We start from the raw sequence: 72,089 nt of genomic DNA, 5'->3' as shown, positions 1-72,089 counted from the left end.
TTTTTGCGTTACTGTGTCGGCGCTTTTGGTTTTATGCACATGTATGTATGTCACACATGTGTCACACATGTATGTCAGTAAGCGGTGCTTTTGTCTCTGTTTCTGATTGTGCCGCTGTGTTTATGTCATTGTATTTACTCCACTGTGCTGCGATTTATGTCAGTGTCCGCCTGTGCAGTGGCCGACAGTCTGTCTGTAAGTACAGCTGGATGCATCAGTGCCGCCGCCGGCGGCCAGCCCCAGGCCCCGTCGGGCGGCCACTACATCGCGCCTATCTGGTTCGTCTGACAGACTGACAGCTCCGATAGACGTCATCCAAGAGGGCGTCCGCCCGACGCCCCCTCCCCCGACCAACCCCCGTGTCTGGCCGGAAGGGAGCCTCCCACGCCGCCGTCGGGACTGGGAAGGAGGGAGCGGGGAGTGGGGGCGCAGCGTGAAGCTATCAGGGGGTAGCACTAGCTTCCCTCACAGCAGCTGACAACAGCGGACAGACAGACAGACAGACAGACAGACAGACAGACAGACAGACAGACAGACAGACAGACAGACAGACAGACAGACAGACAGACAGACACACTACCACAGACACACCAGACAAACAGAGCACGCATTGATTCGGACGTGCAGACTGGTCGACGGCGACCTTTGTCTCCGTGGCTGGAAATCAGCCACCGTCACCATTTTGCGGCCTCCGCCCGAGCTGGCCGACGCACTAACTTCTCAGATTGGTGACGGCCACACTCGTCAATTGGCCGACCGGCTTTCCTGTGGCAGACGACTGGCCTGGAGCGCATCACTCAGCCGGCGCGGCCGCAGCAGACTAATGTTTCAGCCCCACTGACGTCAGCTCGTCATTTAGCCATGTGACGTCATCCCCCACGCATGTGACGTCACATGGTCCAGCCTGCTGGTGTTGACATCCAGAGTTTGCAGACGAATTGACGTGGGCGTGTCATTGAATAATTTATCGGGGGCATATAAATTATTTCTTTTAAACATTGACTTATTTCAGTTTCTCGATGGCCTAAATCGATGTTCTATATCACAAGAGCTGAATCACGTAAAATTGCCAACTCTGTCAATTGTACCGACTGCCAACAACTGTCGATGGACTCACACACGCCTAGAACGCGTACATCTGCACATGCGGCGCGGATGCCTACATGACTATAGAAGAAAAATATATGCCTGGCAGGTCGTTAACTATCAAAATAAAAAAGCAGAAACATTGACGTCAAGTATACGCTCCCTATGGCTCCTCAGCCAATTTGCCGCTATCAGGAAGCGAAATGCTCCTGTGCATCATTACAGAATCTGTTCTGTCTGGCTGCTCCGCATCCATAGTCAATGCGTTTTGATTTTTGCGCATAATTAAGAAGGCTGTTCTTTTGCGAAATTTTGTGAACTTATCGTCGATTTGCCCCAGACAGAGCTTATTCTAAGCTGCATGCAGATAGAAGTTGCCAAGGTAAATAGACACCGTGGGGCGTGGGACTCGCCAGTAATGACGACGGTTTTTAATTCAAGGTACAGTACTTGCACATACCTAACATAACTAGACACCCGTACTTGCAGATTATTGCAAAAAGACATATCATAGGATATGGAAATAACCGTTATTTTAGACATTTTCTTAACCCACGCCGGGCCGGTGCTCCGCGACTTCCGCGCCGTGCCGGTGGGGGGGGGGGGGGTGTCTGAACACCCCCGTCTAACTCGGCTCCTGGACCACGTAGAGACACGCAGTAAGCGGCATTCGAAAGAGCGGCAAAAACAAAGACGGAAACACTTCGGTCATTTTTTGGGTCAGGTCAAAGGTCAGATCGCCAAAGGTCACCAAAGGTCACATGTAGTCATTTCAACAATTTTGGAATCTGCCAGCGACTAACTCGGGAACCAATAGAGCTACAGCGGCGCGGAAAAGCGCATACGATAGCCCTTTTACAGACCTTTCGGATAATATTCTTATATTTGACTTCAGGTCAATGGTTTAGCCTTCAGAGGGCAAAAACTCTAATATAGCGTTTCACGTAAAAGGTTTTTTCGGTAATAGCTCTTGATTCAAGCAGGCCATGACATTACATTTTGCCAGCATCGTGTTCCTCTCGTCGTGATGCGTCGAATGAACTATTCGCTGACCTTGAAAGGTACCTGGAAAATTTGACCTCAGGTCAAGGTCATGACCTGACCAGAAAGGAACATGTTGCATATCAGTCGATCTGTATCGTCTAGCTGAATACATCTGACGTGTTTTCGTCGCTCAAGCACATCTCTATCAAAAGTTATAGCCTAAAAACTGTTGGTGACCGTTCATGACCTAGAATGACCTCGGGCGGCACACAGAGGGGTTTCAGGTGCATTTTTTTCCGATTCAGTTTGTCATGTTTACCCATGAACCGATGTTTGAGAGGTTTTGAGCACCATTCGTCCAAAAGAGGCGCATTTCAGTTTTCTCCCATTGACTTATAATGGAGAGGTCGCGAAATTGACCTGGCCCTAGGTCACCGATATCGAAATTCCTATGACGAGGATTTAAACTTTTTCTGAGGTGAGGTCACTTGACGTGACCTGGTGACCTGACCTTAAGAGCCCTGGCTCTGAAATTTTTATAACATGTGCGGAAATAATGCATGAACAGGTGTGCCAAAAACGGCGGCGGATAGCTGCGAAAAACCGCAGGGGAGGGGGTGTTCAAACACCCTGGCCCGGCGCGGGTTAATGTTAAAGATTTCGTCTGTTTGTTTTTTAGTCCAATATTTTTCTTGTTGACATTAGGTGTTTCTAACTGCGATAAAAAGCAGCTCGATTTATTAAATAGTGAAGTGTGCACTGGCAAACACCCTGGAATCACCTCCATGCACGCAGCTGAGCATATTTTAGCTTTTTATCTATACCATTTAGCAAAGCATTTACATTAATTGTTGATAGTTACCTTGACACCTCAATTTTGTAAACGTGTAAATTAGACGTTTCAACAGTGACACAAACTATTAGAACAAATCTACACAACTGAGTGCTTTAATTGCACGCAAATTGCCAGCCCGAATGTGCTCGCTGTTGACTGTGCGATGGGCCTGCCGAGAGCTCCCTGCTGTTGACAGTCAACTCCGGGCCGTGGCGGCTAGCTGATTGCACCGAACGACACTCCGGGGAGTGGGCGTCGTATCGTATGCTGCCCCGAATGGCGTGCTCTCTCTCTCTCTCTCTCTCTCTCTCTCTCTCTCTCTCACTCTCTCTCTCATCTTCGCGGTAATGCTCTCGTAGCTTAGCATGGCCTTTGTAGCTTAGTACGAGTTTAACTTGCAATTATGAAAACATTATTATTTTTCTGTTGATATCTTATGGCTGTTTATGTGTCTAATGTAAAATTTACATGGATAGACTCGTGATCAGGAAACTGACGCATTGAAATAAGAGCATTAACCCGCGCCCTGATGGGGGGCCATTTTGCCCCCCCCCCCCCCTGTGGTTTTTCTTAAATAGCGAGGAAAACGGCGCGGCGCCAAATTTTGGGTACCTTACCGGGCATCAATTTGACACCTTCACACAAAATTTCAAGTCACAGATCACCTCAGGTCAGGAGTTATTGAGGTCAAACTGAGGTCATGTTCGAGTAAAAATGAGCCAAAAACATGACATCTTGAAACGCTCACCAATTCTACAGTTAACAAGCAATTTTAAAGTTCTTTATGTGGTTGTGTAGAGAAAAAACAGCGCTACAAAACTGCTATCTCGGATTTTCGAAATTTTGGGATTTTGACCCCCAAAAATAAAAAAATGATTTTTTTTTTAGAAAAACTCAAAAAAATTCCATTTTTTCGAATTTCGAAAAAACCGGAATATATATGATAGTCCCTGCGCTCTTCGATATACATACCAAATTTTAGATCGATCGATACCACCCTTGTGGCGCAGTTGGCAAGTGCGTTCACGTTAGGTGTGGGAGGTCCTTGGATCAAAGCTGACCTCTGGCAGCGTTTTCCTCGGCCGGCTCCTACCCAGGAGATGGCAGTAACTGGGGAGTGTTCGCTCGGTCGTGGGGATTACCGCTGTGCCAGCCAGCGCCCCCGGCCGCAGGTACACGGGCCTGATCCGCCTTTAAACAGATCCTTCGGTCCGGTGACATGTCCCGAGGGCACGGCCTCGCTTCATGTCCCGGAGCAGCCCTCTGACCTGCCGGGCCCGAGAAATCGGGATAGCCCCAGCGTGCGCACCAGTGCGGTGCCACCTGGGCCCTGTTTCACGGCGGAGCGCTGCAGTGCGCTGCGCGCGTCGGCGCGTTGGGTTTCCATGGCAATATCAACAAACTTCCCTCTGACGCTGCGCTATGACGTCATCGCAAAACGCTAGCACCGCAACGCCAGCACCATCTGCACGCTAGCAGTATTCGCACTCAAACTTCTGTTCAATTGATACTAGGTTCTTCAAGGTCTCTGTTCGAAACGCGATTTACCATAAGCTAACGGATCGCACGCAACGTCATTCGAGTGACGTCAGGGGTATGCCTCAGCTCCCAGCGCGCTGCAGCGCGCGCAGCGTCGGGCGGTGAAACAGGGCCCAGGGGTGCGTGACAGGAAGCGTGCGGTCAAGGCTGTCTCGCGTAGCGGGTGCCGAAAACGATTCGTACCACTGCCGTGTATATAGTGTACTAACCAAGTATGAATGTGTGCTACTAACGACAAAAAGCCCGGGTCGGGCACCAAAAATATATATTTTTTTTAGATCGATACCTCTTTTTTGGCCAAGTTATAGCGAAAAAACTGTTAAAAATTGATGACGTCAAATTTTTGAACTCAATTTTCAGCAATTCTAGACCTCGTAGCGCAAAACGGAGACCACCATTGAACTCCCCGTGACGAGCTGCATCGAATCGATACCCATTTTATGCAAAAATATCAACTTTGAAATTTGACCTAATTTGACCTGACCTTGACCTGACCTTGACCTGACCTTGACCTGACCTTGACCAAAACGTGACCTAAGCTGGCCCAAAAGTCTGCCTGACCCACATAATCGCATTTGTCATGTAAAATGGACCATAAAACATGTATCACACGACGCTTTCATGATGTGACCCCCCAGTGACCTGACCTCTGTGACCTGACCTGGTATCAGTGACCTCAAATAGCAAAATATGTGTTTTAAGAATAATTCCCCATCGATGATTTTCAATGAAATGCATTTTACTCGATTTTACAACGCATTTCTTGAAATGCCTGTAAACGGTGAAAATTCGACCTTTGACCTGACCTGTGACGTCATCGGTTTGACCGAGGTCAATGAAATTGGGTCACAAGGTAGTTCCCCGTTGTGGCTATCCAACGCCGTTTACCGCTTGTCGCTATGTTGCGTGGTTCTCGAGATCTTAGGGGGGGGGGGGGCAAAATGGCCCCCCATCAGACCGCGTTGCTCGGCAGACCCCATCAGAGCGCGGGTTAAATAATATGTAACGGCACAGGCACATGTACTATGTCGGCACATGTAATATAAAATGAAATTACAACACAACATCGCTACTTATGGTTCTTCATATTGAGCTCATATTTGTGTTTCAATTACTAAACTGCCCAAAAAGAGCGACTTGTCGCCAATAGCTGAAGGTCAGACATTTGTCAAGCATTTGCCTTGTTCCACCTTCACCGCTTGCAATAACATGTGGCGGTCAGTCACACTGTCAACACTTCAGTAATCCCCCGTCTAATATCAGAGCCGCTGGCACACAATGGTTTTACAGAGTCAGCCGCAGTCGGCAAAGGCAGACAGGGCGCAGGACAGGGCGTCGCCGGGCTCGGTTGGCTTTCAGAGGTCAACGGCTTTCAACGGCGTCACAAGCGAAGCTGCGGCCGAGACCGGGAGCTTGTCAGGCGTCCTGGTCGGGCAATGAAGTCCAAGGCCGGCAGTGCGCACAACATCATCGGTAAGACATGTTACAAGGCTTCTCATGCGTGTTTCTCAGGAGCATTCAGTCATTACTTAATGAAAAACCAATAAATTTATTATTCCCGACAGTCAAATATACGTAAAAAAAGAAATAATTTAATGACGTCAAAAATATTTTTGAAAGCTATTAACGCTTACATAACTCAAGTATCTTTTCCTTAGCATAGGTTAAGCTTAAACGACGACGTTTCCGCGCACGAGTGCTTTCATTGGTTGCATGACTTTTGCTAAAGGCAGATATTTCTTTTTTGACCTTAGTGGTTAGCCAATAGTATTGAAACAGCGAGACAGTACCGAAAAGAGAACTTGCCTGAGCTTTTCGTGACGTCTCCAATTCACAGTCTTCACTTTTTGAAATTTATCTCTTGTTTCAGTAGCTTGTTTTGCCAGAGTCTGTATTGAAATTTTCGTGTGGAAACTTTTTTTGGAATGCACGCTGACGCTTAAATCGTCGATCTTTTTACGTGCCGCCATTCCTGCTAAGCACAACTGATTCACATAAAGCTTTGTCCACATACTTCCCATTGCATTACTAATGTACCGTACAAAGTTCAAACAAAATGAGTGAAAATTTCAAATGTTATCAACGATTCTTTGGGTACACTTTTTCGAGACACACTGTAGTTTTGATAGTTAGAGTGACTTCCGGTAAAGCTTAAAGGGACCCTCCCACCTTAACATTAGTTTTGAGTTGAGATAGCCAAGTTTGCGGCCAGGCTCAGAAACCACCATTTATCCTGGTCGCAACCCCCGCAGCTTTATGGTGTTCAAGAAATTTCTTCCCTTTACTTGCAGGGTGGGACCAGCGTGGTCCCTATCTCTTAACCATTACGGGAATCTGATGACGTCATCAGGCTTTCGAACGTCCGTTAAGTGTTTGACTAAAACGTTTTGTAGCACGCGGTGGTATATGCTGCGTTGCGCGCAACAAATGCCGCACTTTAAAATAAAGTCGCTAGGAACAGCGGAGATCCCAAAAAGTAAACAAAAGTAAAAGTCAAATATCTTGAAAACCGGTGAATATTTTTCGGTGAAATTTGGTAGATATTCGTTTTCGCTCTTTCTGAACCGAGCGACATCACTTTCATGCCAATTCATAAACTTTTTTTTTAAGGTGGGAGGGTCCCTTTAAAGCAGTGTTCGCCACGGGCCCCAAAATCCCCAGCCCAGCCCGGCCCGGGCCCATGGGTTCAGAGCCCGGCCCAGCCCGTAGCCCGCTCTTGGCAAATATGTCCAAGCCCAGCCCGGCCCGGCCCGTCAAAAATAGCAATCTAGTTATTGTCTTAGTCTATTGCTATAAGCATGATTGATTACACTATTTTGAGAACAATTCAAATTGCATGAATATTAACATGGCAGTCATGACTCCCTTCTTTTCAATGAATATAATCATTTCAAGTACCTATGGCACAAATTTTAACAGTAACAGCAAGCATCTCAGTCAATTAGGTTTTGATTACACACCTATAAAAAGTTTACATGATTATATTAACTACATTCTATGAGTAAAGTTATCTTGCAAGCTGATGTGTGTGAACATTATCATGCATAATTGGTGACTCTAATGCATACTTGAAGGAAGTATTTGCAACTTACTCTATACTTCCCAGCACTTACCAGCAGAAAAAAGCTTGACTTATGGGAATTGATGAATCTGTCTGGGATTGACCTTGATGTTAAATTCACTCCATTGATGCTGCAATATCAAAAGCCTGAGAAAGCATACAAAATAGGTGACACTAGCTTTAGCACTGTCTTCCAAAAAAGAGAAAATTCCATTTATCAGCAAAACTGATTTAATCTATTTTCAACTCATGCCCACGTGTCAACCGAATCTCTGTGGACAACTATCTGCTGCTTTCCTTGCTATTTTATGTTAGGCTCTTTTCAAGATATGGATATCGCTAGCAGCGTAAGCAGAAAACATGGTAAGCTTGAAATGTCATTGGGTACTTTTGCGACTTTTACGCATCATCATCATCAATTGAAAATGAGCGAACACTTCTTGATTATCGCAGCTGCGGCAGGTAGCGATTCTGACCAATTGTATAATAAAACATATATGATCAAGTTTTTATTTTGTTTTTCGTTCGAGTTTTCAGACTTTGTGATTTCGGTTTTATTTTTTATTTGTTTTATTTTGTTTTTTCACTTGATACTTACCTTAAAAACGTATTTATTTGATATACTGTTGTGTAACCGAAGGTTTGTTGTCAATAGTTAAAACACTATTCTTTAGAATTGTGTTTTTCTATTGAAAAACAAATCTGAGTTCCCTGACAATTTGGCAAAATATACTACCTAGATGCCGCCACATAAACATAGCGCCATGATCGCAATTTTTGTTGAGAAGGGGCTGGTTTGTTGTTGTTGTGATTTATTTTGACAAATTTATGGACATTTAAAAAAGCTTTCATCGCGAAATACTCTGTAGAATTCCTCGTTACTTACAGTGTGTTTCGTGAGTATCCTTTAACCCGGCAGGCGGTGGGCCTACCAGCCACCTTCCGCGCGGTGGGGGGGGGGGGGGGCATTTTTTTTGCCCCCCCCGTATCTCCGAAACTACTGGACGGATCCGGAAAATTCAAACGGCGTTCGATAGCCCTGTTAAATTTGTCGAAGGAAACCAAATTTCATTGACCTCGGGGTCACCGATGACGTCACAGGTCAGGTCAAAGATAAAATGTTTCACCGTTCACGGGGCTTCTAGGGAAAGCGCTATAACACCGAGTAAAACGCATTTTGTCGAAAATCAGCGATAAGGCGTCAGTTGTCTAGTACATATGTTGCTATTAGAGGTCACTGGTCATACCAGGTCAGGTCACAGGTCAGGTCACCAAATGTCACCAAGGGTCACCACATGAGCCCAACTTTACTAAGGTTATGCGATGCATGTTTTATGGCCAGTTTTTCATTTCCAACTCAATGGTGTTGGTTATAAGACCATCAGCTACGGTTTAGGTCACTTTCTGGTGGAGGTCAGGTCAAGGTCAGGTCAAAAAAGGCCAAATTTCAAAGTTGATATTTTTGCATTAAATGGGTATCGATTCGATGCAGCTCGTCACGGGGAGTCTAATGGTGGTCTTTGTTTTGCGCTACGTGGTCTAGAATTGCTAAAAATTGAGTTTGAAAATTTGACGTCATCAATTTTGAACAGTTTTTTCGCTATAACTTGGCCAAAAAAAGAGGTATCGATCTCAAATTTGGTATGTAGATAGAAGGCGGTAGGAACTATCACATCTATACCGGTTTTGTCGAAATTAAAAAAAAAATTGGATTTTTTGGCTATTATAATCAAAAAAGCTATTTTTTAAATTTTCGGGGTCAAAATCCAAAAAATTCGAAAAACTCAAATAGCAGTTTTGTAGCCCTTTTGATTTCACACCTTTTATTTTTGAAACATTTTTCTGTATCTCTAAAGCTGTAGGCCTGACAGCTCTTCCCGCGAAACCTTTTTTTGGGTCGAAAATGGCAAAAATGACGTCACTCTGACGTCATTAGCGGCCAACCTATCATAGCCTTTGGAAAAAAAATTTGGTCACCATGTGCGCTAGCTGCTCCCGGGAGGGTACTGAAAGTTTGGTGACGATCGGCGCAGCAGTTCTCGAGATATATTGAACAAACTAAAGGGGGGGGGGGCAAAAAAATGCCCCCCCCCCCCACCGCCTGGAAGGTTAAGGTTCTGTTCGTTAAAAAGCCGTCGGTGAAGGAAAAAAGACTGTGTTGGAATTGTCTCACTATCGCCATATATAAGTGTTAAAGGGACCCTCCCACCTTTAAAAAAGTTTATGAATTGGCATGAAAGTGATGTCGCTCGGTTCAGAAAGAGCGAAAACGAATATCTACCAAATTTCACCGAAAAATATTCACCGGTTTTCAAGATATTAGACTTTTACTTTTGTTTACTTTTTGGGATCTCCGCTGTTCCTAGCGACTTTATTTAAAAGTGCGGCATTTGTTGCGCGCAACGCAGCATATACCACCGCGTGCTACAAAACGTTTTAGTCAAACATTTAACGGACGTTCGAAAGCCTGATGACGTCATCAGATTTAAGTGCCAATACCAATACATTGTGGCACTTATTTGCACAGATGTCAAAATCAAACTCAAATTTCTTTGCGATGAAGTAATTGCTGGAGAAACGGTTTTCACGGCACTGATTTTCAAAGAACGTCCATCAAGATGGCTATCTCAACTCATATCTAATGTTAAGGTGGGACAGTCCCTTTAAACTTAATGTAGCCCTGTAGCCCATCATTGTTGAGTGGCTTCTTAATTTTTGGAGTTGTAGTGCTAAGTAAGTTATTCTGATAACTACATTCTAACTTTTATTAACAAACTAATGATGCTAGAGATTCTCTGATCTTTTTGGTTGCGGAATTTTTATGAAAACCCTCCTATGTGTGACATGATGTGATATTGGATAATTCTCAAGATTCCCAAAATTCAATATCAAGTAGGTTTTCTTTCACATTGCTTAAATTTGGTTTAGTTTTAGTATTTTCCTAGTGGGTTTTGTTTGCATCAGTTTCCAAATTTTCTTAAATTGACATTAGTCGCAAAACCCATAGTCCACAAAGCTCTTGGCCCGGCCCGTCCATAGCCCGTTAACTAATGATATTTGGGGGCCCGGCCCAGCCCGTAGCCCAGCCCAGCCCATGGCCCGTTGGGCTGGCCCGGCCCGTGGCGAACACTGCTTTAAAGCGTAAGAACTTTTGGAAAACATTAATAGTCTTGCATATTTCTGGAAAATTGATATCCAGTTTACATTCTCTCTCTCTCTCTCCTCTCTCTCTCTCTCTCTCTCTCTCTCTCTCTCTCTCTCTCTCTCTCTCTCTCTCTCTCTCTCTCTCTCTCTCTCTCTCTCTCTCTCTCTCTCTCTCTCTCTCTCTCTCTCTCTCTCTCTCTCTCTCTCTCTCTCTCTCTCTCTCTCTCTCTCTCTCTCTCTCTCTCTCTCTCTCTACACTCTGATAGCGGAGAGAGAGAGAGACATTTTTTCAGACACGACCCAATGCTATCTACCTATACGCTTTGATAGCGGAGGAGAAGAAGAAGAAGAAAGAGAGAGAGAGAGAGGAGAGAGAGAGAGAGAGAGAGAGAGAGAGAGAGAGAGAGAGAGAGAGAGAGAGAGAGAGAGAGAGAAAGAGAGAGAGAGAGAGAAATGTAAACTGGATATTAAGTTTCTAGAAACATGCAGGAGCTTTAATGTTTTCCAAAAGTTCTTACGCTTCAAGCTTTACCGGAAGTCACTCCAACAATCAAAACTATGCGGAACCTGGCAAAACGAGCTAATGGAACAAGAGATACGTTTCAAAAAGAAAAGACGACACGATTAGAGGTCGCAATTGGTCTGAGGTCTCTATGAAATGGAGACGTCACGAAAAATTCGTCGAAAACACGTTTATTCCCAGTAAATGAGGACAGAATTACACAGAAACAAAGCAACCAAAGCCATATGTAGTCGTTTTCGCTCGCCCATCGCTGGACGGTGACGTTTCGCGGCGATATTTGAGCGCACCAATCCATCTCAGGTTTAGTGCAACAGCTTTTGTTTCTCGCTCGAATTTTCCACGCCGAGCCACCGCTGTTGTTTCGGCCGCGGAGCATCGCTGCAGGTGTCGACGTGAGCTGACGCCGCGGGCACATTTCTGGCGCAGCGCAGTCACGACAGATCGTAGCTCACCGCGGCTCAGTGTCAGCGCTTTGCGTCACGGCGCTGCGCAGCTCAGATGACGGCGCCGCACGGAATGACACGGAATGGGATATCACGGAACGGAATGCAACGGAACGGAATGGAACGGAACGGAATGGAATGTTACGGACCGGAATGGAACCGAAAAGAAAGGCATGGAGCAGCGTACTTAGCCGAGGATAAGCTAAGCCAGTGGTGGAAAAGTACCATTGTCATTTGCAAAGTTATTGCTCATTTGTCAGATCAAAGTGTGCTCCACCGCCACCCACGCAGCTATCTGACAGCCCTTTAACCGCTATCAGTATTGACACCAAAGTGTCACTAGCTTCTCTCCACCATAAATCAATTTTGATAGCATGCCTTTCCAAAAAGTATGCTTTTTGGGCTGTTTTAGGTTGCTTCTCACAAGCATTGCTTAAAAATACGTTTCATTTTCAAGCACTGTTGTCAAAATTATCATAGATATGCATTGAACACGTAGCATGGTTCTAAAGTTTGGTGCGCCTGCGACCATTTTGGAGATCTAGCGGAAAGAAACATGTGTAAATGCGTCTTAAACGCCCTCTGGAATGTCACGGGTTAACGTCATTGAGATATAGTCACGAGTGAAGAACCGGTTGATTTGAATGAGCATCTATTCAGTGTCCAATGCAATAGGACGGAACGGTGCACTATACTGCGGGGTAAATACATACAATGCCAGTGCCACCAAGTGACTGCTGGGACGGTCGGAAATGATTGTCATGGTTATCGGTTGGGTGGGGATGGGCCGAGCCACTTTCTCTGGTTACTACCAAACCTTGGCGGAGTCCGGCTAGAGAGGCCGCTTAGAGCCACCGGCTAGCGCTGCCTCGGCGCGCCGGCGAGGCCGAAACAGGGGGAGGGGAGGGTCGAAATTGATGGCGCTTGACCGCGACGTTAATAACCAGACAAGCTAAACGCCCTAATAAATAACCTAAATATAGCAGCATATTTCAAAGACCTCGAAATCTATTAACTGGGCATCATGAGCCACCTGCGTTCGAATGAAGAATTAATCCTCTTCACATTTCGTTCATTCGGCTCAAGTACGACACGCTTTGCCCAAAATTGTAAAAATTGTACGAAAATGTTTAAAACCTTTTGAGGATTTACCATTGACGTGACAAATTCCTGATCATTCTTGCACAGGGTTTACCTATACGATCACTTGAATGCGCAACATCAGTCAGTTGCCCCATTGATAATTTTGCGGTCTTTGAGCGTTGTGTAAGGCTATCTATTGTGTAAAATGCCGCCCCTAGAACTCATTAGTTTTATCATTTATAGAAAAGCTTCTGTAGTTAATAGATAGTTGGTAAGTATCCATGAAAACGGTAATTGAAATGAGTGAAATCCATGAGCTTGAACGCACAACTCGCTACGTCTTGCGGGCCGGCAGGCATCGGTACACTGGCAGCATAGGCTGTCCCGCAACGCTCGGAGGCGATGCGGCACAGCATTCCACACAAACTTCAACGCCACACAAGTCTATATCGGGGTTCTTAAGCTTTTCTCAGCCTGGGATTTAAACAGCATCAAGCTTAGCAATACACAACATCTTACCAACAAAACCCAACATAAGACATCGCACCAAACCTTGCTGGTCACTCACTTATCATATATAGCTAAAAGGATCCTAACACCAGTCGTGTAAGTGAATGACAAACTCAACAGATGGTAAGTCTAATGCTCACTGATCCTATCGTTGAAGGAATTTGTAATGAATCATCGATCGGTGAGTAAAGTGTTTAGTCCAGACATTACTGACAATTACCCCCGTTACATAAGCAAGGTAAATGTGCATTACAAATGGGGTTAGGGCCTTTGCTCGATAAGTAGTGGTCATGCTCCTTCCCAATGGCCATCGGTCTGGAAGTCTGAGAAACCATTTAGAAATGGGTTGTGTGAGACTGCGGTCTATGGATGTTAAGCACTTAATACGCATAGTATTTTCCATTCAAAGCGTGCTACCGAAGAGACTCTTTTGATATTTGAAATCATTCACGTATGCCACGCAGGGGCGGATCCAGAAAATCTCCAAGGGAGGGGCCATTAGAAACCAGGAGGCCCCCATATGTTGGAGGCCCCATCTTCCCACTTGTTGGGCCCCCCCCCCCCAAAAAAAAACTGCGTCTATTGAGCTTATCTAGCTGTTCAGGCAACATCTCAACATGAATACCACTTTATTTTCAGGAGGCCCCCTTTTCAGCTTTTTAACTTTTTATTTTATTTTTGAAAAAAATCGGCCAAGGGGGGGGCCATGGCCCCCATGGCCCCCCCCTTGTATCCGCGCCTGATGCCACGGCACATGTCTGACCAAACCCACAGTCTTGACTCGTAAAGACAAATACTATAGATCTAGCTTGTGCCATTAAATTTGTTTCAGTTTGATGCTTCCAAACGTTTTCCAGAAAGATATAATCACCTTATCCGCGATTAAGCCTGGTGGTTCGTCTGGGAAGACCACGACGTAAGCCTCGAGGCTGAACTTCATCAGAAATGGCACAACCCAGGTCAGGAAAATTGCCTACCAGTGCCACTCGCACGGGAGTACTTCGTCGAGATCGAGCCCCAAAGGCCGAGTTCTCTGGGAGCTTCCGGCAGAGGTCACAAGATTGATGTCCAGGAAGACTGTTACATCAGGGAAACGCCGTGGTCTCCTTCGGGCCAGACAGCGCACTTTGAAGGCTCGCATGTCCGCCAGACAGCGCACTTCGGGCTCTCCACCTGCTATCGTTCTACTCATGGCATACATGTAATTGCCTTGTTTTGCATAATTGCATTAACCGCTGTTTTTCATGAGCCAGCTTAGTACGATATAAATCGATCAAAGCTTTTGCATCAATACGCAGCAACAATCTAACAGGCGAGCTTGGACAATGGATACTCTGAAATTCAAAACTTTAACCACTACCTACTATGTTATGACCAAATGGCTCGTCACCTCCCAAATATGACTATATATATATATATATATATATATATATATATATATATATATATATATATATATATATATATATTATTCTAAGCCACACTTCGGAGTCGATCGATCGTTGTGTATTCGTTAAAAAGCTAACAGTTTCGGATCATCTCGATCCCTTTTCAAAGCTATTATGAAAACACACAATGACAGCACGTTACACGAAATTCACGACACGATTATGCTCTTTTTGTTGACAGCGCACATGAAATAAATTCTCAGGAGCTTCTTTTGCAACATTTGGCCTTAACTATGCCCGCTATGACATTATTAAACGCGAAGTGTCCCTGTGACAAGTTGATATTTTTTGTGGTGCTTATCAGCGCTGATTCTACAATGCGACGTTTTAAGTAATCATCTGAAGAGTATAGTAATTTTGCTTCTTCGAAGTCCATTAAATGTTGATAATCTCTAACATGACAGAAGAGCGCGCTTTTCTCATTCGCTACCCTGATATCCCTTTTATGTTCATAAACCCTTTTCTCTAAACTCCTACCAGTTTCTCCCACGTAGCTGGTGTCCGGGCACACTTTGCAAGGAATGCTATACACCCCAACCTTGTTTTCATTGTTCGGCTTGTTTTTAATGAGAGTCTTGGAAATAGTGTTTGGGTAAGTGAAAGCAACTCCCACCCCTTCCTCACTGCACACCCTTTTAAAACCCTTTAAGCCCTCGTTATACGGCAAAACCAAGCATTTCTTAGGTTTCTCCCTCTTGTTCCTATTGGTAGTGAAAAAGGTACGCCTTGCCGACATATGAGCGTCATGAATAAACCACTCAGGGTATCGAAGGTCTGTGAAAATTCTGTAGATCTCAGACACCTCGTTCTGGAGATTGTCTTTGTCGCAAATTCTATACCCTCTAAGAAATAGTCCCAGTATCACGCCTTTTTTGGTGCACTTATCGTGGAAGGAAAAGTAATGAATGTACGCGTTGGAGTTTGTCGGTTTTCTATAAATCGAAAACCTGAGTTTTGACGAGTCCCTCGTAATCAGAATGTCCAAGAATGGTAGCGTGCAATCTTTTTCCCACTCAACCTTGAAGGTGATGGAGGGGTGAAGGTCATTAAGACGGCTGAAGAATGTGTCAAAATCGCTACCTGCTGGCCAGACGGCGAACACATCGTCTACGTACCTTAGCCAGATCAGATTGGGGGGTGCTATGTCCTTAAGTAGTTTCTTTTCGAAGTACTCCATAAAAAGGTTAGCTAAGATCGGAGAGAGGGGATTCCCCATAGCCAGCCCTGCCTTTTGCCTATAAAACCTATCGTTGACGACAAACACATTGTCTTCAAGAACTAGCTTGACTAGCTCAACAAACTTCTTGTTGGTTATCGGTAAGTTTAAGCCTAGCCCAGGCAGAACTGCTGGCTACTCGCCGTCTGGCCAGCAGGTAGCGATTTTGACACATTCTTCAGCCGTCTTAATGACCTTCACCCCTCCATCACCTTCAAGGTTGAGTGGGAAAAAGATTGCACGCTACCATTCTTGGACATTCTGATTACGAGGGACTCGTCAAAACTCAGGTTTTCGATTTATAGAAAACCGACAAACTCCAACGCGTACATTCATTACTTTTCCTTCCACGATAAGTGCACCAAAAAAGGCGTGATACTGGGACTATTTCTTAGAGGGTATAGAATTTGCGACAAAGACAATCTCCAGAACGAGGTGTCTGAGATCTACAGAATTTTCACAGACCTTCGATACCCTGAGTGGTTTATTCATGACGCTCATATGTCGGCAAGGCGTACCTTTTTCACTACCAATAGGAACAAGAGGGAGAAACCTAAGAAATGCTTGGTTTTGCCGTATAACGAGGGCTTAAAGGGTTTTAAAAGGGTGTGCAGTGAGGAAGGGGTGGGAGTTGCTTTCACTTACCCAAACACTATTTCCAAGACTCTCATTAAAAACAAGCCGAACAATGAAAACAAGGTTGGGGTGTATAGCATTCCTTGCAAAGTGTGCCCGGACACCAGCTACGTGGGAGAAACTGGTAGGAGTTTAGAGAAAAGGGTTTATGAACATAAAAGGGATATCAGGGTAGCGAATGAGAAAAGCGCGCTCTTCTGTCATGTTAGAGATTATCAACATTTAATGGACTTCGAAGAAGCAAAATTACTATACTCTTCAGATGATTACTTAAAACGTCGCATTGTAGAATCAGCGCTGATAAGCACCACAAAAAATATCAACTTGTCACAGGGACACTTCGCGTTTAATAATGTCATAGCGGGCATAGTTAAGGCCAAATGTTGCAAAAGAAGCTCCTGAGAATTTATTTCATGTGCGCTGTCAACAAAAAGAGCATAATCGTGTCGTGAATTTCGTGTAACGTGCTGTCATTGTGTGTTTTCATAATAGCTTTGAAAAGGGATCGAGATGATCCGAAACTGTTAGCTTTTTAACGAATACACAACGATCGATCGACTCCGAAGTGTGGCTTAGAATAATTATTAATGCGAATCTAGTGCATTTTCTTTAAATATATATATATATATATATATATATATATATATATATATATATATATATATATATATACATATATATATATATATATATATATATATATATATATATATATATATATATATATATATATATATATATATATATATATATATATTGAAACATTTCTTGAAAATAAGCGTATGGTATGCACTTTTTATGTTTATGAGATTATCGTGTTTTATTAAATCTGATTGCCGTTCGCAGTTCAGAATATGTGCGGAGCGTTCGGCGATGATGGAAGAAGAACAAAAATCTCTTTTTGTGATATACTACCATGAGAAGTGGTTCGAATGTTTACGGCAAGATTATCATCGCCCTATAATGACATGAAGTGAAGTAAAAACGATCCGCTTTATTTCGCATACGGTATCGTTGCACCTAACTCATTTCAAATTTGCAAGTGGTTCCGTGTTTGGCTGACTGCTACATCAAACTTTTCGAGAAATATTGTTGACATCGTGCTGCTCAGATGACTTTGCTGCGTTTAATACGCTGCAAATATGCCTTTTCGACTATGCTCAACTCATCGAGGAACCCTTGAGGTCTTCAATAGCGCCGTTTGAGCCTCGGACTCGATTTTGTGTGGTGAGGACGGCTGCGGGGCCGGCGCCGACCGCCCGGCTGTCGCGTCCGGTAACAAGTGTGTAAGTGGCGACCACCACTATCGACTGGCTGTGGGGCGCGCGCGCGCGCCGCCGCCGCCGCGTGGGTGGCGGGCCGGCCCTCTCTGGTGGAGGTCGGCGGCGGCGGCGCCCGTCGGCTCGCCAGTTCTCGCCCCGGCCATGCGTCAGAGCGCAGCGTCCGGCCGGCGCTAGTGACCGCCCGCGAGCGCCGCCAGTCACGCCGCCGGCCGCTCCGCAGACCATGTTGTCGCGCCGGGCGCTGGCCGCCGCTGGCCTGTGTCTGCTGCTCTGCTGGCTGGCGGCTGTGGCCGCTCAGCAGCCGCGGCGCCGGACGTCGCTGCTCCAGCTGCTCACGGCCGGCCGGCATAGCTCAGAGAAGCGCTCGTTCGAGAGGCGGTTGGCGGCGCCCGCTCACCAGACGTGGCGGCAGCGGCCACCGCCGGCTGCCGGCGCCGTGCCCGCCAGACAGCAGGCCTTTGTGCGCACCAGTCGAGCCAGCAGCCGGCCGCAGGAGTATGACGTCCCCATCATTGGTGAGTATTTTAACCGCGGGACAGCCCTCCCCCTGTCCTCACTCCTGATTTATCTTGAGGGCCAGCCCTCCCCTGTGCTCGCTCCTGATTTATCTTGAGGGCCAGCCCTCCCCTGTCCTCGCTCCTGATTTATCTTGCCACATGGTCACGCTCCGAGTGCGTGCATTCTAGCCACCGTTCAGTCGATAACATTCTGCTCACTGAAACTATAATCTGCTCGGCAGCTGGCCCTCGCTCTCGCGACGGCTGTCGAAAATAGCCGGCGCCGACGGCCTCGCGTTAAAATTTTATTAGTAGTCCGAACCGTATCCTGATCGACTGATTTATTTCCAGCGTGGAAGCGCACTGACAAGGCGGCCACAGTTCGTCTTAGAGATAACATATTTCATCATGAAACTATAAGCGTGCCATTGATATTTTGCTTTGACTTGGACGAACGAAACATAAAAAATCGATCAATAAGTGTATCTAACGTCAGTGGGAATTTTTAAGTATTACAAGACACACATAGCACCGTGCAAACGATGAAAAAATATGACATGAGCTGCGACAAATAATGATAAAAACCACTGGCTTAATAATGCCGTGGCATCGGTGACTAATGGTTTTCAAGGTTATTTAAATGGGTGTAAAAGAACATTTAAAGAACGGATGACTTCATTCACTTAAATGAAAAATGTTATGAAAAGCTCATGCCTGAATTGTGGTCACGTCATTGCGCATTATGTACGCCTCAAACCGTAAACAGAAACCGGATCATTCTCCAAATAGAACACGATATCGTTTGTAGACGTCATCAGTCATAGAGTCGCAGTCAGTGGAGATGTTTTTGTTTATGGGTGCAGACTTAAAGACTATAAAATAAATTATCAAAGATGAAGCCAAATATGACAGCCAAATAGTAAAATATGACAGCCCTTGGCCGAAACACTTGCAGTCGGTAGCGATTGGCTAAAGTTGACTTTCAACACTAGGATCTTACTTCTTAGTTCTTACTACCACTAGACTCATTTTGAAATATACTCATTTTATATAAGGCACTAATTTGGCCTTTAAAAGTTGACTTTCAACACTAGGATCTTACTTCTTACTACCACTAGACTCATTTTGAAATACTCATTTTATATAAGGCACTAATTTGGTCCGATGAAATTACTCCTCCTCGCCCGAAAATGGTGAATTACGTAATCGTGTGTATCCTATTGTCACAATTTTATGATGATGAGATGTTTACGCTGCACCGGCTTACGATCATTCAATGTTTAAAACCTCTATTACTAAGTATAGGTCTGGTAATAACCGCCAGGCCTTGACCGCGCATATGTTCCCTTGACATTAAATAGAATTGGTACGGGCGCTGTTGTTTCAGAATAATTGATACTTTCTGGCCGACTCGTTTTCCTGACAGTGCGTACACTGCTGGTCAGCGCTGAAATATGTACTTTTCGCACCGACGTAGCTCAGAATAGGACATAGGTTTGTCACGCGATGCCAGTTTGGGCGGCGATGTGTGGGAGGCTGTGAGACAGATAGGCAGGCTGTGAGACAGATAGGCAGGCATAATTCAGCTCACAAACTTCCTACCGAGTGTCCGAACAAGGCCATTAAAGTTGGCTGTTGGGCTTACAGTGTCGCGCCGATCCCCTTTTGGACTGGGTTATGGGTCATTTTCGGCCGAAGCACGCTATATGACAGGCATCACCTGGAATCTAGTGGATGGCCGTCGATTGGAGTGGCGCCTTCAGGTGGCAGCTGTTGCTCTTTTGAACACTTTGGTTTTATATTTATTTTAGCAAAATAAATAAATAATATGGCTAATTATGTCGAGTCTGATTGCCAAAATGGAACAAAATGTTGCCTATTCATTGAACGGCTAGCCTGAACTAGCCATGCCTTAATATTGTTTATTCTGCCAATGAGCATACTCATCTTGCTTCTGTGTAACGTAAAATTCAACCGACTCAAAGACGCATCAAGGCTGGTGGAAATGTCAAATCATGATGACTGAGCAACCAGCCTTGCGGTTGTCACAACAGATGAATGAATCAATAAATAATTGCATTGGGAATATCATCGACACCAAACTTGCAGTCTACGCAAGCACAATTTCTATATTCCTGCTCCCGAAAGTGGGGCAAGTTTCTTGATGCTTCGTGCAATTGCAAAGCACAACGCCCAATGTCTGACGCCGGAACAGATACTAGGGCACTAGACAAACGGTCTGAAGTCTCAACATTAAACATATATTTAAAAGAGTGTCCGCTGAGAATGTAGCGGTCGGGTCGGTTTGGAAAATGTATCCGTCGACCAGCGGCGTCGCTCGTCAGTCAGAGCTGATCTGAAACCGTCCAAAGGTCAGGTACCAGTGGTGACAGGTGGCCGCTCGCCGGGAAGGAGCGCAAAATACGGACATGTCCCAGCCACCTGAAGTTGGCTCGCAGTGCCGATTCATGAAGCCGCTGTCGACGATATTTTCCGCCCCGGCTGGCCTCGGAGGGGCAACAACTAGGGTCGTAATAACCTGCCCAAAGTGTATGTACTCCATTGTTTATGCTTAGCACACCTAGTACATGCTGTTGTTGAAAAGGTTAAAAGATTTTGCTTTAACAAATCAAATTAATTACCACAGTTATTATAAAAGATACTTTGAAAAAACATGCCATAAAAAGATGAAATGAGGCTTACTTACATCAATTCACAAACAGCTTTGGGGGCTGCTAGCATCAATATCCTAATATGGCATAAAATGTTGCGCTATTTTTATGTGTTAAATGAACACAAAGTAAATGAATGATGTATAATCTGCCCGCATACAGCACCCCTCGAGCCAATACGTCATAAGCGGCATCTTGGTCGAATGCGCCATAAAACGCGTCGTCGACTAAACGGTCTGGTTTATGGGCTCGTTTGCTGTCACCCATGTGAGTGCGGGTGCAAAGTATACGATCGCATGTAGATACACTGCGTCACGTGGTCCGCGCCCGATTACCCCGCCCGAGGGCCCCCACATTAGTCATCCCACAATGCCGGCTTGCGTGTTCTAATTTGCTGACGCCGGGTAGCAGGTGACGTCAAATGAGGCACCGCTTGCGTCACCGCTGAGAGGCCGACGCGGCAAAGAGCTCTCCGCTATAGTAAGGCTGCACAACGTTCAGCTCTCTGAAACTTTGGCTGTGTCGCTTCAGACCAATTACGTCATCAATTTCACAGGCCGTACGAGACGGGGCAGTAACGCCGCGGGTCGAGTCGCCAAACCCGCGCCGGCAAACGGCTTATTGTGTTCAAGAGTCGTATCAACTGACACAGGCTGCTCACTGCTGAAACGAGCGACAAACTCAAATGCATTAAATGGATACCAAGTGGTTTAAGCGTTCATTTTTAGCAGGGCCGAGTTCTCAAGTGTGTAATTTTAGTCATCACTAGCAAATGAATTTCAAAGTTTTGAAAGTTTTACTGATACACTTGATGAATGCAACTTGATCTAAGTGCCTTGCTACGCCCAGCACGATTCATCGTTTCGAGAAGTTTTTGTAAGCTGCGCCTAAAAGTTAGGTTTATGAAAGCAGTCATATTTTCACATTAAGCTCATTTCCCTGTCCTGCATCCACCTCTCTAGCTGTGCAGCTAAGGAAACACTGCAACTGCATTTGAGTAACGACGCTTTGGTGGTATTTACAATTTATTTTAATTTCCCGTAATCAACTAAAAACATTTAATCTCCAGATAAATCGAATTCCTAAATAAGTTTAAAATGGCCGATGCCTTCCAGAAGCTGTGAGTCGGGTTTTTAATATCCATGGCGTTTGCCTGCACTGCGGAATGCATAGGGGCTGAATGCTAGGCGGGTTTTGGGAACTGGGCTCATGCTATATGTGGCTACTTAGCCGATTGGAGTCCGCTCAGCGAGCAGCGAAGCGGCGCCTCGGCGGATTTCCCAAACCGTCTGACTGGTTCACAGACCTGTCCATGGGTGTGGGTCGGTTTACGCTCCCCTGAACAGGAAACTTACCGCCCCGCTTCTGACATATTGCGCCTGAATCATTAAGAGGGTGCGTATTTCAATATATGATGTTAGAAATGAAAGAAAATAATTATAAATGCTGGACGTCTGTAGGATGTAAGATGAAGTACGAAAAACATCGTAGCTCTTGTCTTCCGTCTGTCGTTGGCCGCGAAAGAAGTCTGGTGGGGAGGGGGAGGGGGTATGTCAGTCCAAGAACAAGACACAAGCCTTGTGCTGTGCATACCTGATATCTCGCCCACATCTGCCTTCTGCTCGGGGCGGTCTTATATGACGACTACGCTGATCAAGAAGAGCCGTCGCGGAAACTCCCCCGTGATCGGCCCGACCCTCTGCTGTGTGGGTGATCCCAGAATAGACGCAGAGACTCGTCTAAAAAAGACATTCGTCTCAGCGCTGATCGTCCGTTCATCCCCTCCGGCCCTGGGGCCCCAGTCCCTACCCCCGGGCGGTCGGTATAGTCGGATCGGGCAGCCAATCGTACCACTCAGAGCCCTGCCCACGACAGCTGAAGGTTTTTTGCTCACCAGGCAATCGTTGATCATACAAAAACCCACGCAGCGTAGATAGTAAGTAGACGTATTTATTGATTGCTTTTACGGGGGGGGGGGGGAGGGAGCAACAAAGGTAGACCTCCTATAGACCGCTGATTTAAAGAATGTAACGAGAAGGAAATGCTAAGGTTGCGAAAAGCATAGAATTTAATTCAGAACCACAGTGACATTTGCAACATGGTAGGTCCCAACTCCTTTCACACATTATTTCCGTGGATAATGCATCAGAGGCAATACGAGAGGCAGTGCAGGTTATTTGACCCTCGAACTGATAGGCTGGGGGTGCGGGGTCATAAAGACATCTCAATTTTTCCCGAAAATCTCTTGGAAAAAGCGCCGAATCGCCACAAAACTTTTAGTACCCTGGAATGAATCAATTCTACAGCTACCCCCCAAATACCATGATCCTGCTTCAAAAGACCTGTGACCTGTGACATGTTTCTTGAGACCATGTCAGGTTAGAATGGCGATTCGGCGAATCAGCGCATGCAATACCCGTGCTTTTGCAATACCCGACTTTGGCTGTGAAGAGAAACGTGCCAGCATGTGAATTGCCGTTTGTCCTATGCATGATATGGTGGGTGTCGAGTGCATGTGAAAGTCAGGTCAAGGTTATTGACGGCTTAGATGACCTTGCTCGATTTTGTTTTGTTTTACAGCTTTTCAGGGCAATTCTGGAGTTGATTTCAAATCGAACACCCGTTCGAACATTTGAGAACTGGTTTTGGGGCCCATATGTAAGTAAGTACAACATTTTGCGGAGCGGTCAGTAGTAATAAACACCTACATACTATGGATAGCCAGCTGGACTCCTTATGGTTGACCTGACCTGACCTGACCTGACCCGACCTGACCTGTCCGGAATACATGAAGGCACCAATATGGATAAAAGAAATGCGACATTTCACATCAGTTCCCTGACAAAATAAAACCATCGGATCAATGCGTTCTAGCAATTACCAATTTTTCCGATATTTGGGAAATTGACATAACCTGGAAGGTCAACCAATGACCTAGGACGTTAAAATAAGGTTTCATCGGTTTCCTTTTGCCACGGGCGCAACACGCTCGCTTTTTTGTAAAGCTAGCATGATTATGGACTGAACGGCTGGGTCGGGTTTCGAACGATCCCAGTGCAACAGTTTCTGCTAGGATGTGATTGGCATCATCCACCACCTCTTGTCGGCGCAATCTAAACTAATTTGTCCCAGTCTTGGTTGATGACCATTCAATGGTCCATTCCAGTTACTGCTTCGTATAATTGCTCCCTACTCAACCATGTCATTATTTTTCATGCCACGTAATAATCGATAAGGGTGCGTTATTCGAGAATGCAGGCTTCATGGATAATGGATAACATCAAGTAATGAGTTGTAGCTTATGCCTCAACTAATTGTGTCCTGCCATCAACCCTGGTGGTACATACTTTCATCAGCTATTTGTAGAAAAAACGTTCACTTATCATCTATTGGTGTAGTTCGAGCCTCCTATAACAGCCCCCATTAGTGTCACCAGGTCAATGCCGCATCGTTGGAGCCAATGCATGTATATCGATGGGCTCCGATGGCTGCTGTTGATACCTCTCATATGATTCACACGCAAGATGAAATTAGTCAAGCTTGTTGTTCTAAACGTGCTCCCTTAGGTGCAACACATTTTACGAGTTTCAAAACTGTTATGATATCTGGAATATAACACCAGTAAAACGCCTTTTGGGCGAAGAACGAGCGAGCGAGATAGTGAGCCCTGCACGTGCGGAAAGGCGAGAGGGTACTTCCAACGGGCTTGCGCAAAGCACCCTTCTAACCGGTCGCTAGCGGTGTACCAAATTTGAACGCAATCGGCCCAGCCGTTCCTGAGATCTGGAAGCGGCATTCTGCACGTGCGCACGTGCAAACGGGGTCCAAACTGACTTTTGCACGGCACCCTACTAACTGGTCCCCAACCGTGTACCAAATTTGAGCGCAATCGGCCCAGCCGTTCTCGAGATCTGGAAGCGCCCCCTGCACGTGCGCACGTGCAGTAGCACCTTAACCGCAACACATGTTAATACATTGCCTGGTGGGTGCCTACCTGTATGCCAAGTTTCAGCGAAATCGCCCCAGTAATTACCGAGTTATTAAAATGGGAACAAATTTGACACCTCTCATTGTTGTATTTTGCACGTGCACTGGGGGTGACCCACATGCATCGGCAGTATCCTATTTTTGGTAGAAGGGATGCTGCTACCCTACAAAAATTACCGCAAGTCAATCGCCCAAGCGGCTGCTGAGATATGAGCCTCTCAAAATCACTACTTTTGCAAAACAGCTTGAACACCCTTGACTTTTCACGTGGCACGTGCCACGACGGTCACTGAGGTGTATCAAAAGTAGTCAATTACGGGGTAGAAGGGATGGGGCTACCCAGCAAAAAAGACCGCAGGCCAATCGGTCCAGCGGTTGCTGAGATATACACTGAAAACCTTTTTGATTCCTTTTAAGCATATTAGGGGTTTTGGTCTAAAACAACACCCTGATCATTTCTTCGAATATACCCAAACTTTACCCTTGTTCTTTAAATAGCTCCCTTGAATTCTTCTAATATACCCTAGTAAGTACCGAAGAGGAAAGGAATATGATTCCTGTTCTATTCCCTGCCATACCCACAGTACACTCCTTTTAACCTACCAAAATACCCTTACATCGAAACCTCTATCTAGTATTCCTTCTAAGCGTATAAGGGGAATATTTTGCAAACTATACTCGCACTATACCACTTAACACTCCCGTATTATTCTGTGATTTCCATCACTGATCTCAATGTATTCTTGCATTAGACCCCACATAAACCCAGAAGGGAAAATAATAATGCCCTAGGTATATTCGTCGTAGAACGTGCTCAGAAACTGTCTCATTACTCTCAGCTCCCTCGTCCGATTTCCCTTTATATATCGTAACACATCCAAAACTCACAGACATTTGGTCATTTATTATTATTCATGTTTTACATTGGTGACAACAGCATGGACATCGCTTCACCGTTTCTCTTCCGATAAGAAGCAACTTGGGATAAGTAAATCTGAGATCAAAATGAATGGATATTTAATATCTATTTCGGTTATAAAACACGAAAATCAACGGTGGTTTCAGCTACGCAAAAATGGCGAGTATGTTAACCCTCGCCGGCCGAGGGGGGGGGGGGGGGCGGGGGCCGCCCCCCCCCCCATAGGGTTTTTTCGCGATAGCTCCAAACACGCTGGCGATAGAGAGCTGAAACTTGGCATACCTGACCTTTGATCCAAGCCGCATCTTTTGACACCAACCGCATTTTTGGGTCAGGTCAGGTCACTGACCTATGACGTCATAAGTGAACCTCTGCACGGTCTTCAGATGTCGCAACTTCGCAACGCCCTCACTGCCAGAGGAGATGTCACAGGGAAATGAAACTTGCAGGATCTAGTATCCATTATGAGTCTCACAACTTGTATATCTCGGATTTTTCCTAAAGGTCATATGAGGTCAGGTCATTTTCGTGACCTCACCATTATAAGTCAATGGGGAAAAAGGAAAACTGCTATTCTGGCGCCGGGAACGATCTCCAACTATCTCAAGCACACAGAATCGTGATTTGATGCACTCCTTGCAAGGTTAGATGCGTCACTTTTGCAATGTTGACCTTCCGTGACGTCATTTATGACGTCATCAAGGTCATATTAGTTTTTTGTCAATAACTCCCGATCAAATTGAGCTAGCGAGTCGAGAAAGCCACCAATGGACTCAGGAAGACCTGCCGAATCGAATGATATGCAACATGACCTCTTTCGACCAACTTCGTGACCTGGGGGTGCTGACCTGACCTTGACCTGAGGTCAACACCCTAAGTTGACCTGACCCGAACAAAAAGTATATCATTCGACGCGCCTGAGCGAGGCGAACACGATGCTGCCAACATCGCGGCTCTGCGGCCGTTTTTTTGCGAAGTTATTCACCAAAAACTGAACCGTACCCTGGGGCACTTGACCTGACCTCAGAGGTCACCGGTTGACCTAGGACCTTAAAATCGGGTACCAATCTCTGCGTCTTGTAACGGCGCACACGCTCGTTTTTTCCGCGACGCGCTAGCTCCACCAGGGGCGAAACGGCGAGGGGGGGGGGTCGTACCCGCCCCCCCCCCCCCCTCGGCCGGTGCGTATGTAGAAAACCAATAGGTCCGGCGAGGGTTAAATAACTGTTCATTACCAAAGAGATGTCATTAGAGCATTGCATATCCTGTAACAATTGCTGACTTTCACCTAGCAGCTTACACGACACATTTTTACAAGACAAAACTTATATGCCGGACCCTGTAAAAGGGATAATAGGACCAGATACTGCGCACTGCTCGGGTCCGGGCGCTGACCGTAAAATAGTCATGCAGATCTACACCGGGTGCGGGCAAACACGCCCACCAAGGGTCTCTTGGGTGAATTTTCCGGTTTCCGGCACGCCGAAAAGTCGTTGTCGTGCAGGTTTCGTCTTTTCTGGGTTCCACAGCTGTGCTTTCGATGTCCTCCACGACGTCCTTTGCTCGAATGATCAATGCACACACTACACACCCGCTATCACCCGCGCTGAGCACAACCGTCCTTCTCCACTGCACGCTCAAACTCAATTGGCGCGCTCAAACCCTTTGAAAATTGGCGCGCTTTCGGCCCAGCTGTCTGATCACGTGTCATGTACGTCACTGCCGGCACTGGATTACAGTATGCTGATTGGGTGGCGGTTGCGAATCACCTGGCTCAAACGCACTTGCGCCGCGACTGGTTATAGCTGCCCATACCGCGCGTCAAAACAAGCTTATAGCTGCCTGTTATGTCGTCGCACCGCCCACACGCACTCAGCGAAGACGGCACCGCGTTTGGTGCTGTATTAGTGGTCAGCAACACGTCCAGGGAGCGACTGCCCGTCCTCCCCGCCCGCCCGGCCGGCCAGTCCCGGCCCGCCGACCGGTCACCGCCGGAGGCGCCGAGCGGCACAGGTACGGTATCTGACAGTAGCGGCAGAGACTGTACACTAGGGTATATTAGAAGAATTCAAGGGAGGTCTTTAAAGAATAGGGGTATAGTTTGGGTATGTTCGAAAGAAATGATCAGGGTGTTGTTTTAGACCAAAACCCCTGATATGCTTAAAGGGACTGTCCCACCTTAACATTAGATTTGAGTTGAGATAGCCATCTTGATGGACGTTCTTTGAAAATCAGTGCCGTGAAAACCGTTTCTCCAGCAATTACTTCATCGCAAAGAAATTTGAGTTTGATTTTGACATCTGTGCAAATAAGTGCCACAATGTATTGGTATTGGCACTTAAATCTGATGACGTCATCAGGCTTTCGAACGTCCGTTAAATGTTTGACTAAAACGTTTTGTAGCACGCGGTGGTATATGCTGCGTTGCGCGCAACAAATGCCGCACTTTTAAATAAAGTCGCTAGGAACAGCGGAGATCCCAAAAAGTAAACAAAAGTAAAAGTCTTGATTTAAAATCTTGAAAACCGGTGAATATTTTTCGGTGAAATTTGGTAGATATTCGTTTTCGCTCTTTCTGAACCGAGCGACATCACTTTCATGCCAATTCATAAACTTTTTTAAAGGTGGGAGGGTCCCTTTAAAAGGAATCATTTGAGGAATCATTTGAGTATCTTAAGGGCATTCCGCCAAGAAAACGGCAGAGTTATAGGAGCATGACACACCATGATCAAAGGGAATAGAGAATCGTTTTGGTTGTCAGTGTAAGCCTCTCAAAAGCGTTACAGGCCGGGCCGGGCCGGGCCTGTACTGTCTCGGGCTCATACTGAGATTTTTCCGTTATATTGAAAAGACTCGCTTCGCTCGCTGCGCTCGCTCGCTCGTAATAACATGTGCGTTGCAGACATGTACGCTATGCATGAATCCAAATGCTATGTGCCAAGCGCCTTATTTTGGGTCAGTATGTTCTCAGTAGATCTTTCGACTAGCTGCTGGTAACGACGCCACATATAGTTCACATATAGTACATTTCATTGACCATTTGTGACCTGGGCTGACCTAACTTTGACCTGAAACATACCGAGTGCAGGCTCGGTACCCACGGGGTATCTTAACCCGCACCCCGCTGGGGTCCTGGATTTCCGCGCCCTGCTGGGGGCGGGGGATGAACATTCCCCCTTCTACCTCGGCTCCTGGGCCACGTAGCAATACGGGGAATGTGGCGTTCGAAAGAGCGTCAAAAATAATGACGAAATTACTGTGGTCACTTTTTGGTCAGGTCAAAGATCAGGTCACCAAAGGTCATTGAAGGCCAGATTTCGCCGATTTTCAGGTCAAATGTCGACAATATTCAACAAACCGGCGCATAGCTCGGAAACCTATAGAGCTATACAGCACCCCGGAAAAGCGCATGCAGGAGGCAAAAATTGTCAAAATAGACGATTTTGAGGAAAGCTTTTCTGCAATAGCCTTTGACTCAAACCTTGCACGAGCTTACTCTTACCGATATCGTTTTCCTCTCGCCAAGATGCATCGAATTCACTATACTTTGACCTTGAAAGGTGAACTTGAAAATTTGACCTCAGGTCAAGGCCATGAACTGACCGAAAAAGGTCATGCTACATATCTATCAATCCGCCTCGTTGAGCTGAACACACCTAATGCATTTTCATCGCTCTAGCGTGCTTCTATAAAAAAAAAAATATTCACGAAAAAAAACTGTTAGATAGGTATCATTCGACCGTGACCTGAGATGACCCCAGGAGCATACACATTACACAGCCAACAGGGGTCCCAGATGCCAGCGTGTCATAGTTACTTGCAATTCAGTGAGTGTTTAGAATGACTTTCGTCCAAAAGGGGCTCCTTTAAATTTTCTCCCATTGACTTTTAATGGGGAGATCACAAAATTGACGGTTGACCTGACCTTTGGTCAACGATATCAAAATTCCGAGATAAAGATGTTGTACATACTGTTGCTCTGATCAGTTTCTGAAAGGCTCAAAACGATTGGTCACTCGGTGTAGCTATGACAGACATTGAAACTTTTTATGAGGTGAGGCTACTTGAAGTGACCTGGTGACCTGACCTTTAGTGATCTTGGTCTGAAATCTTCACAACATGTGCAGGAAAGATGTATAATGAAGTGTGCAAAATACGGTGGCGCGGTAATCCGCCGTGCGTGAGATATTTGAGAAGAAGAAGAAGAAAACACACGGAGTGTTCAAACATTCCCTGCAGGCGCTGGTTAAACAGATGAGAGTGTAAACCAAATGTGAAATTTATGTGACTTATATGGTGGCAGCCAGAGCCCGAACTGTGACCAGGCCTAAATGCTTGCTTATATATATATATATTTTTTACCTTACCTGTCACGTCATCGGTGACCTCGACGTCAATAGGATTACGTTTATTGTTACTGTTTTTCTAGGGCGTTTGAATTTGGCAATGCAGCACCAGTATTTTTGGAGATAGAAAGGGGGCTCTGTAGAGCCCCCCCGTTATTCGTGCTATGGAATATACCCCAGTTATGCGCAGGGGAAAAAATTGTCTGGACGGACTCTTCTGAGCGGATAAAAACACGTAGCACACACATAACTCACTACCTATTGATAGATTTGCAAATAATTTCCAGTTCGGGAGCAGCTCTGAGCGAGATATTGACATCGCAAGTGACGCTCAGCGGGCGTGCCCCGCCGCTGGCTCGGTGCCAGATAGCCTGGGGCCGAGCCGGGGGGAGGGGGGGGGGGGGGGCGCAGGGGTGAGCGGGTGCAGATCCATTCATGACTGACTCCCATGAATGGGGCACCGCGGCGACAGTCGCCGTCGCCTCAGGTCGCCGTCGGCGACGAGCCGCTCGTTAACGATGGCACGTCGATGGACTCAGAATGGACGCAGATGAGATATGGGTATTGAACACGAGAACAAAGCCTGGTGGCTAAATAGGAACGTTTTACAATTTTGTTTTTATATTAATATGCACAAAACAGAGTAGGTATCGAGAGGAATGTTATCTTATCACAGCTGTGAATGTTATCATCCAAGAGCTGTTGGCGAGGCTTCTGGGCATTTACCATGATCAGTAAAAAGTGCTTGGATTCAGGACGATTTTGAATCCTTCAAATTATTTGCATTCCTTATTTAAATTCCTCTTAGCATTTGATCAGTTGTCCATCTAAAAAAAGTAACAACAAAGCACTGGTAAGCGGTAAAACGGATATCAACCACACGGCTCACAAAACGCTCCCTGTAACTATTAGAGCTATGAGCTATTATCACCACGGAACATGGGATTGGGGTGCATATCTGATTCGCTTGATCCGTTTGTTACTTGATAAATTTTAGTATTTGCTTGCCAATAGGGCTCCCACCTTTCGGATGAAATGTCGATTGCTTCGCGTCTTTACATTCAAATAGATGCCAAAGGTTCCGTCGTAAAAAGGATATTGTTGCTAAGGAACTAGGATGCCACTTTCAGCTAGAATGAATACAGTTATGATTTTTGAACTAAATCTAAATAAGTTTAAAAATTTGTATGAAGACTCATAGGCATTTGGCCAGCACCTGACTGTCCAAAGGGTAGCCCGACTCACAGGACTGTGGCTCTAGTCCAGGTACTGACACGAACTGAACCAATATGGCGCGTCCGTCACCCGCTCAACGCCGCCATTTCTCATCGATCACACGCTCTAAAATAAGCGTGTTACGACAGACTGACAGCCATGAATGAATTTCGGTCAATAAAGAGCCACCGTCTGGGAATCGACATTCGACGTCCTATTTCGGCCGGGTGGCACAAATGTGTTGGATGGAACGATTATTTGTAGTGGGAGAACGTCTAGGGAAAACGCAAACTCGCGCTGTGGCCTCCTAGAACCGCAGCCAGCGGTATTGGCGCCAGCCTAGCAACATCTGTGGAAAGCTGTTCACGACGCCGCCGCAGGGAGAATCTGGCATTGCCCAAGATACTTTTCCACTTTGGGGTATTAGATGGTAGCGTAACACATGCAATATGATCAAGTGCGTTATGTAATATCACACAAAAAAGATATGCACAGGAGCATCTTTTTCCTCAAAATGTGCTTACCATAGACGGGACCTTAACCCGCGCACCGACGGGGGTCTGCGCCAACTTCGCACCGACGGGGGGGGGGGGGGGCGGATGACCGCCCCCCCTGAGATCTCGAGAATGAAGCAAGATAGCGACAAGCGGTAAACGGCATCGGATACGCACGGTCAAGATCTACAATTTTTACTAAGGTCATTTTCAGGTCAGGTCAAAGATGACGTCACAGGGGTCGAAAAATTCAAAATGGCGGCGCTAGATATGGAGAGAGTTTTTCTCGAATAACTTTCGAATTAGTCAAGATAGGAGCAAACTAAGGGCATCATCGTGATCCTCTCGTCAATCCGCATCGAATGATATATATGTTGACCTCGAAAGGTCAAGGTCAAAGGTTGACCTCAGGTCACGTGACCTCGAGGTCATCATGTATATCATTCGATGCGTCGTGACGAGCTGAACACAATGAGACCATCCACGCGGCTGTATCTTGTTCCTGTACGGAGTTATTGGCCAAAAACCTTTGGTGACCTTTGATGACGTCACATGACCTCACAGCTGCCCAACAGCAAAACAGACCTCAAAGTAGTGAAGGTTGATCGTATATGAAGTCATGTATGGTATATGGGGCCAGCCCCCGTTCACGAGCCTCAGAATTCCTTTACCGTGACGTCACGTGGGCGGCAAAAATCCCTTCACCCCATAACGATCCATACAAATGAGGCCGAGTTTTGAGCTGGGCTGACGCCTAAGTTGAGGGATAAAATATTATAAAAAGCATACCATTTGACTCAGTAAGGCTTGATTTGTCCAAAACCGGGCCTCAATAGGTCGAATTCGAATGAACCAAGCATTAATTTTGCCTTTTAGATGAGGCCTGCAAATTTCGATGAAGTTTTTTCTCGTGAAGGAAAAAAATAGTGCTACCAAATGCGTCTTGCGCCGCTTTTGCAAAAGTTAGATACTAACGCCATTTTCTATCAATAATATGCAAATTTATTATGATTTTGGCCAAATCGAATGGCAAACATTCACTTAACAATAGCAAGACTTCTATGAGGTGCATTGTTTTGGCGAGTGATCTATAGTATGCTTCAAAAATACCACTGGAACTTCAACTTGGTATGCCTCATACTGCACTACCAAAGGAACTGAAGACTCGTATCTGAGCCACTTTGAATACAAGATAATGGGCTGAAGTGTGAAAAAGGCTGTGTTATGCCTTTCAAGAGAAGAAAACATGCTAGTATTGGTCTTTTTAGCACAAATATTTATTTCTAGTGAATATTAATAATGTGTAAAATCATAAAATGTTGAAGTTCACTTGACACTTGATACGAGAACAATCAACAGATCACCAAAGCAAGGGACCTGGTTGACTGGTCTTGTTGAGTCCATTTTTACATTTTTCTCATCCAATAAGTACCTAGTTAATTGAGTAGAGTATTGTCTACTATTATAATTTGTGGTTAATACCTTAACAGAGAACATTGTGAGTAACTGTCAGTCCTGCCGCAAGGCGCAAATGAGCAAGCACAAGTGCTACAGTGACATGAATCATGATGAATGCATTTCCAAGGTGGCATGTACAATAAATGTTACAAGGGTGGAGTATGTTCTTTTATGAAATGAAAATCATTTAGATACAAAACATCACATGATTTAGAAGAATATTGGTGAGCTGATGATATTTAATGTTCATACTTTAATAGCACCCATAAAAATCATTTTCATTTTGTTGAGCAGTGCTCTTGAGATAATGGGTGACCGGGACGGGTCAAGTAATTGAGTTGAAGAACTATGCTGAAATATGAATACAACACTAAACATTTTCAGCACAATGACAAAGAATCATCACCTTCTTCGTCCACTCCAAGCACATCTATTTTTGAATGCATATTGCACACTCGGGAAACCTTAATGTAAGGTTGAAGCTGAACTGCAGGTTCATTAGCGACGTTAGACTGTGCCCACTGCCCACAGTTCCTTGCATAAGAAGACCAGTGAGTGATGAAGCTCTAACTTCTAAATCATTGAAGTCACTTAGAAACATAGTCTGGCACATTTTGCACAGCTATTTCAATTTCATATAATCCAGCAAAAGATATATTGAACGTCATATGGAAACCATGAATAATGAATGTGTACTGGAGCAGCCAATCTGCAAATATGGTAACTTCGACGAGATCTTGTTGGTGCGGGCTTATTCGGCTGGTGCGAATTTGGTATGGTGCGGAGCGGATTTGGCTAATGGCTTGGTGCAGTGCGGATTTAGTGTGGTGGGTAGGAGGTGGTAGGTTTTAAGTTGTAGGTTTAATATTGTAGGTTGTAAGTAAGGTTAGGCCAGGTTTGGTTAGGTTTGGTTTGGTTTGATTAGTAAGTATCTCTGGGTAAAACGTCTCTCCTTCATTGCAAAAACAAGTGTGACGCTGGCTTAATGACTACCAAATATTTTCTAATGCATGATTTCATTAGATTTACAATTTAAAACATGTCAAAAACTGTAAAGAGGCAAATGGTGTACATTACTCAGACCATCACTTTGTCAATATAGCCAATGCAGCATTGTTATGGGGCTAATTGCATATCTGATGGCCATGCTCAAGGCAGTATATACCGCCATGCTCAACCCAAAATTTGAAAACATTCGTAGCTGAATAAAAATTTCATCACTCATCCGCATTTCAATTTCATTGCTATTGTGCGATACAAACCAACCGCTGATGAACAGACACTATAACAAAAAAGGAAAATAATGACAGAAAACCTGATGATATTATAAGCGATCTGATAAATAAAGCTAGAGCCGTCTGAATCCTCAATAGCCCGATCTAAAATCGCAAATTTGCCCATTATCACTTCCTATTAAAAGGCAAAATACGAGAGTGCGGCAGGTATTTACATTATAACTTATAACCTAATACCCTATGTACGGCCTTGAACAATGCCTCGCATTATAAATGTCTCACGCAAGTCATTTATGTATTCGCAAATGGCTACCATATAGCTACCATATTGTGTGACGTCACCTGGGCGGCAAAAATCTTTTAGTGAACTAACCTTATAAGTAAAGTAATCTTGTATGGGGCCATTCCGACCCGTTTTAGTGGTAAAAATAGGGAGTTGATTTTTCCCCCATTGACTTATAATGGGGAGGTCGCGAAATTGACCTGACCTTAGGTCACCGATATCAAAATTCCGAGATATACAAATTGTAGCTACTAATGACCTTATAACATCCTGCGACTTTCAAAGGCCTCCGACATCTACTGTAGCTCTGGCACGGTGACAAAGTTGCAAAAAAGTGACTTGAGGTTGGGTCATTCAAAGTGACCTGGTGACCTGACCTTAAAAGGTAGGAGGTTCAAACTTGCACACCATGTGTAAAATTGATTAGGGGAATAGTCATACAAAATTTCGCGGCGCTACGCGCCGCGGTTTTCCCGCTATTCGCGAAAAACCTCAGGGGGGGGCGGATATCCGCCCCCCCGTCGGTGCGCGGGTTAAGGAGCTTCTTTCAAATGAAGTATTAACAATTCAAAGACGATGATATCATGAGCAATGAGCTTTCAACATGCATCATGCGTTTCATTCACGGATATGAAGTTCACTTACAAACTTCACTACTTTGACAACAACAAGCTATCACATAAAATTAATTCCTATTAAAACTTAACTAAAAAACTAAACCCACAAGTAAATCGGTGAGCCGGGCGATGCCCGGCTGGTAACCATTGTCGTCTATATTTTGCAATGCAGGAGTACCCCTTCTTAAAGTCGGTCGCTGGGTGGGGCTGAATGTGCCCTGATGCAGACCAGCTGCTACTGTCAGTTTGGGTTCGCGGGAGCTGCGTTTTGAACGAGGTGGCTACCACCTCGGGAATGTGGCCAAAGACATGGGTTCTATATGGGTATGCCGAAGAGGTCGCAAGCTGAGTCGTAATTGGCTTTGCAGTTTTATTAGTCATGCTCATGATCCTCAGTACTGCATGTAATCATAATATCATTGTATTACTTCATACTATGTGGTTTCATTAGCCGGCATTTGTTGCTTCTTTGACCTTTTGCCTAGGAGTTAACCCTCGCCCGCACATGGGGGGGGGGGGTTGCCACCCCCCCCCCAGGTAGACTTTCTGCTCCGCACTCAACATTTTTAGAGCTAGAAGGCTGATTTTTCGTATAGCTGCTCCTCTATCCTTTCTCAATGTCCACTGAAAATTTCAAGTTTCTGTGATTTTTGGTTTCGGAGATATGACCTTGTTTTTCAGGTCATGTCATGACCCAAATGGCCAATTCTCAACATCTTGCGCTTGCCATGGGCCTTGTGAGCTTTTGACACCTTGATTTCGGCCTTTTTGCCAGTCTTACCTCCCACCTATCATGGAACATGTTGTTCGACGATGTACAGGTGTCAGGGTCAAGGTCAAGGTCAACCTAGGTCATCTGAGATAATTGCGTTTTAGGCAATCTGAATTTACTTTTTGTGAAGTTTTCTCACTGCATTTTTGGTAAAAGCTTCTCAGATTATGATTTCATGTAATATGGACACAAAAACAATCGGTGCACACATCAGTATACACACAGACACACACAGATATACAAACACATATAATTGACCTTGACCTAACTTGACCTGAAATGACCTCAGCAGCAAAAACCTGGTCGGGTAGTGTGACAAAGAGGTTCTAGCTGGCTTGGCACCAGAAAACAGCATCGTCATCGGTATATGATAAGCAGCGCACTTGATATCCAACGGTGACCCAAAACAGCAACATTTTTTAGTTTGACCTGACCTGGAAGGTCAATGACTGACCTGAGAAGGTAAAACTGGGTATCATTGGATTCGTCTCTTCCCAAAAAAATCTTTTTGGTCTTTACCGCTAAGCTCTATCTCCAACAGGAACGAAATGGCGCGGGGGGGGGTGGCAACCCCCCCCCATGTGCGTTCTAGGATGGGAAAATGGCATGTGCGGGCGAGGGTTAAGCAGTTTGCGAGCACAGTGTTTCATCATGCCGCACCAAGTAACGTCGGCCCTGCGGCGGCCGTCTGCTCCTCCTGACGGCGGCTCTCATCCAGGCCGGTGCTTCGTGTCAGGAACATGAACTGGCTCATCTGGCCAGCCTGTGGGCGGCTGATCGCCCGACGGCCTCGTCTGGCGGCGCCAGATTTCAAAGATACCGACCCCGCTACCGGCAGCGCGAGCTAAATCGAGTGAGTTGCCGAGCAAATGAGATGGAGTTTTAACAAATCAGAAGACACGAAAGGGCAATTTGATTCATTGGCATTAAAGTTGATTCGAACAAACTCGAATGGTGCCGGTAGCAGCCCTGGTGCAACTGCACAGTCACCTTGCTGGCTGGGAGAGAAAAATAAGGAAAGGAAAGATGGAAATGATAAATAGAATGGTTTACTTACATCAAACGTGGAAATCAAGAAACAGCTACGACATCGAAAGAGAAGAGCTCATCTCCGTGTTCATGATTAATCACCTGAGTGCATTGTAAGCCACTATACATTATAATATTATATACAATAGCTGAAGCCATATGTGGGAAACTCCGGCCGGTGCACAATGGTCAATATACTGCGATTGTACCTGGGCCTTGTGTGCCCGGTCCCATCAGTAGTAGCTGGCTCCCGCTAAGCGCGTCTTCCGGCTCACGGGACGCCATCGATCGAAGGCTCATGCTCGGTAACTGGCCCGGGCCGTACGCCACAGGAACGGATCATAGCCTACTATGACGGGCCGTGCGCGGCTAAAACAGGTCCTCCTCTACTGGGATAGGCCGTTTGCCTTTGTGCATTGGCTGTATACCACTGTGACGGATTGTATTACGATGAGATGTACGCACATCAATAGGATGCCATTGGACGTCGAAACGCCCGCTTTTGAGACTGGTCGTAGGGGAGAGTGGGGCAAAGCGGCCACCCGGGGCAAAGCGGCCATCCATCGTTTTAGCCCTCCACAGCTGGCGTCAGTTCCAATTTATGATTTCCAATTATACTTCTCTTTGCGGTCGTTCGAATGAGCCAGAACGGGGTTTCAGGCCCATTGCCATTGTTCTGTGAAACACGGAAAAGCATTTCTTGCCAGGTTACCAATTATGTTTACAATTTTTAAATGTTATTTTATTCCATAACCGTTTGGAATTTTTATAAGCGTTTTTGTCCATGCATTGCGTGGTTATCGTACATGCCTTCTACCAATTTTAATGCTTTTTACCCCACTAATAGCTGAGCTGGAATTTTTTTGTCTCGGACGGTATGCGCGGGGCAAAGCGGCCGGGGCAAAGTGGCCATCCCCCAATTGGCCATAAGTTGTTTCCATCTGGATAAAAACATTATTTATATTCAAATGTGTCGTCATGCATTCATCTTGGCCACTTTTCGGTTACATGAGTTACCAAATTATGCAATTAAATGTTTTTCCAAGAAAATTCTTTCTTTGTTTAGCAATAGGTGGGAAGATAACAAAGTAAACATCCATCTTCCCTTTAACCTTGTCACCATCAAATACCCTAGTCGTGCATGAGGCAACTATTCTGTTTCTCATATCGGGACTTGAGAAGTCGCCAGTGGCCGCTTTGCCTCAGGGATGGGGCAAAGTGGCCAATATGCTATAGGTTTAAAGTTTTGTCAATATCTCCCATATGTGAACGCCTTTGGAAATGAAACGCAGTTGGAATAAAAGACAATTTAATAGGGATCACATTGGTATAGAAAGAATCTTTCCAAGTTTAAAAATCAAGCGTCGGCATCGTTAGAAACGTTAGGGTGGCCGCTTTGCCCCACTCTCCCCTATGTACTTTTCTACGTAGAACGGACGTAAAGCCACAGTGGTTGGTGAAGCCACGGACGTGGTTGCTGGAACCACGGACGTGGTTACTGAATCGTTCTGAGCTGCTGCCGTGCCGCCCAGTGAAGAGGCCCGTGATCACGCGACCGGCGTAGCCCTGCCATCGACTACATACGTACGGGGCGGCGCTGTTGCACCACGTTCAGTCACCGGCCGGCGGCTCGATTGGCCGAGCGAAGTTAACTCTGTCTGCCAGTGTGCCGGCCGCGGCCAACTTTGGGCGTCTTTGATTGGTTGCTTCTGCCCGGCTCCGATCTGCTCAAGTAGTTTGTGCTGACTTAGCTCAGTCCGAAAAATAGCAAATTATGCATTTGCATACTTAGGTGGATACAAGATCGGAGTTGGGCTGATGAGTGCCTTTTATCAGCAACGGATAGGACTTTTAAAGAAAAGCGCCAGCGTAAATAGCATGTCTCTATTGTAAAAGCTTACCGCTTACCAACAAACATTTGTAGATAATGTAAGAAAAAGAAACATCGCACGTTGCAGATAAAGTAGAAGTTGGATTTTGATACTGAAACACAAAATGTCGCCACCAAGAACTGATACCATTATATGTGTTCGTATCTCATCCCCTTCCGTGTTTATTTTCATTATCACAGGTCGACCGTGTAAGACTGATCCTCCTCTGCAAAATTATGTTAACTGTTCACTGAGCTCGTTTTTTTGTGTCTATTTCAGAGTGTCCCCCGACGGAGGAGGGGATGGACCGGTTCGCGTGTCCAACGCCCAACATATACGATCGCTATCTCTGTATAGACGATCACTTACTCTGCGACGGTTATAACTCATGTCCGGGGGGCGAGGACGAGGATCGTCGCAACTGCCTCTTCTATAAAACGGTGAGTGTTTGAACTGTATCAGCGGGAGAGACACTGACACCGATACCGAAATGATAATGACCCCGACACTGACACTGAAACTGATACTGGCAGCGGCACAAACAGTAATTCCGACGCTAACACTGATACCGAATCCGACTCTGACACTGGCACTAACAATGAGAACAGATACCAACACGGGAACTAAGGAGAAAAACACAGACGCATTTTGTTTTAGTTTCTAGAGCAGACGGGTGGGCAGACCGGGACAAAGGCACTAACAGTGACACACCAACACCGACTTTGACACTGACACTGACGCAGACGCAGAAGCAGAAACTAACACTGACACCAGCACCCACACAAACGACGACACCGTTGATACAAACACCGCACTCTGTGGCCAGGACGATGTGTTTGTAGGCAAACTGTGGCGTGTGTTTATAGCCGGTGGACAGCGCCTTTCAGTCATTTCACATGATTGGACGCACACGCACAAGATTGTCCGATCAATAGCGCCGACCTATAGCCTGGGTCGGGTGACGGTCCAGCCCCCCCCCCCCCCCACACACACACACCTACCAACGCCACTGGTTCCCCTGCCTGTGGAAGTTGGCAGCCCGTCGTTTCGCGGCTCCTGATCACCTCGACACCGCTCAGAAAAAGGAGCAGTGTTGACTGGGATTCACTCTGAGTCACGCTTTTTCGAGGCTGCAATTTTTCCAGTCCTTCCCAGCTGAACTAATGTAATGACTGTCCCTAGTCTGGCTCCATTTCGGTGTCTGTTTTCATTCCAGTAGTTCGTCCGTCGAACAAAAAGCAGAACAGGCGAAAATGGTGGACTGCGAGGAGCGAACTGGCACTCAGGATTCCTTTGGCGGCCATCAATGATGAAGTGGCATTTCTGGACGCAGCTGCAAAAACATACCCACACACACGCACATTTATCAGAGTGGGCAGGCGCGATTTAGAGGGACAGCCCGAGGACATCGGACGGGACTGTCCGTAAGTCCGTATGCGGAGAGAATCCGTATGCGGTGCTATCCTCCGCTGTCGCGCCCTCGGGGGAGTTTTTGTCAGTCCGTGACACCCTGCGGCATTGGTCATCGCCTTCTCCGCGTCCACTGGGAAGCGGCTGTCCGTATCCCAGCTGCCGTGGGCACCGGAGAGCCCGGAGGGAATGCGGCTTCTCCAGACCAGAAATTCGCCCAGCATATGCTCGCCGCTAGGCTAGTCCGTTTCCCATATGTGGCCCGCATACGGTGCCGTCTTTATAAGCAGCATATGAGAATCGCTGGACAGGCGTGCGGCCCTAAACGGTCATAAAATATTCCCACGAGTAGGTAAATTACACGGAGTTTTTATGCACGCTCTAAGTGCATAGAAAATTGCCTTACGTAGATAGCAATTTGCAGTTGATGTCGCTAGGTAAGTGCGCAGTTATTGCATAAGCTGTGGTGCAATACCTTTCCTGTTTTCTGAATAGCATACGCTGTTGATGGACTAAGTAGGTGTGTACTTATATACAGTCTTCGGTTTCAATTGCAAAACACTTTTACACAAGCAATTTAATTATTTCGTCTGTTTAGCTTCACTAGCCAACAGCCCCAGGGTGAATAGTGAAGAAATTGGACCAGCTTGTAGGAAGCCAAATGTCAAACAGTCGCAGCCCCGGCCAGCTTCGGCCCCAGTCAGCATTTGCTCATCCCTTGCATTAGAGTAGGTACCCCGTACACCAATAAACGGAACCTGGCCTGCTGATATCCTCCAGAACGTAAGGCCTGCCGCAGTTCTCTGACTGGTTCTCTCTCTCCTTTGCAGACCAAGTCACATCTGAATGTGCTGGCGGACGCGCTTCTCCGGGTCATCCGAGGCTGAGACCTGGAGCAGCGCTCAGGAAGACCAACGTCTCTCTTCTCCCTGCTGAGCCCCCGGACCTAGGTTAGCCAGCTCCGCATCGCCGCCGAAACCGTCTCGTCTTCTGGTACCCGTCGCCGCTGCCGCTGCCGCCGCTCTCGGTCGTCAGGCCTCGGAAGCACTGGCGTCGCGAGATCAGCATACTTTTCGTCAGAACGTCCAGCCGCTAGAGGTCGAAACGGTCCAATATCAAGGGCGATATGGGCCTGACTGGGATGCAGTTCTGGCTTAGTGGACGTGGAGTGTCACCCAATCAGGTCGCGTTCCAACAGCCTATGAATGCTTATCTGCTCTATCGTGTATGTAGTTCTATCAACAACCTCTGTTAGCCAATGAGGCCACCATGTCGCCTGCCTAGGTGGCCCTGCTGTTGGGCCGCGTCTATGAGGCTCAGCGCCGTCTCGGTTCCCTGGGTCGGCCTTCTCGCGCCTGTCGCCTGTCGGCCGCCCTCGCCTCTCCGGGTCGCCGCCAGAGGGGCGTCAAATCGGCATACACATGCCCGCAGGCATTCTCTCACTCTCTTCAGTGCCAGGTGTAATGGGAGAAGGTCTTCACCTCCTCCCGCGAGAAGGGGCGGGTTGGGCGGGTCTGAAGCACCTCCTATGCGGGCCCCGTCTGATCACTGACATAACCAGGACGGCCAGTTCACCTGTATGGGAACTGGGAAATGTCTGTTACTGTTTCCTCCGAAAAATGGTTATTCATTCAGTGTGAGCGTTTCAAGACTCAACAAAGCAATACTCGGGCAAGAAGGGGTCATATGGAGACGTAGGGATCGCTCTGGTGGAACCAACCTTGTTTGCTCTATGTGAACTTGCATCTACAGCTTGCAAATATAACTGGTGACCAGACCCAAGTCTGGTCAAAAACCTATTCCTCCTGACAGGAGGCAGATCTGTGTGCTTGGGCACCCTAAATTACTCTACTGCACTGTTTTGATTCATATGCTAAACTGCCAGGCATTATCTACATAGATACAACCTCTATCGAACGAAGCACACATGATTATAATTTATAGACAAATGTGCGTCTTCTTTGCTCGTGTCTCTAATGTATGCGATGGAAATTTATTCATTATTAGTGCAATAATGCCACCAACATCTGTTCGCTCAACTCACCATGCCCTCTTTGATGTTGATAACAAGGTGCTTTTACGACGTTGCGTGTAATAGGTTTTTCGCGAAAAAGCTATTTCGAGCTAACAAGATTCATTGAACGATGTTTAACTATGTCCGTACACTTTAAACTAGCACTCAGGACTATCATCGGAAAAATATAATCGGACACACAGCATTAGGACGTATTCTACGTTAATGACGCTATAAAAGCCACCGCTACCACGAAACACTGCTGTAGCTATGCTACGTCGAGTGCTAAAAATGGCCTTTGCTCGCTAATATCACTGTAGACGAAGTAATTAACACATTGAATATGAACAATGGGGTTATATACGCTTGTATCAGTATGCTAAATCGATGAAATACTCCAGCTCATGGTAGCGACACTTTGACCGGTCAAAACATCAGCTATTATTGTCATTGTGACCGACTGCGACTGTCTCAGGATTTCTTATTTCCCCCCCAAAAAACTCTGTTTCAACTGTTGTTGAACGCCGCTTGGCGCCCTCTGGTTGCGGGTGTGGAAGGCTGAATCTGAGTTGAACCGAGTCACAGTCTGAGCTGAGTCTGAGTCGGATGTCGGCTCGTTCTTGTGTGAGCTTCTCAGTGAGATCGTTCTGAAAGTGGCGTGACTCTGCTGGGCTGAGTGCGTTCTGCAATGGCTCGTGCTGTCCAGCGCGAGTCTCTGCGGGCGTCATACCGCATTTCTTTGCCGATTTCACTGTTTAGAATTAATTCTGTGTGCAATTTGGGCAAGATATTATTGTGGATAAATAAATCACGCTAATAGTACCTGAGGCATTCAGTAATAACTGTAATTGCATTGCTGCAAGTCCTGCTATTCATCGTCTTTGGTTGTCTATTTTGGTCCATGTAGTTTGCGCGAACCACTAAAGCTTGAGGTTAGAAGGACTATGGCAAGCATTTTCAGTTTGTTGAAAATGAAACGATCGAATTCTCCTTCGCCATGGAGGTTTGTTTCAGCGATCTCAGTTTGTGTCTCATTTCATGGATTGTTCACGTGGAAATGTGATGTTCATCTCGGCTGATGTACCGCCATTTGTGTACATTTGTGACATCGTCTTTGTATATAATTCTCTGTCTCTCTTTCATCTTCATTTGCTGCTGTTCGGTCCGTCTGTACGTCTGTCGTTCGGTCGCCGCGGCAGCCCTATGTTGGCGCAGCGTCTAGTGGTCGCTGGCGATGGCCCCGGTCGGATCTCGCTGCCGCTATCTGAGGGTCGCTCGCCGCGCGCCGGCGGGCTCGTGCTGCCTACCGCCGACCGGCCCAGTTCCACACGGGGCGCAGCTCGACACGAACGGAGAGCGCGGGCGCCCGAGACACGGCGCCCACGTGACCAGTGGGGTCGTCTCGACCTGCGCCCCGGGCCGGCTGGCGCCCGGCGCTGGCGACGCCCGCCCGGCCGGCAGCCGGCGCTGGCGGCGGCACGACACCGCGCCACGACGACTGTGCCCCGTCGCGGCGCGCCCCGCGGCGCCGCCCCTCCCCCGCCCCCGCCCCCGCCCGCGCCCCGGCCGTTCGCCGCCGCCCGCTGAGCGGCTAGCACGCCACAGCTGGGGCCGCAAGCACGCCACCACTGCGCCCAGCGGCCGGCCCCGGGCGGTACCTCAGTCGATGCCACTTGGGCAAATGAGAGGATTAGCCGTCTGGCCGGCCGGTGGACGGCAGGGCAGCTCTGCCGGCAGCGCTGCGCCCCTACTCCGGTAGACAGGTGCACGGCCGGCGGCCGGGACCGGGCCCGCCAGCGCGCTCCAGCAGCGACCCGCTCTACTTTGTCGCCTGTAACCTGTTCCTGTGAACGTATATTTATATAGTATGGTGCCGAGCGCAGTTGTCTGATGTTTAGCTGTTATAAAGTGAGCCGCGTTGCCCAGCTGCGTGGCTGGCGGCGATTTATGAGATTGGTCACGTGTCGTGTTTATTTATATACACGTGTTGTTGCTGAAAACTGAAAACTGAATGACACTCGAGTCGTTTCGATCTATTATCCACATTTAGAAATGCATTGGCTCATCGACGCCTGTGAATCTATGATCAATACCTAGCGCTGGAGTCATAACTGGACGCCGTCAAAAGAAGCGTTCATCTCTTCCTACTATTTTCATTCCGGTCGGAGGCATACCAAGGAGCTGTTTGAGCGAGTTGTCTGTGCTGTAATATGGCGTGCAACCGTATCACATGAATATATAATATATTTTTCTTTCTGGACTGTCTTGTGTGCTGTTTTGCCATAAAGTGCCAACTAGTTGGAGGACCACACGCCGCGTACGGCCACCGGTGGTTCATCATGACCTGTAACGACTGCTCACGGACGGACGTCCTCGTGACTCGCGCGCGGCGCATGGTGAGCGCCAGTAACGCTAATCGACGACCGGCATGGAACATGCATCGACTCAACAGCCGGCCGGCATCGATCGCCACCGGTGTGGGCGGCCGGTGGTTAACTGGTTGGGGGCGTGCCGCACATTTGATATCACCTGCATTTGTGACGAGCGCCTGCGTGTCTCGGCCAGGGGAAGTGTGGGTGATATTCTACCATAAACAACAGTACCTCAAAGGCGTTATTATCCACGCGGTCAGAAGGACGCACGACAAGATATAACCCATAAGCTTTGGATAATCCATTATGCTTCCCTATATATCACCCAGCCATTACACCACCAACATAACAACCACCCAAATAGCAATCCATAAACACGACGGACGCATACACTCACGTGTTCACTAATGCACGCACTCACGCACGAACACACACACACGCATGCATGCATGCATGCACGCATGCACGCACGCACTCACTCACTCACTCACTCACTCACTCACTCACTCACTCACTCACTCACTCACTCACTCACTCACTCACTCACTCACTCACTCACTCACTCACTCACCCATTCATTCATTCATTCATTCATTCTGTTGCAGACGTTCTTCAACTTGACTCAGTGGACTGTATAACTGTGTGTGTGTTGACGTCTCGCATCATTTGGTGTGGCGACCGGGGCCTGACAGGATATAGGTTGATATGGTAATGAGGCGAAATTGGGAATTTATAATATAAGAAGTGGATGCTATATGAATGGATATAATTTTGGATCAAGGTTTAAGAGCACTCTTTTCAGAGCGACAAAGGAACCCTCTTTACAGAGAGCATGTTCAGACCTAAAAGGGTATGCAGAGCCCTCTTTTCAGAGAGACAAAGGAACCCTCTTTACAGAGAGCATGTTAAGACCAAAAAGGGTATGCAGAGCCCTCTTTTCAGAGAGACAAAGGAACCCTCTTTACAGAGAGCATGTTAAGACCTAAATATAGAGCCCTCTTTACAGAGAGACAAAGGAACCCTCTTTTCAGAGAGCAAGAGGTATTAGGAAAATAAGGAATCAGATAGGAATGATAAGTAGACCCGGTCACCGTGAAATAGAAGACTGTGCGAACTGACTGTGTGCCACTCTCCCCGTGCTCTTATCCGCCGCTGCACTCCACTCTTCACCATTCACAAACACAAGATTCTTCCGAACTGGTGAGTATTGCAGATGGCGAATAGGCGATGACAACACAGTATCACTGACAAGAAGAGTTGGCCAGAGAGCGAGGCAGTGCTCTCTCGGCGCCGAAAAGTAAAGAAGTGAGAGCGAGGGCTGCTCCCGCCCCGTTTATGTACTGGGTCGGGAGGACACAGATGGCGACGGAAGTGATGAAATAACAAAGAAGCTACACACTACACAGCGTCCTGGTAACCCTACCACGCGGTCGGCACATGTCGGCCTAACGGCTCCGGCCCGCCGGGGACACAGTTCCACGTGCGACGCCACGCCAGCCCACCCCCTCCCCCCGGGTCAGTTCCTCCGGTAACAGCACATCCTTTCATACAACTGCAGCTGTAGGACACGGTCGCCGGGAGAGAGGAGCGTCCCGACACCCGATCACTGCCATAAAGTCTCTCGCGGACGGCCCATCTGCCGGCGGCGTGGCAGGGGGATGGGGCGGCGGCGGCGCGGAGCGGCGCCGGCCGGGATCACGAATCGGCCCGGCCCGGCAGCAACGATCAGAGCCGAAATGAGACGCAACACCAACTACCTAGTGCAGTTTGTCGGCAACATCACTCCCCCCTGTGTTTAGATATGCATTCTAAACACACACACCAAGGAGACGACAAACGTTCCGGCACATCCACTAACTGCAACTCATCACACCGTTGTCGCTGCTGTACGGCGACAGCGGCAGTAGTCCGCTCCTTGAAGAAGACGTTCCGGCTGGTCGCCGCCCTTCACTACGCTGGCCAGGATGTTTGACTTCACCTCCTCCAGGTCGTCTATCAGCGGTGGCGGTGGCGCTTGCGCCGGCCAGTTCTCTTCGTCGTCGCTCAGGAACGCTGGGCCGCTCAGCCACCGGCTCTGGGACGTGAGTTCGGAGGCAGCCAGTCCCCTCGAGCAGTCATCGGCCGGGTTCATCTTTTCTAGGACGTGCCGCCTGGTGCCGCTGAAGGTTCTCCTTCCAGACGACTCCTGAGGATTCCTCTGCTGCAGCCGTCGGCGCACCCAGGCGGAGGCCAGATCGCTGGTTGAAGTGCCTTCCAGAACTTCGTGCCGGCCGCTCCTCCGTTTAGTCAGCTTGAATCTCCCATCAGAGAGGGCTCGGATGGCTCCTTGCTTCAGTTGCTTGGCGTTATCCACATCCGCGTCATACAGCGAGAAGTCATCCATGTAGGAGCTTCGCTGGATCTGCTCGGGTTCTCTGGGAGGCGCTGTCCATCCTTCATTCCAGTGCTCTTGGGGCGTTTCTTTGAGGACGTAGTTGGCGATGCCTGGTGACGATCGAGCCCCCAGCAAACCGGTTTATATCGTCCTTGGCTTCTGATTGTGCTCTCTTTCAACGGTTTGACCACTCTTTCTCCCTCCTTTGACCTGGGTTTAGTCTGGCAGCGCTCAGTCCCGAAAGGCTCGGTAGACCGCCCTTCATTGAGAGCAGCAGACCGCTCGTCCTCCTGTTCCGTCAGCAGCAGCTTCGTGGACATGACTTGGCGCAAGCTACTGGGAACGATGGCCGAGACCGATCCTGTCAGTGCCCATCCGAGGTCGGTCTTCACTGCTACTGGTTGATTCGGGCGTCCGACACGCGTCTCTCTTTGCAGGACTGCTTCTAGGACGTTCGCTCCGATAAGTAGTTCCACTTGCCCACCGTCGTACTGTGGGAACTCAAGTCCGTGAAGGTGTTCACATCCCTCGAGCTGGCTTCCTTTTACCACAGGGGCTCTCAAGTTGAGAGCTGGAACGGACCACACTTCAGGGATTTGGATGTCACTCTTCCTTCCATCAGGATCCAGTGTGCTTATAGTCAGTGAGACGCGCTGCGAGGGCTTCCGGACGCCACTTCCTTCCACATTCTGAATTCGGAGTTGGCGACAGTGTCCGGTGATCCCAAGGTCGCGCAGAACGTCTTCACGGCAGAGGGATGTTTGCGCCCCGGTATCGAGCAGCGCAAGAACCTCTTTCGAGCCTCTGGTGCCATGGACTTGGACCCGAACTACCTGAAGCAGGGTGTCCGTCTCCTCGTTCAGTGAAGCCGCCACGAACGGCGCGCTGTTACTGCCTTCTTCCTTGCGAGGTTTGTCGGGTACCGCTTGTCCTGTGTTGCCATGAAGCAGGGGATGATGCTTGAACTTGCAGCCTTCGATACCGCATCTTCTGGCCACCCTGCACCTTCGGCTCCAGTGCCCTTTGCCGAGACACGAGAAGCACAGTGTCTTAGCGCTTACGATATTCATTCTTGCTTCGGTAGTTTTGGCCTTGAACGTTGGGCAGTCTGGGAGCTTGTGCGTGTCCTCACACACCACACATGCCCGTCGGGATTCTGGATCTGCCGAAGAAGTGACGCCTGTCGCGAATGCCGACTTTCTTGCCGTCCCACCGTCCCTGGACTTGGCTGCTTCTGTCCTGTCGTTTGTCACAAACTGGCTGCCAGAGTGGCTAAGGACATCGACTTCTATCTTCAACCATGAGCTAAACGCCTCCAGGGTGGGTCGCACTGGTCGGAGCCTATGCACTTCTCGGCCCCACTCTCGACCAAGCTCGACTGGTAGCTTCTCCACCACTCTTCTCAGGTTTTCGCTGCTCGCTAGGTCGCTTGAGTAGCCCAGATTGCGAAGAACTGTCACCGTGTTGTGGACGACTGAGTAGAATTGCTCCATGGCTGGGAGATCCATGAGAGATGGCGGGGTGCAGGTGAAGACCTTCCGCAGGTGAGCCTGTATGATGTCTTCGTCTCTGCCGAAGCGTTCCTGCAAGGTCTTGAGAGCCTCCTGGTAGAGTTCCCCGTCGAAGAGCATGCCGTTGATTGCTTGTGCAGCTGGTCCTTCTACCGCGTTCTGAAGGTGTGCCATGCGCTCGGAGTCTGACAACGACGGCTGATTATGCACCAAAGCTGTAAACAGCCCAATCCAGCGTGGCCACTCTTGAGCGCTTCCTCGGAACGTCGGCAGGGTCAGACGTGGGATGCTCTTCACAAACGCCGATTGTTGATGAAACAAAGGCTGTTGCTCAGAGCGAACATCTGTCACCCAGTTAGCGGGATGCTGTTCGTTCTTGCTGCTCGGCAGCTTGGCGTTGTTTGCGGCTGTCTGCTGCTCAGGTTGCAGTGTTCGGCGCTCTTCTTGTGGCGGTGGTCTACGCTGAGGCAGATCGACCGTTACTGGACCCTCCACCACATTGCACTCCCTGGGGACCAGAGCGACGTTCTCGCCATCGAAATCGTGCCGTCTCTCCCACTCAAGGTCGCTCTCAGCTGCCTTGCAGAGACGTGCCTTCACAAGCGCTCGTTCAACCTCTTCCTCCATAGCCTTCTCCTCCAGCATGTCCTCTTGCTCCTTCAGCATGTCCTCTTGCTCTTTCTTCTGCCTTTCTCGTTCCTTTCTTGCCCTGAGATGCTTCAGCTCGAGGGCCTTCATCTCTGCAGTTATTTCAGCATCCCTTGCCACTGTTGAGGCCTTTGAGCATTTTGAAGCCCGGGACCCACTGACCTTACTTCCGTCTCGCCGTGGAGCGAGCGACATCGGCTTCCCCTCTGTCTCGGACGCTGAGCAGCCTGCGGACTTCAACTTGATGGCCTCTTTGATAGCCTTGATTGTTGAGGCGTGCCGTGCCGTCAACCGGGTGGCATACTCTTCCGTCTCCTCTATCTCTTCAACTTCCTGCACCTTCCCCACATAATCATCATTTATCTCCAGGAAGCCTTCCAGCGCTGTGCTCAGAGCCTCAAGCCGCTTCCAAAGTTCCTCTTCATTTGCACGGCGAGCGATTTGTGCCTCAGCCATGTTACAAGCAAGGTTGAACAGGACGGCCTTGCGACCACGCCGCAGCTTTAGGGCCTTCAGCTCACCGGTGGCTGTTCCTTCCTTCACTCCACCATCGGCCCTGTTCTGCGGCATCGCCTTTCCGTTGCTTTCATCTGTTGAGTCTTGAGGCTCCAGGGCTCCCAACTCTCCAGCAGCACGTCCGTACTCTGCTCCAGCATCGTCGTCCCTCCGTGACATCATCTCTCTGTCGTCTCCCTCCTTTGAATATTCCATCAGCCTTCACTTGAAGATCCCAGGGGGGCGAGTTGATACCACTTGACGAACACTGGCGAGGGTTGCTACTGCGGGCTGTGCCCCTGGACCTCTTCCTCTGACTTCTCACCTCTGGCCGGGGTCATCCGGCCCGGAGGACCAGAAAATGTTGCAGACGTTCTTCAACTTGACTCAGTGGACTGTATAACTGTGTGTGTGTTGACGTCTCGCATCATTTGGTGTGGCGACCGGGGCCTGACAGGATATAGGTTGATATGGTAATGAGGCGAAATTGGGAATTTATAATATAAGAAGTGGATGCTATATGAATGGATATAATTTTGGATCAAGGTTTAAGAGCACTCTTTTCAGAGCGACAAAGGAACCCTCTTTACAGAGAGCATGTTCAGACCTAAAAGGGTATGCAGAGCCCTCTTTTCAGAGAGACAAAGGAACCCTCTTTACAGAGAGCATGTTAAGACCAAAAAGGGTATGCAGAGCCCTCTTTTCAGAGAGACAAAGGAACCCTCTTTACAGAGAGCATGTTAAGACCTAAATATAGAGCCCTCTTTACAGAGAGACAAAGGAACCCTCTTTTCAGAGAGCAAGAGGTATTAGGAAAATAAGGAATCAGATAGGAATGATAAGTAGACCCGGTCACCGTGAAATAGAAGACTGTGCGAACTGACTGTGTGCCACTCTCCCCGTGCTCTTATCCGCCGCTGCACTCCACTCTTCACCATTCACAAACACAAGATTCTTCCGAACTGGTGAGTATTGCAGATGGCGAATAGGCGATGACAACACAGTATCACTGACAAGAAGAGTTGGCCAGAGAGCGAGGCAGTGCTCTCTCGGCGCCGAAAAGTAAAGAAGTGAGAGCGAGGGCTGCTCCCGCCCCGTTTATGTACTGGGTCGGGAGGACACAGATGGCGACGGAAGTGATGAAATAACAAAGAAGCTACACACTACACAGCGTCCTGGTAACCCTACCACGCGGTCGGCACATGTCGGCCTAACGGCTCCGGCCCGCCGGGGACACAGTTCCACGTGCGACGCCACGCCAGCCCACCCCCTCCCCCCGGGTCAGTTCCTCCGGTAACAGCACATCCTTTCATACAACTGCAGCTGTAGGACACGGTCGCCGGGAGAGAGGAGCGTCCCGACACCCGATCACTGCCATAAAGTCTCTCGCGGACGGCCCATCTGCCGGCGGCGTGGCAGGGGGATGGGGCGGCGGCGGCGCGGAGCGGCGCCGGCCGGGATCACGAATCGGCCCGGCCCGGCAGCAACGATCAGAGCCGAAATGAGACGCAACACCAACTACCTAGTGCAGTTTGTCGGCAACTGATGTTGCCGACAAACTGCACTAGGTAGTTGGTGTTGCGGCTCATTTCGGCTCTGATCGTAGCTGCCGGGCCGGGCCGACTCGTGATCCCGGCCGGCGCCGCTCCACGCCGCCGCCGCCCCCATCCCCCTGCCATGCCGCCGGCAGATGGGCCGTCCTCGAGAGAGTTTATGGCAGTGATCGGGTGACGGGACGCTTCTCTCTCCCTGCGACCGTGTTCTACAGCTGCAGTTGTATGAAAGGATGCGCTGTTACCGGAGGGACTGACCCGGGGGGAGGGGGTGGGCTGGCGTGGCGTCGCACGTGGAACAGTGTCCCCGGCGGGTCGGAGCCGTTAGGCCGACATGTGCCGACCGCGTGGTAGGGTTACCAGGACGCTGTGTAGTGTGTAGCTTCTTTGTTATTTCATCACTTCCGTCGCCATCTGTGTCCTCCCGACCCAGTACATAAACGGGGCGGGAGCAACCCTCGCTCTCACTTCTTTACTTTTCGGCGCCGAGAGAGCACTGCCTCGCTCTCTCTGGCCAACTCTTCTTGTCAGTGATACTGTGTTGTCATCGCCTATTCGCCATCTGCAATACTCACCAGTTCGGAAGAATCTTGTGTTTGTGAATGGTGCAGAGTGGAGTGCAGCGGCGGATAAGAGCACGGGGAGAGTGGCACACAGTCAGTTCGCACAGTCTTCTATTTCACGGTGACCGGGTCTACTTATCATTCCTATCTGATTCCTTATTTTCCTAATACCTCTTGCTCTCTGAAAAGAGGGTTCCTTTGTCTCTCTGTAAAGAGGGCTCTATATTTAGGTCTTAACATGCTCTCTGTAAAGAGGGTTCCTTTGTCTCTCTGAAAAGAGGGCTCTGCATACCCTTTTAGGTCTTAACATGCTCTCTGTAAAGAGGGTTCCTTTGTCTCTCTGAAAAGAGGGCTCTGCATACCCTTTTAGGTCTTAACATGCCCTCTGTAAAGAGGGTTCCTTTGTCGCTCTGAAAAGAGTGCTCTTAAACCTTGATCCAAAATTATATCCATTCATATAGCATCCACTTCTTATATTATAAATTCCCAATTTCGCCTCATTACCATATCAACCTATATCCTGCCAGGCCCCGGTCGCCACACCAAATGATGCGAGACGTCAACACACACACAGTTATACAGTCCACTGAGTCAAGTTGAAGAACGTCTGCAACATTTTCTGGTCCTCCGGGCCGGATAATCCCGGCCAGAGGTGAGAAGTCAGAGGAAGAGGTCCAGAGGCACAGCCCGCAGTAGCAACCCTCGCCAGTGTTCGTCAAGTGGTATCAACTCGCCCCCTGCAGGATCTAAGTGAAGGTTAATGGAAGATTCAAAGGAGGGAGACGACAGAGAGATGATGCTACGGAGCGGCGACGGCGCTGGAGCAGAGAATGGACGTGCTGCTGGAGAGTTGGGAGCCCTGACGCCTCAAGACTCAACAGAGGAAAGCAACGGGAAGGCGATGCCGCAGAACGGGGTCGATGACGGAGTGAAGGAAGGAACAGCCATCAGTGAGCTGAAGGTCCTGAAGCTGCAGCGTGGCCGCAAGGCCGCCCAGTTCACCCGTGCCTGTAATGCGGCTGAGACACAAATCACTTGCCGTGCAAACGAAGAGGAATTAAGGAAGCGGCTTGAGGCCCTGAACACGGCGCTGGACGGCGTCCTGAAGATAAATGATGATTATATGGAGAAGATGCAGGAAGTTGAAGAGATAGAGGAGGCGGAAGAGTATGCCACCCGGATGACTGCCAGGCACGCCTCAACAGTCAAGGCTATCGAAGATGCCATCAAGTTGAAGTCCTCAGGCTGCTCAGCGTCCGAGACAGAGGGGAAGCCGATGTCGCTCGCTCCAGGGCGAGACGGAAGTAAGGTCAGTGGGTCCCGGGCTTCAAAATGCTCAAAGGCCTCAACAGTGGCAAGGGAGGCTGAAATAACTGCAGAGATGAAGGCCCTCGAGCTGAAGCATCTCAAGGCAAGAAAGGAACGAGAAAGGCAGAAGAAAGAGCAAGAGGACATGCTGAAGGAGCAAGAGGACATGCTGGAGGAGAGGGCTATGGAGGAAGAGGTTGAACGAGCGCTTGTGAAGGCACGTCTCTGCAAGGCAGCTGAGAGCGACCTTGAGTGGGAGAGACGGCACGATTTCGATGGCGAGAACGTCGCTCTGGTCCCCAGGGAGTGCAATGTGGCGGAGGGTTCAGTAACGGTCGACCTGCCTCAGCGTAGACCACCGCCACAAGAACAGCGCCGAACACTGCAACCTGAGCAGCAGACAGCCGCAAACAACGCCGAGCTGCCGAGCAGCAAGAACGAACAACATCCCGCTAACTGGGTGACAGATGTTCGCTCTGAGCAACAGCCTTTGTTTCATCAACAATCGGCGTTTGCGAAGAGCATCCCACGTCTTACCCTGCCGACGTTCCGAGGAAGCGCTCAAGAGTGGCCACGCTGGATTGGGCTGTTTAAAGCTTTGGTGCATAATCAGCCGTCGTTGTCAGACTCCGAGCGCATGGCACACCTTCAAAACGCGGTGGAGGGACCAGCTGCCCAAGCCATCAACGGCATGCTCTTCAACGGGGAACTCTACCAGGAGGCTCTCAAGACCTTGCAGGAACGCTTCGGCAGAGACGAAGACATCATACAGGCCCACCTGCGGAAGGTCTTCACCTGCACCCCGCCATCTCTCATGGATCTCCCAGCCATGGAGCAATTCTACTCAGTCGTCCACAACACGGTGACAGTTCTTCGTAATCTGGGCTACTCAAGCGACCTAGCGAGCAGCGAAAACCTGAGAAGAGTGGTGGAGAAGCTACCAGTCGAGCTTGGTCGAGAGTGGGGCCGAGAAGTGCATAGGCTCCGACCAGTGCGACCCACCCTGGAGGCGTTTAGCTCATGGTTGAAGATAGAAGTCGATGTCCTTAGCCACTCTGGCAGCCAGTTTGTGACAAACGAAAGGACAGAAGCAGCCAAGTCCAGGGACGGTGGAACGGCAAGAAAGTCGGCATTCGCGACAGGCGTCACTTCTTCGGCAGATCCAGAATCCCGACGGGCATGTGTGGTGTGTGAGGACACGCACAAGCTCCCAGACTGCCCGACGTTCAAGGCCAAAACTACCGAGGCGAGAATGAATATCGTGAGCGCTGAGACACTGTGCTTCTCGTGTCTCGGCAAAGGGCACTGGAGCCGAAGGTGCAGGGTGGCCAGGAGGTGCGGTATCGAAGGCTGCAAGTTCAAGCATCATCCCCTGCTTCATGGCAACAAAGGACAAGCGGTACCCGACAAACCTCGCAAGGAAGAAGGCAGTAACAGCGCGCCGTTCGTGGCGGCTTCACTGAACGAGGAGACGGACACCCTGCTTCAGGTAGTTCGGGTCCAAGTCCATGGCACCAGAGGCTCGAAAGAGGTTCTTGCGCTGCTCGATACCGGGGCGCAAACATCCCTCTGCCGTGAAGACGTTCTGCGCGACCTTGGGATCACCGGACACCGTCGCCAACTCCGAATTCAGAATGTGGAAGGAAGTGGCGTCCGGAAGCCCTCGCAGCGCGTCTCACTGACCATAAGCGCACTGGACCCTGATGGAAGGAAGAGCGAAATCCAAATCCCGGAAGTGTGGTCCGTTCCAGCTCTCAACGCGACTGCCCCTGTGGTAAAAGGAAGCCAGCTCAAGGGATGTGAACACCTTCACGGACTTGAGTTCCCACAGTACGACGGTGGGCAAGTGGAACTGCTTATCGGAGCGAACGTCTTAGAAGCGGTCCTGCAAAGAGAGACGCGTGTCGGACGCCCGAATCAGCCAGTAGCAGTGAAGACCGACCTCGGATGGGCACTGACAGGATCGGTCTCGGCCACCGTTCCCAGTAGCTTGCGCCAAGTCATGTCCACGAAGCTGCTGCTGACAGAACAGGAGGACGAGCGGTCTGCTGCTGTCAGTCAAGGGCAGTCTACCGAGCCTTTCGGGACTGTGCGCTGCCAGACTGAACCCAGGTCAAAGGAGGGAGAAAGAGTGGTCAAACCGTTGGAAGAGAGCACAATCAGAAGTCAAGGACGATATAAAACTGGTTTGCTGGGGGCTCGATCGTCACCAGGCATCGCCAACTATGTCCTCAAAGAAACGCCCCAAGAGCACTGGAATGAAGGATGGACAGCGCCTCCGAGAGAACCCGAGCAGATCCAGCAAAGCTTCTGTATGGATGACTTCTTGCTGTATGACGCGGATGTGGATACCGCCAAGCATCTGAAGCAAGGAACCATCCGAGCCCTCTCTGATGGGGGATTCCAGCTGACTAAATGGAGGAGCGGCCGGCACGAAGTTCTGGAAGGCACTTCAACCAGCGATCTGGCCTCCGCCTGGGTGCGCCGACGGCTGCAGCGGAGGAAAACTCAGGAGTCGTCTGGAAAGAGAACCTTCAGCGGCACCAGGCGGCATGTTCCAGAAAAGATGAACCCGGCCGATGACTGCTCGAGGGGACTGGCTGCCTCCGAACTCACGTCCGAGAGCCGGTGGTTGAGCGGCCCAGCGTTCCTGAGCGACGACGAAGAGAACTGGCCGGCGCAAGCGCCACCGCCACCGCTGACGGACGACATGGAGGAGGTGAAGTCAAGCACCCTGGCCAGCGTAGTGAAGGGCGGCGACCAGCCGGAACGTCTTCAACTAGGAGCGGACTACTGCCGCTGTCGCCGTACAGCAGCGACGGCGGTGTGATGAGATGCAGTTAGTGGATGTGCCGGAACGTTTGTCGTCTCCTTAGTGTGTGTGTTTAGAATGCATATCTAAACACAGGGGGGAGTGATGTTGCCGACAAACTGCACTAGGTAGTTGGTGTTGCGGCTCATTTCGGCTCTGATCGTAGCTGCCGGGCCGGGCCGACTCGTGATCCCGGCCGGCGCCGCTCCACGCCGCCGCCGCCCCCATCCCCCTGCCATGCCGCCGGCAGATGGGCCGTCCTCGAGAGAGTTTATGGCAGTGATCGGGTGACGGGACGCTTCTCTCTCCCTGCGACCGTGTTCTACAGCTGCAGTTGTATGAAAGGATGCGCTGTTACCGGAGGGACTGACCCGGGGGGAGGGGGTGGGCTGGCGTGGCGTCGCACGTGGAACAGTGTCCCCGGCGGGTCGGAGCCGTTAGGCCGACATGTGCCGACCGCGTGGTAGGGTTACCAGGACGCTGTGTAGTGTGTAGCTTCTTTGTTATTTCATCACTTCCGTCGCCATCTGTGTCCTCCCGACCCAGTACATAAACGGGGCGGGAGCAACCCTCGCTCTCACTTCTTTACTTTTCGGCGCCGAGAGAGCACTGCCTCGCTCTCTCTGGCCAACTCTTCTTGTCAGTGATACTGTGTTGTCATCGCCTATTCGCCATCTGCAATACTCACCAGTTCGGAAGAATCTTGTGTTTGTGAATGGTGCAGAGTGGAGTGCAGCGGCGGATAAGAGCACGGGGAGAGTGGCACACAGTCAGTTCGCACAGTCTTCTATTTCACGGTGACCGGGTCTACTTATCATTCCTATCTGATTCCTTATTTTCCTAATACCTCTTGCTCTCTGAAAAGAGGGTTCCTTTGTCTCTCTGTAAAGAGGGCTCTATATTTAGGTCTTAACATGCTCTCTGTAAAGAGGGTTCCTTTGTCTCTCTGAAAAGAGGGCTCTGCATACCCTTTTAGGTCTTAACATTGTCTGAGCGTGCCTTGTCGTCTGATAGACATTATGCTGGGTTATGTCTTATAGAGGTGAGTGGAGACGCCAGGTACATACCCCATTGGCAACGCCGGTGATGTCCTTCGTCAAAGGTGTGCAAACGGCACGACTAAAACGCCGAAGAGGACAAATTCGAGATAAAAGACGGCCGCGGGCGTCTTGAAAACTTCAAGTCTCACTAGCAAAATCTCAGCTTAGGGTATCCACTTGTAGATAATCATTGATGTAGTATATATGTATGTTACAGACCGTATGAAAACCCAGTCCGTTTGCAAACGGCCTGGCCCAGTCAGGCCGTTTGAAAACGGCCTGAAAAAGCCGGCCGTTTGCAAACCGCCTGAAATATCAGGCCGTATGAAAACGGCCTAGGCAGTTTGAAACGGCCTAGACAGTTTGAAAACGGCCTAGTCAGTTTTCAAACGGTCTGGCGAAGTACAACAGCCTCTGAAGATTGAACTTAATGGATCCAGGTTGGTCGATGATCAGGTTGCATCCATTTGAATGCTTGCGCATTCCATGCCGAATGACTCGTCTACATACGTCAAACACATTTTTTTACTGAGCTGATGCTCGGCCCGTCCGTTTTTCGACAATATTACTAATTATACAAGTTCACGGTCCGCCTGTGTACGGCCATCCAGTTGATGGAGCCTGGTGAAGCCACTACTGGTGAGGTCTGGTGGAACGTATCACTGCAAGACTCACCGATTATTTTGCGGCATAAAACGCCGGAGCGCGCAATGGATATCAGAGTTCACATCAGTGGCGCGCGAACCGGGGGGGGGGGGGCTAGCGGGGGCTGAGCCCCTCCAACTTTTCGGCTGCGGGGGGCTCGTAATGTATTTGAGCCCCCCCCCCCCCCCAGCTGGAGGAATCGAAATCGGAAATCTACCAACGTAATTTCATAGATTCATACATAGGCGCGGGAACCGGGGGAGGGGGCAGTGGGGAAAGCTTGCTCCCACAGCTCTGGGGCCGTGGGGGCGGTGCCCCACAACTTTTCATGAGGTCAGGAACCGTTGGGGCAGCTTGTCCTCCCCAAATTAGGGCTTGTGGGTCATAAAGGAAGAAAGCATGTAAGTGAAAAAATCCACCTCTTTCACTGGGTCGGCAACTCATTTGGCAGATTAAAACCTATCTTCCAGGTTGCCAGTTTCTTCACTCAGTTGAGACGGAATACCTGACTTTTTTGCAAATATTTTCGTTTCTTTTTTGTTGAAAAGGCCAAAGTCTGAAAAATAAGTGGCCTAAAACCGGTGAGAAAACTAGATTTGGGAATTGGGGGTACCCTAGGTTGATCTCTATTATGGTTAAGCCCCCCCCCCCCAGTCTGGAAGAAGTTCCCGCGCCATTGGTTCACATTAGAGTCCTCACCGCGCCCGGTCGACCGCTGGCGGCTGGCCGGTGGCGTACGCCGGCAATACTTGAAAATTGCGGTGGAAGGCGAAACTTTGAAGTCCGGGGGAAGCCCGGGTCGACCGGACGCTATACGGGCCGGGTCTCAGTTCTGCTCATCTCTTCCTGACCAGGCCTTCATTCGTCATCGGGAAAATCAGGGAGCATTTTCCGGAACTAGCGAGAATCATCGGGGATCACGAACGGTATCGCGATAACGAGACATGCTGAAGATAGGCGTTCAACAATAATTTTCCGACGGAGAATATCCGAGTGACAATATTTTTCCCGATGCCGAATGCACCTCAGGATTTCATGGTGCCATGTAATGTCATGAAACGGTCGTGCTTCAACAAACTCAACATTGTCCAGCTGTAACTTTATGCAGACCAGATTGTTTTCAAAATGCCTAGACCGTTTGCAAACGGCCTGGTGTCTGGAAAGTTGTCATACGGTCTAGACGGTTTGCAAACGGCCTGAAATTTCAGGCGGTTTGCATACAGCCTGGAATTTCAGCCCGTATTCAAACGGCCTGACTTTTCAGTCCGTTTGCATACTGACTGGGCTGTCCAGGCCGTTTGCAAACGGCCTGAATCGGGCCAGGCCGTTTGCAAACGGACTGAGTTTTCATACGGCCTGTAACATATATATGTATAAGTGTTCTGGAGCAAAGGGGAGCCGTGCTCCCCTGTCCCCCTGCTCACAAGCACTTGGGGCAGGGCGAAGGTAGATATCCGCAGTCAGAGCTAAATTTTAGTGAATGTATTAGTTATAACGGGAAAGCAGGGGAAACCCGGCTACTGAAGGGATAGTTCGTTCTGCCGAGGGCGCATTGAATCCGAGTTAGCATGTAAGACGAGTCACGAGTCTCTGAACAGGCCGACGTATAAACATCTTAGGTGCATCCAGTAACCGCTTTCATAAGGCCAGTGGCGTATCCAGGATCTTGAAAAGGGGGAGGCCAAACCTGCTCAAGGAGCCCCACCCTTACCTTAGGGGCCCCAGTAGTGGCGTCCTTATGCCACGCCCAAGTGCGGTTCTTTGCCACTTTCATCATGTGAGGAAGTATTTTTAGGCACACTCGGCAATATAAAAAAAGAAAAGAAAAACGTGAAAAAGCCATCGACATCGATAGCTCTGTATGTAGTGTACAATCTATTTCAGCAATAGGCATACAGTTTTTTTTTGCTTTGGTCGTCGCCGGGGCCACTAAAGATTATCAAAAGCAAAATGTTTTGTCATTTTTTTACGATTGTAACATTTTTCAAGGGGCAGATGTCAATCTCTTATCTTAGTGTCTTGCGCTGGTTGAGGGCTGATACCCTGAACTTTAGAAGGGCCCGACTCGGGTTGAGCTCTGATCTAGACTCTGATGGCTCTATGTCGCCCACATTGCCCTTACTCCGACCTCTGAATGCTCATTCTGGCCTCTGAAGGCCCCACACCGGCAACAAAGTGAACCACGCTGGCCTCCGGGCTCCATAATGGCCTCAGGAGGAGACGCATGCTATGGCTGACCTCATGCCCCCCCCCCCCCGCTGGTTCTGGGAAGTCTTTGAGTCAGTCTGACAACCCCATGCCGCTCTCGAACCCACGCCGGTCTCTAGAAGCCCATGATGCCCCCTAACGGTTCCACGCCGGCCTTTAACCCGCGAGTTGCTGGGGGGGGCGTTAAACGCCCCCACTTTTTTCGCCGGGCCATAGCATAAAAACGGCGCGCCGCAGGCGCGCCAAATTTTGTGTACCTGTAGGGAATTGATTGAAGTTTATTGTGACAAAGTTTCAAAAAATCGGTCGGAAAATTTTTTTGAGATATCGAGGTTTTAGTGACGTCATGATTTCTGAGTTTTCGACCAAAAACGGCATATGTTCAAAAAATCATATAAAATCACAGAATAGACATACAGACATGCCGTAAACGCCATTAGACTGCCAATACCATGGTCAATTAAATGGCTATCTTCGATTATTGATTATCGTTCCGCATTTTCCATAATCTTGAACTGAATCTTGGCAATTTTTCGTGACTACTTCACGACCATGATACATGAATTTCTTAAATTGAACTTTTTGAGCCAAACACGTACACATATGATAAAATGAATGTCACCATCGTGTTCTACGCCCCAAATTACCTATAAAACATGTGTCACAGGCTGCGAACATCAGTTTTGATTTTCGGGGATATGTGCCTACCCGGTTGACCTGACCTTGACCCTGACCTATGCTTGACTGACCCCTACATGGAGCTGACACTCTTGAAGGCCTTATAAGATGGATAGTGCACCGTTTTGACAGAGTTTATGGCGAGAGGCGCCCATTGCGAAGTCCTGAAGTCCATGCTACTGAAAGCCCGATTTCAGGTGTTTGACCTGACCTTGACCCGACCTGTGACCTCAAAATTCAACTTTAAAGTACTCATCTGAAGCGTCTCGTCGCGCTCTTTCGTTTGCCGCCTCGTGCGTTTCGCTGCGCCTATTGGATCTCGAGTTATCGGCTGGGGGCGTTTAACGCCCCCCCCCCCCCCCCAGCAAACGGTGGGTGGCGAAATACCCCAGCAACTGCCGGGTTAAGGGCCACTCTTACCTCAGGGGGCTCAAACATGCATAAGATCTGAAAAGTGGCTGCCGATGCCCTCGAGGTGGCCTCTAATGGCCCAACGCCATCCTATGAAGGCCCGCGCTGGTTCCTGAAACCAGCGCAGCCTCTGAAGCCCAGCACCAGCCCAGCACCAGCCTCTGAAGTCTGAAGTCAGATGACAGATGGCCCCACGCTGGCCTCAGAGGGTTCACGCTGGTCACAGAGTGCCCCACACTGGCCTAAAAAGGCTCCACATTATCTTCAGAGGGCCCCAAGCTAGTTTCGGTGGCCAATGGGCCTCAATCTAACCTAAGAAGGTCCCTTGTCGCTGGACTTAAAAGACCCCACACTGGCCTTAGAAGACCCCACAATGGCCTTAGAGGGCCCCACGCTGGCCTTAGAGGGCTTAGCGCTGGCTCCTTACTGGCCCTAAGGAGTCCTTAGGGCTCTACATCAGCGTCAGAGGATCCCACGCTCGAGTCTAAGCTTCTTTATGGCCGCCAAAGCGACCTCTAAGGGCCTACGCTAGCCTCTGGGGGCTCAACCTTGGCCTCTGAGGGCCTATGAGGGCCACCAAATGGCATTTTAAGATAGTTTGACGCAGTTTGACTTTATTTATGCTTGGGCCAGTACTTTGGATGAGGCCCTGAAGGTCGTTTTTCTTGGGACACTCAAGCAGGCACGTACCTACCCAGGATTTCGCCCAGGAGGGGGCCGCCTGCTCTCAAAGGGGCCCACGGGTCACCCGGATGCCGCTGTCAACCCAGGCAGGGGCGTATCCAGAACCTTTCGATGAGGGGATTGGGCACATGGTGGGTCCGGTCCCCCCTTGCAGACGGGCCCCTCTGTCTGTCTGTCTGTCTGTCTGTCTATGCCCTGAGAAAATGTGCAAAATTGGCAGGTAAAAATATCATTTTTTGCTTGAGAAGTGTGCATAAAATGCACGGTATTTTATGAGGAAGTGAAGCGAGCGAGCGCCTCAGAGTCACCTGTATACGAGGAGTCCCTCAGAGGTGTCGGTGAAAGGCCGTCGGATGCGCTGGTGTGGGGTCCTCACAGGCGCCGTTGTGAGGGCCTTGGGGCTTAGAGACACTGGTGGGGGCCATCACTTAGGCGTGTGTGGGGCCCTGAAAGTTACTGGTGGTCCTTCATAGGCCGGCAAGGGACCCTCAGAGGTCGGTAAGAGGCCCCCAGAGTCGCTGGTAAGTGACCGTCAGATGCATAGGGCGCTGCATAGGGCCCTCGGAGGCGCCGGTGTGGGGGCTCTTAGAGCCGCCGAAGTAGGCACTGGTGCTAAGAGGCACTGGTGTGGGGCCCTTAGAGGTGGCAGTGGAGGCCCTCGCAGGCGCCGTTGTGAGGGCCCTCAGAAACACCGGTGTGGGCCGTGGGGCCATAGCATTAGCAAACGGGTATGGGGCCCTTACAGTTGATCCCTTATTGGCCGGCAAGAGCCCTCAGGGCCGGCAAGATCCCTCAGAACCTGGTGTGAGGCCCTTCTGGAGATAAGTGTGGCTACACAAGAGCCCATGGGGTGTTCTCACAAGCCCTGTGGTCTCCTTTCCAGTTGAAGCGTTGCCAGCGCGGGCCCTCTGCCGCCAATTGGCACCGCAGGGCCTCTCGGGCCCGAGTGGACCCTAAACCCTATAACGGACACGTGCCCCCTCGCCCTTGGCCATACCATTGAATCCGAGTGATCACGGGCCGTTCAGGTAATCAGGGGCCTCTCAGGTGACCAGGGGCCTTACAATTGACCAGGGCCTTTCAATTGACCAGGGCCCACCAGGTGACCAGGGGACCCTATGATAACCAGGGGACGGTTATACCAGGGGCTCCATGGGTAACTAAGGGCCTTTATCCCGCGCCCTGCTGGGGGGGGTGTTTGAACACCCCCCCTGGTGGTTTTTCGCGAATATCTCAAAAACGGCGGCGCGGAGCGCCGCCGTTTTTGGTACACCTTATCATACATCAATTCTACACATGTTGTAAAAATTTCAGACCAAGGTCATTCAAGGTCAGGTCACCAGGTCACTTGAAGTGACCTCACCTCATAAAAAGTTTCAATGTCTGTCATAGCTACACCGAGTGACCGATCGCTTTGAAACTTTCAGCGATTGCTAAGAGCAATAGCATGTACAAAATGTATATCTCAGAATTTTGATATCGATGACCTAAGGTCAGGTCAGTTTTGCGACCTCCCCATTATAAGTCAATGGGAGAAAATTGAAATGCGCCTCTTTTGGACGAAAGATATTATAAACACTCCCAAACACTGAATTACAAGTGGTTTAGACACACTGAACATGAAAATGGTGTCCGTGACCCCTGTTTATGCCCTGAGGTCATCTTAGGTCACGAATGGTATTTAACAGTTTTTCGCAAATAACTTTTGATAGAGGCATGCTAGAGCGATGAAAACGCCTTAGATGTGTTCAGCTTGACGATACGGATCGACTGATATGCAACATGACCCTTTCCGGTCAGGTCATGACCTTGACCTGAGGTCAAATTTTCAAGTTGACCTTTAAAGGTCAAGTGATAGTTTATTCGATGCGTCTTGACGAGAGGAACACGATGCCGGTAAAAGTAAGCTCGTACAAGGCTTGGGTCAAAAGTTATTGCAGAAAAACTGTTTCCGAAAAAATCGGCTATTTTTGCAGTTTTTGCCCCCTGCAGGCAAAACCGTTGACGTTAGGTCAAATCTGAGAGAATTACTCAGAAAGGGCGTTAATAGGGCTATCGAATGCGCTTTTCCGTGGCGCTGTAGCTCTATTGGTTCCCGAGTTATGCGTTGGCTTCTTGGAAATTGTTGACATTCGACCTGGAAATCGGCGAAATTTTGCCTTCAATGACCTCTTGTGACCTGACCTTTGACCTGACCAAAAAAATGACCGAAGTAATTTCCTCATTATTTTTTACGCTCTTTCGAACGCCGCCTTCCGCGTATCGCTACGTGGCCCAGGAGCCGAGTTAGAAGGGGGTGTTCAAACACCCCCCCCCAGCAGGGCGTGGAAATCCAGGACCCCCAGCCGGGCGCGGGTTATGTGACTGCAAGGGCCCTTCGTATAACCAGGTACCTACTCCCGGGTAAACATGGGCCTTTCAGGTGGCCAGGGTTTCTTCAGATCACTGGCCAGGGGATCAGGGGCCCCTCAGGTAGCTAGGGGCCCCTTAGATAACTAGGGCCCCTCAGGTAACCAGGGGCCCCTCAGGTAACCAGGGGCCCCTCATATACCAAGAGGCCCCACTGGTAACCAGGGGCCTCTCAGATAGTCAGGGGCTCTCAGGCAATCACGGGCCCCTTAGGTAAGCAGGGCCCCTCAGGTAAGCAGGGCCCCTCAGGTAAGCAGGGCCCTCAGGAAACCAGGGGCCCCTCAGGTAACCATGGCCTCTCAGATAACCAGGGCCCCCGTAGCCAGGGGCCCCTCAGGAAACTAGGAGTCCTTCAGATAACCAGGGACCAATCAGGTAACCAGGCCCCCCTCAGATAACCAGGGGCCCCTCAGATAACCAGGGCCCCTCAGATAACCAGGGGCCCCTCAGATAACCAGGGGCCACTCAGGTGACCAGGGCCCCTCAGATAACCAGGGGCCCCTCAGATAACCAGGGACCTTCAGATGACCAGAGCCCCCATTGCCCCCCTTGGGTACGTCACTGCACTCAAGTGACCCAAAGGGCCCACTTGCATGTTTGATGCCAAAGGGGGAGGCCGCCAAAGGGGGAGGCCATGGCCTCTTGGCCTCCCCCCTGGATACGCCACTGCATAAGGCGTGGTAGCATTTTACATCTGAGGTGTATTTTAGGCCCTCCACAGTCACTCACGCAAGAAATGGGTGGCTTTATTACGATTGGATGGAGTTTTATGCAACGGCTGTATAGTTTTGTTTGTTTTGGACAGTGTTTTACTATATCTTCTACTTCATAATTAATAAAAGCATATGGATACATCCGAAATTACTTTATAAAACCGGTTGGACGTAAAATGCAGCTAAAAGGGTAAACTAAACTGCGCCAGCCGATATTAGCCGTTTTCACGACGGGCTATCCGGCGAATGCACCTGATTGTACCAAATATGCACCTAATTTCTTTTACAGCAAATATCTTCATTTTATGAATTTATTTAAGTGTTTTAACCGATGATGCTCTCTGATAATATGACAAAGCAGGCATATAAGCAAAAGTGCAACCCTAGCTGATAGCTGCTAAGAGACACACTGAACCTGACTTGACCAAATCTGCACCTAAGCTGTACAGTAGGTCTACTAAAAAAGTCCCCCGCTCCAGAGGCGGCCGGCCTGCCGAACCCCCGGATTCCAGCCCCGACTCTATTGCGCAGGCCGCGGCAGTGACACGGGTCAGGTCGCGGCGCCCGGCGAGTGGGTCAGTTGGCGGCGGCCGGCCGTGGAGTGAGGACGCCGTGTGTGGGGCGCAGAGATGCCGCAGTGCAGAGGAGGGGAAGATAGTGACTCTGCACGATGCCGGAAACGATGCCGGAAACGATGCCTTTGTGATCTAAATTAAACACCTGCACTGCAGTGCATATCCTCCCTTTCCCCATTCCTATTATATCATGATCCTTCAATAATCCGTAATGACCATTCAACGCAAGCAAGCAAACGAAACAACCCGTTTAGTGGCGACATCATCTCGGATAAAAAAAAGCGACAGTGATAATTAGAATTGACTTTGCGCGAGGGCTAATCGAGGGGTATATATGTATCATATGCCGAGTATTTTATTCCCATCTAGCAAATTAAGATTGGGGATCTTGTCCAACAAGTCAGCGGCCGTTCTAGACACAGATAAATGCTTTGTTTTCGGTCGCATCATTATCTGCAATAATTCGAAGCGAGGTTTAACCCTCGCCGGCCGAGAAGAAGGGGTGGATGCCGCCACCATGTATTTTTTTTTTTGCGGTAGCTCAAAGCACACTGATGATAGAAGGCTGAGATTTCATATGCCTTACATTTGATTCAAGCCGGATCATTTGAAATCAACCACGTTTTCATGTCAGGTCACTTAACTATGACGTCTTAAGTAAACCTCTGCAGACTGCACGGTTGTCTGTTATAAAATGATGCAAATCCATAATGCACTTAGTGTCATGATATAAGCATAATGGGAAAATATGGAAACTGTTAATTTGGCGTCGGAAATGAGCTAAAACTATACCTCACGCACATGAAATCGTGACTTCATACATTCTTGGCAAGGTTTAATTCTTCACTTTTGCATTGTTCACCTTGCGTGTCGGAGTGCTCGTCAATAGGAGTGCTTCGTCAATAACTCCCGATCAAAATGAGCTAGCCAGTCGGGACAGCCATCAATGGACTCTGCAAGACTTACCGAATCAAATGTTATGCAGCATGTCCTCCTTTCAACAGCTTCGTGACCTGTGTTGCCCTAACATGACATTGACCTAAACATCCTAAATTGCTTCACCTAAGCAAAAAAGCACATAAATCGACGCGTCTGAGAACACTGAACAGAAAACACGATTGTATCGAAATGACGATAATGCGACCTTTTTTTGCGAAGTTATTCACCAAAAACCGATCCAATGCCTTGGGGCCCTTGACCTGCCCTAAGAGGTCACTGATATTTTAAAATGGGGTGACAGTCGCTGCGTCACGTAACGACGCAAGCGCTCGTTTTTTCCGCGAGGCTCTAGCAATTAGCTCAATTATAGGAGCTAAACATGGGGATGGGGAATCGCTCCCTTCTCACTCACTATTTGGCCGGGATAGTGTTTGCAATTATTGTTAAAATCTAAAATTTTTGGATTTCAATGATCCATTTTTTCCCGCCCAAGTCTTTCAATTTAAGGTCATAACACCAGGTCACGTCAAGTGACCTTACCTCAAGGAAAGTTCCTGTGCTCATCATATTTAAATACATCGACCAACCGATCGCTTTAGAACCTTCAGTGATTTCAATGGGCAACAGTATATGTATTTTAAACGTTTACTTTGCAAGTTTGACATTGCTGACAGAAAGGTCGGGTCAATTTTGAGATCGCTAAAGTCAATGGGAGAAAGTTGAACTGCACTTTTTTTGGACGGAACGCATAATAAACACTCTGAAAACATGTGGTGCCTGATGAGATACAATACTGAATGAGAAAATTGTTTGTTTTGTTGGGAGCCATCTTTTTCGGTCTGAGAAGGCCCTTGCAGAGCTATGACATAACTATGCTCTGGTGTAGTAATTTGGTTGTGCGAGCCAGCGACAGTGATCTGCGGACTCCAGAAGCTTGACTGTTCCCGTGGGACGATTGCCCTGTCGGGCGGTCCAGCCGTCTCCCCAACGGTCACCCGAAGAGGGTTATGTATCTTGGAATGGAACCGACATCAACTACAGGTTGGCTGGTGGGGTGACCTCCAGTCCAGAGAGGGAAGCATGAAGACTAGGGGCGATGCGGATTGGTTTTTCCTGAGGATAGCGAGGACGGAAGGAATCTAGCACCCTTGACCCTTCCTTATGCTGAATGTATCTCAGGCTGTTAAATCTTCTAAGCGTTTTTTTTCTCGACATCGTCAAGGTGCCATTAATAAAAATATGAAATCCGGGAGGATAAATTAAATATAGAAATTGTGGCCAACAGAACATTATCAGTTGCGTTCAACATACTCGTAAGCATGATCACACACCCAGCTTACACATGAGCCATGTAATAAATATTTTTGATAGACATGCTTAAGTTATGAAATCATCTAAAGTGTTTGTAAAGTTTCACGATACGGATCTAATATCCTGCTATCCATCATGACCATTTCTGGTCAGGTCATGTCTTTGAACATAGGCCAAATTCTTCAAATGACCTCCCTCGCCGGCACAGGGAGGGAGGGATGATGCGACCCCCCCCCCCCTTCGAGGTTTTTCGCGAATAACTCACGTAAAAAGCGGCCGATCGCGACGAAACTTTCAGTACCCTCGCATTGATCAATCTTACACCTACCCTGAAAATTTCATGACCCTGACCCAAATGACCTTTGACCTGTGACCTCTTTTCCGAGACCATGTTTGGCCGGAATCGCGATTCGGCGTATGTCGGCTCGCATTAGCCGCGCGTTTGCAAGCTTTTCGTGGTTTCAAGCGTTCAAAAATGTGATTTGATGTTGCTCCGATGCATTAGGGTGGGTGTCAAGATCACCTGAAGGTCAGGTCAGGTCATTGACCTTTGGTGACCTCGGTTCACTTTTTCGAGTTTTACATGTTTCTACGCCAGTTTTTGGGGCTAAATTCGAATTTAGCAACCATTTGAACATTTACGGAGTAGTTTTGGTGCCTTCGTAACATGTTACGAAGCTGTCAGAGGCGGATGACAGGTATTACGAATACCCGTCGTGACCCCTACCGGTTGACCTGACCTGACCTGACCCGACCTGGTCTAAATGCTTTAAGACATCATCTCTGATCAAAACTAGCACGATATTCGTGATCAGCACCCCGGAAAACCCCATAGCAGCCACACTTTACGACTTTCTAACAGGTCCCCATTTTCCCGATTTTCGGTTCATTGACCTGACCTGGAAGGTCACCCGATGACCTAGGACCTTAAAATTGGGTATCATCGGCTTACTCTCGTGACGGGCAGCACGCTCGTTTTTTTCCGCGAAGCTCTAGCTCAATCAGGGGCCAAGCGCGAGGGGGGGTCGTGCCCCCCCCCCCCCCTTGTGCCGTCGAAGGATGCAAAATGGCCTGTGCCGGTGAGGCTTAAAGATCAACTTTTGATTCATTCGAAGCGTTTTGATAGGAGGAACACGAGGCTGGTAAAATTAATTTCATGCAGGTTTAGCTTAAAACTTTTAGTGTTTGTGGAAAAGCAATTGGTTTTCTCATAATACCGATGGTGGCAGTTGCTGTTATTTACGTGCTAAGCCGTTGACCTTAATTAAATCTGGCAATATTATTCAGACATAGCGGTAAACGAGCTGCTTGTTGTGTTAGGTTAGGCTCTTTCGGTCGATTTCAGAGTGGGAAGGATGACAGGAATTAGGGGGAGACAGGGGGCCTGGGCGGGAGTCCTGAGCCTCATGCTCCGCTGGGGCCGAGCCCATCACGTGGGTTGGATTGCCCTGATACATGGATAGCCCAGGGCGGTGTTTCACGGCCCCGCGCTGCAGCACGCTGCGCTGCGCTGCCATGCATTGTAGCGGCGGTTGATATGAATTCGGCTCCACGCTAGCGTTACGAGCTTCCGAGTCTGTTGATGTTTCCATGGAAATTGGAAACCCAATGCACCGGTGTGCACAACGCATCCTGTCCAAGCAAAATTTTACCATCGATGACCTCTGGTGACATGACCTTTTGCTCTGAACCGATCTAAAATTGGCTGAAGTATTTTTATTCTTTTTGCTACTTTCGACGCTACTTCGAATACCACTTAAATGCCCAAAGCTGAGTTATAAGAATGATGCTCAATCCCCATTTCCCCTCCAACAGGGCGTGAGAGTCTAGGCATTCCTGTGGGGCACGGGCTTACAATGACTATCTCATAATCATTGTGGCCATGAACATCTACTGCCATTCTTTAACACCGGTTTCGCTGCGCTGAGCGGTGGCCGTCTCGTTTGTTGGATTCTACAGCTGGCTGACGGAAAGCGTTACCGGCCGCCCGTCCACCGCCCGCGGGCCGGACCGAGCGGTCCCGCTGACCCTACCTGACCTGATACCGGCGCGATACGGGACAGGCATACGGGGGTTCGGCTCAGCGAAGGCAGCGCCCACTGGTGCTGGGGACTTTTTTTAATAGACCTACTGTACCAGATGTGCACCAAATGTGTACCAGATGGCCGTCGTGAAAACGGCTATTACGATTTACGCCCCTAGTGAAATCAGCTGGAGACTGAGCAGTGAGCACCGACCAGGGTGACCTCACGGGACCATTCGGTTTCCTTCCGTTGGCGGCGTTGTTGCGTTAGTGGAGAGGCAGTTCCGGCGCCGCACGAGGTTCCGCAGCTCATTTACCGACCACCAAATATTTAAATTCAGCCGTTAGGTAGGCTTTAATGGATCGTGGATGGGCTGTGTTTGTATAGCACAACAGCGAGAAAAAAGAGTAGAGGTAAAGAAGTCGGAAATAAATGGGAGGAAATACATTATCGGGTCTCGCCTTTCACGGTGCTTTTCACGGGAACAAAAATATGACAATGTAAAGAGAGGAAGAGGGAGAGGAAGAGAGAGAGAGAGAGAGAGAGAGAGAGAGAGAGAGAGAGAGAGAGAGAGAGAGAGAGAGAGAGAGAGAGGGTAGGGCAAGGAGTTTGGCACGTGCTTGGTTTGTAAATGAATAACAGCCGACAAGCACCGCAATCTTGACCGCAATGACAGCAGCCGATGCGATATCGCTAACACAAAAAACAATGTAGTTGTTTTGGCCAAGGTTTTGGCTGCTGTTGGATTGAAACCTCATCAGCATTTAATACAAATAATTAACCCTCGCCCGACGAGGGTGGGGTGGGGGTGGGGTTGATGCACCCCCCCCCCTAAGGTTTTTCGCAAATAACGTAAAAACGGCGGCGCGTAGCGCCGCCAAATTTGGAATAGCCTCTGGAGCAACATTTTCGCACCTTTCCTGAAAATTTGAAGTCCCAGTCTTTTCAGGTCAGGTCACCAGGTCACAAAAACCGGTACAAGGTCATGGGAAAATTGGACTACCTTAGCGGCAACTGAATTCCAGAGTTCACTAAAATTGGTAACAAAGTACATCATTCAATGCGCACGGACGTCCTGAGTTCACGGGTGCTTTTATTTTTGCTCTATCTTTACTAGGTTAAAAGTTATAAGCGAAAACTTTTAAAATGTTTTAGCAAAATTTTTGGACTCATACCACCCCCACCCCCCCCCCTAAATATTGACTTAGAGTCACCAAACTAGCACAGGGGCGAGATCTCCTATGGAACCACCTACCCTGTAAATTTGGCGTTTCAAAGTGCCATAGGAGCCAATCGCGAGGGGGGTCGTACCAACCCCCCGCCCTCGCCGTCCGTGTTATGGAAAAGGCCCTCGCCTGGCGACAGTGGCGGCGGAATAGGGGGTGCAGGGGATGCAGCTGCACCCCCATCGAAAAACATGGGGGTGTAAACATATCTTTTTGCACCCCCAAAATCCGTACAAGGGGCCCGTCGGACCATCCAATACATTTCTCCTGAAAACCAGTGATCGGGAAACGAACACTGATGTGGAATCATCCAGGATGTCCAATGATGGTCAGGAGCGCCCCATGCTAGTCTTTGGGGCCCCCACACCGGCTAGAAGTGTCCCGAGCCGCGTTTGGTGCTTGCACGCGGCATCTGAGGGCCCCCACGACGGCCTTAGAGGGCCCTTTTATGACGATCTCTGAGGGCTCCCACCTGAGGGCTTTGTCCCCTGGGGCCCTACAACGGCCACTACGGGACTTCATGACGACCGCTGAGGGTCCCACAGAGACTCCAGGGCCCCAAGGAGACTCCAGGGGCCACGCTGGCCTCTGAGTGCCCCTATGACGGCCTCTGAGGGCCCTTACGATGATCTCTGAGGGCTCTCACGACGAACTCTGTCCCCTGGGGCCCTATAACGACCACTAAGGGCCCTCATGACGACCGCTGAGGGTCCCACAGGACTCCAGGGGCCCCACTGGCCTCTGAGGGCCTTTAAGACGGTCTCTGAGGGCCCTTGTGACGGCCCTAGCCTAGACCCAACTCAAGTCTGAGGGCCCATTTGGCTTCAGACGGCCCAGCGACGGCCTCTGAGGGCCTCAACACAACCAGGGTGCAGGGGCTATGCTGGCATCTGAGGGCTCTGCAACGGTCTATTGAGGGCCCTAACAACGATGGCCTCTAGCGGTCTTACCAAGACCTCTGAGAGCCCTGCAAAGGTATC

The 72,089-nt window shown here is 48.8% G+C and overlaps 1 protein-coding gene across 1 annotated transcript; it reads left to right on the top strand.

The window, feature by feature from the left end:
- The first annotated feature begins 17,354 nt into the window (after positions 1-17,354).
- LOC122383534 lies at positions 17,355-43,290 on the top strand. The gene is made up of 3 exons (XM_043370046.1): positions 17,355-18,306; positions 39,466-39,626; positions 41,427-43,290. Exons 1-3 carry the CDS (start codon positions 18,015-18,017, stop codon positions 41,481-41,483), a joined length of 510 nt encoding a protein of 169 aa, XP_043225981.1. The 5' UTR covers positions 17,355-18,014; the 3' UTR covers positions 41,484-43,290.
- Positions 43,291-72,089: the final 28,799 nt, after the last annotated feature.

Source organism: Amphibalanus amphitrite, unplaced genomic scaffold, assembly GCF_019059575.1.
Source record: "Amphibalanus amphitrite isolate SeventyFive unplaced genomic scaffold, NRLGWU_Aamphi_draft 000166F_arrow, whole genome shotgun sequence".
Classification (NCBI taxonomy): domain Eukaryota; kingdom Metazoa; phylum Arthropoda; class Thecostraca; order Balanomorpha; family Balanidae; genus Amphibalanus; species Amphibalanus amphitrite.
This window is presented reverse-complemented; position numbering and strand designations above follow the sequence as displayed.

What these genes read in the sequence shown, in the direction of transcription:
- LOC122383534 (XM_043370046.1), top strand. Translation starts at nt 18,015, where the DNA reads ATGTTGTCGCGCCGGGCGCTGGCCGCCGCTGGCCTGTGTCTGCTGCTC. An exon ending in GTATGACGTCCCCATCATTG is followed by an intron (nt 18,307 to 39,465) that starts GTGAGTATTTTA and finishes TGTCTATTTCAG; the next exon opens with AGTGTCCCCCGACGGAGGAG. An exon ending in ACTGCCTCTTCTATAAAACG is followed by an intron (nt 39,627 to 41,426) that starts GTGAGTGTTTGA and finishes TCTCCTTTGCAG; the next exon opens with ACCAAGTCACATCTGAATGT.